This window comes from Corvus hawaiiensis, chromosome 2, assembly GCF_020740725.1.
Source record: "Corvus hawaiiensis isolate bCorHaw1 chromosome 2, bCorHaw1.pri.cur, whole genome shotgun sequence".
Classification (NCBI taxonomy): Eukaryota; Metazoa; Chordata; class Aves; order Passeriformes; family Corvidae; genus Corvus; species Corvus hawaiiensis.
In genome coordinates this window covers 101,111,009-101,183,097 of record NC_063214.1, presented here as the reverse complement: position 1 = coordinate 101,183,097, position 72,089 = coordinate 101,111,009, and the positions used below count along the sequence as shown (strand labels likewise).

At 37.8% G+C, this 72,089-nt stretch overlaps 1 long non-coding RNA gene across 1 annotated transcript; it reads right to left on the bottom strand.

Annotated features, from left to right (window-relative positions):
* Window positions 1–44,010: 44,010 nt before the first annotated feature.
* Window positions 44,011–67,511, bottom strand: LOC125321564. The gene is made up of 4 exons (XR_007201593.1): window positions 67,399–67,511; window positions 60,965–61,156; window positions 53,405–53,583; window positions 44,011–44,268 (listed from the first exon to the last, which is right to left on the bottom strand). It is a non-coding gene; the product is annotated as an uncharacterized LOC125321564 (long non-coding RNA).
* Between the last annotated feature and the right edge of the window lie 4,578 nt (window positions 67,512–72,089).

Below are 72,089 nucleotides of genomic sequence, written 5' to 3'. Positions count from 1 at the left end.
ACACTTCGGTTGCGGTGTTCCCCCACACAATGATGTCATCAATGTACTGCAGATGTTCTGGAGCCTCACTCTTTTCTAGTGCAGTCTGGATCAGTCCATGACAGATGGTGGGACTGTGCTTCCACCCCTGGGGCAGTCGGTTCCAGGTGTACTGCACGCCCCTCCAGGTGAAGGCAAACTGAGGCCTGCACTCTGCTGCCAGAGGAATGGAGAAGAATGCATTGGCAATGTCAATAGTGGCGTACCACTTCGCTGCTTTGGACTCCAGCTCGTACTGGAGCTCCAACATGTCTGGCACGGCAGCGCTCAACGGTGGAGTCACTTCATTCAGGGCACGATAGTCCACAGTCAATCTCCATTCCCCGTCAGACTTGCGCACAGGCCAGATGGGGCTGTTGAAGGGTGAGTGGGTCTTGTTGACCACCCCTTGACTCTCCAGCTCGCGGATCATCTTGTGGATGGGGATCACAGCATCTCGATTTGTCCGATACTGCCGGTGGTGCACTGTCGAGGTGGCAATTGGCACTCGTTGCTCTTCCACTTTCAGGAGCCCAACTGCAGAAGGATTCTCAGATAGTCCGGGCAGGGTGTTCAATTGCCTAATGCCCTCTGCCTCCACAGCAGCAATCCCAAATGCCCACCTGAGTCCTTTTGGGTCTTTGTAGTAGCCATTCCGGAGGAAGTCTATGCCCAGAATACACGGGGCCTCTGGGCCGGTCACAATCGGATGCTTTTGCCACTCCTTCCCAGTCAGGCTCACCTCAGCTTCCAAAAGGGTCAACTGCTGTGATCCCCCGGTCACCCCAGCGATGGATACAGGTTCTGCCCCCACATGTCCCGATGGCATTAAAGTACATTGTGCCCCAGTATCAACCAATGCATCATATTTTTGTGGCTCTGATGTGCCAGGCCATCGGATCCACACCGTCCAGAAAACTCGGTTCTCCCGTGCCTCTTCCTGGCTAGAGGCAGGGCCCCTCTAGCCCTGGTTATCATTCTTTCCCTGGGCGTACATGCTCGAGGTACCTTCAAGGGGATCCGACATATCATCCTCCCTTCTGTAATACCTGGCAGCTCGGTCACGGGAGGCTGAGGCTACCTTCACCTTAGCGGAACCCCCTCGGTTAGTGCCTCCCTCCTTGAGTTCACGCACCCGCGCTGCCAGGGCAGAGGTGGGTTTCCCATCCCACCTTCTTATGTCTTCCCCATGCTCACACAGGAAAAACCACAGCTCAGCTCGTGGGGTGTACCCTCTCTCTCTAGCAGGGGGACGACGGGCTCTGACTTGGGGGCCTGTGACTCGCACTGGTGCCACACTGACCCTCCTCATCTCCTCCCTCATCTCCTCCCTCATCTCCTCCCTCATTTCCTTCCTCATCTCCTTCATGTCCTCTTTGAGGTCCTGGACCACAGCAGAGACATGAGCTTTCAGCGGGCCATTGATCATGCTGTCATAATGCCTGAGCCTGTTGGCAACAGAGCCCACTGTTTCTCGGGTATTGTCAGCATCAATCGTCGCAATGAAGGTGGTGTATTGTGATGGCCCTAGCCTTGCCAGGTTCCACATCATCTGTCCTGTGCACCTGACCTTATCGGGGTCATTATCATGCTGTCCATCCTTCCCAAAGAGTACCTCTAATATTGCCACCTCTCTTAGCTGTTGGATCCCTTGCTCGAGTGTCTTCCACTGCATTCTATGATGATACTCCTGCATTCTTTCTTTGTGAATGAACCTTTCTCTCACACTCATTAAGAGCCGCTCCCAGAGAGAGAGAGGCCCTGGCTCCCTCACAAATATCTGGTCCACACCTGGGTCCTGGGTCAACGATCCCAGATACCTTGCCTCACCACTATCCAGTTGCACACTTGTGCCCATAAGGTCCCAAACCCGAAGCAGCCAGGTGGTATAAGGCTCACGCCCCCTTCGCACAATGTCGTTTCGCATAGCACGGAGACTGTCGTGCGACAGGGACTCAGTGATGACTTCTGGCTCTGGCTCTCCTGCTGGTTGTGAGGGCCCTGGTTGCCCATCATCATTAACTGGTCGTACTGATTTGGTCTTATACTTCCTCCTTTGCACAGGGGCGACTGCTGCTGGCTGTGGTTGTCCTTGTGGTTCAGCTGAAGCCTGGACGGTTGTAACATCCGTGGGTTCCACTGCTGCACCATCGGACTCACCCTCTTTGGGGCAGGGAGAGGGTTTTTCACTAGCTGAGGAGGTGTATTTCCTTAGCAATTGGCATATCTCCTGGCGCACCTGGCCCATCTCCTGGCACATCTCCTTGCGCACCTGGCCCATCTCCTGGCATATCTCCTGGCGCACCTGACCCATCTCCTGGCATATCCCCTGGCGCACCTGACCCATCTCTTGGCACATCTCCTGCATCCCTTTTGCCAGTACCCCCACCCAGTTTGGGTAGTCCATTTCTGAGGTGGACTGTTGGGCAGTATCAGTCTGTGGGGCGGGATCTCTAGTGTCTGGGGCTGTGGCAGGCTCTGGCTCTGGGGTAGGATCTCTAGTGTCTGGGGCCGTGTCAGGCTCTGGGGCAGGATCAGGCTCTGGGGTAGGAACTCTACTCTCTGGGGCCATGTCAGGTTCTGGGGCAGGATCTCTAGTCTCTGGGGCTGGTGTCCGGGTAGATATCCAAGCCAATCTCAACTTATCCTTGAATGCTAAATAGAGTAGGCCTATCAGCAGCAGATGGTTAGTATTCAGAGGGAATTTAAACCCTTCGAAAATTGATGGGGTGGGCCCAAAGAACTGGTTGAGGGGTTGGGAGAAAACTTCCCCTGGTGTCATTTCCTCACAGAAGGTACCATTGTTAACATAACCCCAAAAACATGTGCTCAGTGTGTGATAGCTGTTTATCCATGTGCCCACATTCCGGAGGAAGTTAAAAACCCATGAATTCCTCACCTTCTCGACCCATAACGCAAGCTGGATAACAGCAATGGTAGCCTTAGTCAGAGGACCCATATTCAAGTAAGGAGCTGCAAAGGGGAAGAATATAGCCACGGCTACATGCCACCCAAACCAGGGTAAACTAGACCACATAGTGCTGCCTAACAAGGTTCCAATATCCAGCACACAAAATAAAGTTATCCAGGAACTGTTATTCCTTTTTCACCTCTATCTCTTAATGCCCTCAGGCCCCACGTTGGGCGCCAAGATCTGTCTCGGTTTTGAAAGACAGGTGTCTGCTAAGGAAGGCAGAGGCCCCCCTTGAAGTGGCAGATATAACCCCTTTTCCCTCCAAGTTATTATATTTTGAAATCAAGGGCCTTTAGGCAAAGATGTGGGAAATAGGAATAACAGTTCTTTACTATATATATATATGTATATAACCAGTCAAACAAAACAACAACAACTATGGCAGTAACAGCAATCACAAACCCAGTGCCAGCCTTCTCGGCTGTCAGGCCCTTTCCCCTCGGGTGCAGTTCCGCTCGCAGCCGGCAGGGGCGCTGGCGGCTCCCGGTGAGCAGGGCAGGTGCGATGGTTCCCCCGCGGCTGCAGGGGGCGCTCCGGAGCGAGCTCGGGAAACCCGCGGCTCTGGTGCCCTGGGATCCCGGGGAGGATGGAACAAAGGCTTCACAAACCGCTGGGCAGCTGATCCCGGGCTCTCAGGAACAGCAGGCTGGAATGGCAGGGACGAACGCAAATCCCGGGTGGCAGGCGAGATGTATCCAGATGGGAAAAACCACGGAGGCCCAGGCAGGCAGGGCGAGCAGGGCTACAGCGTAGCGAAAGCTCGAAGCAGCAGCGGGGCAGGGCAGCCACAGCCCGGTCTCCAGCAGGGCAGGGAAAGCGGCTTTTGGGGTCCCGGCGTTGCTTCCAGCAGGAAGAAAGAACGGCCAAAAAGAAAGCAGCAGCAGCTCCTTTCTCTGCAGCTTCTCTCTCCGGACGCTCAGAGCGAACTGTCCCCACACCCAGGTGTAGACAAAAGAGTAGCCAGGCCCGCCCCACTCCCCTTTTTGTCTTTCTTAAGTACAGCTATTTGTCCCCTAGCAACATGCATATGGGAGAAAATTCCTTTAACAGGAAAACCTAAGACTAAACTAAAACCCCAACAAACAGCAGTTTAAGTTTTCTGCCATCAAAAGAAATACAGTACATCAGGCAGAAATTATAAAATGTGACAGTAATACACTCAAAGGGGTAACAACACCTGCATTGTTGACAATATATTCTAGCAGAAAAACATTATGTTATCATGTTGGTAATAACACTGTTGTTCTCAAAATGGTGTGCTGTCCTGAATGATCCTGTCAGACCAGCTGTTGGTCTAATGCTCCATGGGGTAAGAGTATCTAGTAGTACATTGGCTAGTGCAAAAATTTTGCTAGATTAGCATAGTACTAATCTCCATAAATAGGGGAATGGGTGAGTCCCAGATTATACATATGGCCTCATTCTGATGCAGTTCTGTTGAGATACTCTATTTCTTCCCTTCTGCTCTTGCATATGGGTTGCTTTTTTCCTCCCATGTCACATTTCTTTAATATCCTCCCCAAATTTTTGACATGAATTTGCATAGATCTTAGAAAATGAACTGCCTATATTGCAAGTTTCGGTCTTTTTTCTAATAGACGTACTTCAGACATTATATACTATGATGAGTGTTAATCTCTTGTACTTTCGGAAATAAAATATTGCAGTAGTCTCAAACAATGCTTGCAATTAAGATGGCATGCAGAACATTGTTCTGACCAGCACATTATAGCCTGGGAAATAAACTTTCCTTTAATTGTTTAATAGAGCTAAATAGTAATTTTCTTTTAAAAATCAATGACCAATGTAACTTTAACTTATAAGGGTGCTTCTGAAATTCTGAAAGACCTTGCAGAAACTCCATGCTTATTTTTAACCTACTTGGTGGTAAATAATTCAGCTGATTTAAGAGTGACATTTGGCAAAGTTCATGAATGCTAGTAAAAGGACTGATTAAGGCCATCCTGCAGAAGAGGGTTAGAATGTCTGCTTGCCTTACAGCTATGATCGGTTTCCCTTCTCTGTCTGATATCTTGGATCGCACACAGGATCACAGGATGGCTGAGGCTGGAGGCATCTCTAGAGATATTCTCATCCAAATGTATGCTCAGAGCAGGGTCAGATAGGGCAGGTTGCTCAAGGCTGTGTCCTGTTGCAGTGGGGATCCTGCAACACGCATATATCAAACCAGGAGTCCCGTGGAAAGGAAATATATACGGACAGACAGATTCTTGATAGCTGTTTCAGAGAGATGTTTATTTCTCCAGCCGCATGGCCGGAGCTCTGCTGAGGAACTGTTCCAGTCACGGGACCAGGGGTCCTTCAGCCCGCGCAGGGAACACAAACCAACCAATGGGAACGAGGCTGAGCAGGGACATGGAAACCCCGTGTCTGTGCCCTCAGGGCCCCTCTCCCAGGGCTACACGGCAGGGGAGGGACCCCAACACCTCACCCGTTTTATTTTAATAAAAGGAGAATGAAAACAACTGGATAAACATAACAAGAACAGTTTCAAAACAAAACAAGCCACCCTCCTGAGTCTTTAAATGTCCAAACAGATTCTCTGGAACATCTTAGGGCTGACAGAAGGGAGACAGAACTCTGAGCATGCTTTGTGGGGAAACTGAGGCAGGAGAGGGTTTAACTTCTTCCCTCCCCCTTTTCATCCCCCACTCGGCATTGGAAAGGGATTTTTGGGGAAACAATTGGCAAAAGCATGGTTTTGTGAGGGAAACCATGGGTGAAAAAACGGATTGGGAATACACTGGGGGTAATAGGACATAGGGTAAAAGGGAAAGGTGGGATTAGGAAAGGGAAACTGTAGGGGGGGCTTACAATGGAGATATTGTCTAACATGACTACGATTTTTTGCATATATACTGCCTTTTACAGGAACACCATCAGGCCCAGTGACCTGCGATGCTTGTAACCCTTTTCTCCCTAGTACAATATTAAATTCCACCACCTCTCCATCTCCCAAGCTTGGGATGCATTTTTCAGGGTTATTCTTTTTAATAGCAGTTCTATGCACGAATATGTCTTGCTGGTTGTCACACCTTGTTATAAAACCATAATTTTGCTTAACATTATACCATTTTACTATCCCTAAGGTCTTAGTTGCTATGATCTTTTCCTTTTTCCGAGTGGCTGCTGTTTTCTGTCTCGCTGCGTCTTTGTTCTCTCTTTCGGTCGCTCCCGTGTTGGAATTGTCGGGGCTGCTCGTGCCTGCGCGCTCTTCCCGGGGTCGCGTTCGGGGCTGCGCGGGCCGGGCCGGGCCATGCCGCTCAGTTCTCCGTGCGTCGCCTCCTCTGGTCGCAGCTTCGCTGCCGCTGCCGGGCGCTGCACCCACGTCTCGGCCGGGCCCCCGAGCGAGGACTCCCCCGCGCCCCGCTCCAGCGCGCGTCTCGGCTGGGCGCGGCTCCGTTCCACCGCCATCGCCGCCAGCTGCCGCCCGCACGCCGCCCCTCTCGGTCGGGCGTTCCCGGGGCTCGCTCCACCACGCGCTGCACAGGACCGGGCGGGCACCGCCGGGTCCCGCCGCTCCCGCTGCGCCTCGCTCCGCCACTGACACTGCGGCTCGCGTGGCTCCGCCCGCGCGCGGGAACTGCCTCGCTGCTGCTCGCAGAGCGCTCGGTGCACGTGGCCTGGGCCGCACGGTCCCTGCGCCACACTTCCCTTCACCAGGACACAGCTGACATTGCTCAACAGTCTCAGTAACTAAATAATATTCACGAAAATATTCTTCCATCGGCATATATTTTGACTCCAATATTAACTGTGTCCAAACGGTTTTCCAAAAGCCCTTGGTAAGAATTAAATCCCAAGAAACATAGAAAAAGTTCTTAAACAACCATGCCAGGAAGTGTTTCAGTTCTTTTTGAGCTTGAATCAAGCTAAAATTTACAAATCGTTGTTCAAGAATCATTTTAAGTTTAAGATAAATGTCCATATGCGGCTCTGAGAGCCAAGAGTCTTCCCACGGTTCCTCCATAGTTTAGATATGGAATAGCAAAGCAAAACCAAGAAGAGGAATCCAAAGTTTCTAGGGTTTACTCACACAAATCAGTCGCTTAGGGATCGGGGATCGTTCTGCTCACAAATCTCCACCATTTGTTGCAGTGGGGATCCTGCAACACGCATATATCAAACCAGGAGTCCCGTGGAAAGGAAATATATACGGACAGACAGATTCTTGATAGCTGTTTCAGAGAGATGTTTATTTCTCCAGCCGCATGGCCGGAGCTCTGCTGAGGAACTGTTCCAGTCACGGGACCAGGGGTCCTTCAGCCCGCGCAGGGAACACAAACCAACCAATGGGAACGAGGCTGAGCAGGGACATGGAAACCCCGTGTCTGTGCCCTCAGGGCCCCTCTCCCAGGGCTACACGGCAGGGGAGGGACCCCAACAGTGTCCAGTCAAGTTTTGACAATCAGCAAGAATGGAGGCTCCAGTACATCTCTGGGCACTCTGTTCAGTGGTGGCTCATATTAGAAAAGAGCTGTCGTAAATTCAGACAGAATTTCCTCTGTTTCAGTTTGTGCCCGTTGCCTCTTCTCCTGTCACTGAGCACTGATAAGAGCCTCTCTCTGTCTTCTTTACTCCCCCAATGGTGTACTAATACACATGTATAATGTCCTCCTGAGTCTTCTCTTCCCAGCTCTCTTAGCCTCTCTCCTTACATCCCAGATGATCCAGTACATTAGTCATCAACAGACAACAGAAGGGCTGTTTCTTATGGTATTTCTACATAGGATCACCACATATGCTGGCATGCAAATGCGAAAGGGTTAGTCAGTGAAACAATATTTCAACAATGTCAGAACCAATCCTGGCAAGACAAAAGCATCACTTTATGTCTACTGTTCAAAAACAGCGTATTTCCAGACTAATATTTATTCCTGTATGACCTACTTTCAGCCAAAGCTCTTATTTCAGTAACAAAAGATTGGGATGTGTGAGTAGCTCATACTGAAACTTAGTCAAGTGCCAGCTTCTCATCATCACACAGAACACAAGCAGCAAAATCAAATGTGCTTGTTGTGAAATGCTAGTGTATTCATCCCAACACACATTTTTTTCTTCTTGTCTATTGCTAAGGCTTAGGCCTTTCTGAGTCACTAGAAAAACTGAACCTGGTAGGCATAATTATTGAAATATCTCTTAGCAAAAAAATAAAAAAGGAAGCTGTGGAATGGAAATCTGTGGCCATGAAAGTGTTGAAAATAACTGAATCTTCAAGAACTGCAGCCTCTGTAGCATAGATTGGGAAGCACTCATGATAGCTAATTTGGTTTTGGTTAGATGGATAGGAACAACTGCCTCATTTGATGGCAGATTTCAAACCCAGCTTCATGAGGGCTTTTTGGTTTTGATTTTCTGTTCTGTTCCCTTTTTGTTATAACAAGGTAAGAGAACTTAGGGCAGATGGGAACCCACTAGAAAGTGGTTAAACGGTTTCTGAGAGCATTCTTCCATCTGTTTCTATTTTCTTCTGCACATTGACTTGGTTCACTCTCTTTAAAGGGTAGCCAAATAAGAAGGAACAATTTTTTGGATCTGTTCTTAGAAGGAGACTTTTTTTTTCCCATTGGTCCAAATCCAAAATCTGCAGATACTTTCTTCAACAGCTGCAGAAATGACATAACTTGAGCATCACTATTTTTGATTTTTTAAAATAAAAATATTTTATAAAATATTTTGATTCTTTCCTACATTGATAAAAATATATATTGAAAAAAATGCTATCAATCTGCTGAAACCTATTTTACTTATAGATGATACATGGAGGCTGTTTTGTCTTATGAACTTTTTCCTTGAACTTTTATTTTCATGCCATGTATGTGCATATGAGCACTAATATACTTCTAGTATTAATTAAAACTTGATAAAAAACTCTAATAACTTACCATGCCACTTTGGTATGGATTGTAGGAAAATGCAACAGTACATTGTATCTTGCATACACAGAGACTAATTACTCAATGCTGTTCTAATATTAGTAAAGGGACTATTTAAATGGCTTAAAACTTCATTCCTCTTGTATTTAATGGAAATTTCCAAAATGAAAGTTAAAAAGTCCATTAAAACAATCAGAAAAAACAGGTAACTTTACAATTTCCTACTGCCATGACTTCATGGTACACATACATACATATATATATATATATACACATACATATGTGTGTGTGTGTCTTTTTAGCATGAACAGGTGCCATTCTTTTCTTATGATTTCATCACTACATAGGGGAAAAACCTGATTTATAAGAAAAATCAAACACTGGAATGGAAAAGCTGGGGTTTTTTTAATGCAACTAATGCATTTTTTAGGCTGAGTGCACAGGATACTCTAAAAAGTTAGAATCAATTATATTAAATGAAGCATGTGATTTTATAGGTTTTCTGTAAAGTCAGTAAGGGGCAGTGAAGGTTACACAGTATATTAACCCAACAAATATTTTAGATTGACCTCTTCTTGTGACTTAGTGTGGTATTTAGAAGACAGTCTAAGATTGAGAGTACTAAACCCACTCAAAATCTTTTAAATAAAAAGCAGGAAAAGTCCCTGAAAATTCAACATATTCTGTAAACCGTTGGAAGTGCAAAATACAATATTTTTTTCTGTAAAAATATGTCATCTGGAAGTGTGTGGTTATGTAGGTCATTTTACTCACTCATTACTCAATTATTTAAATGTACACTGTTCTTTAATACAGAGAAATCAACACTTGTATTTTGTGAGGGGAGAGTTATTTAACACTAGAGTTATAATTGTATAACCTAGCTGTAGTATTGAGGGATATTCAGCTACACATAGACTAGACTTATTGCATCATTTTTTGTTTAGTTATTGTTATGATAGGCTAGAGAAACCATAACTGTGGCTATTAAATAGATTTTTTTTTTTTTAATGAACAAATTATTAGAAACCGGTGTATTGGGTTTAAGCAGCAAAGTTTCGGAAGCAGTGGGGGTTACAGCAGTGGGCTTCTGTGAGAAGCTGCCAGAAGCTTTCCCCACGTCCAACATCTGGCTCCGAGATGGACCCACCACTGGCCAAGGCCGAGCTGATCTGTGATGGTGGTAGCGCTTCTGGGATAACAGATTTGAGAAACGGGTTAAAAAACTACTGCACAACAGCATCTGTAAAGAGAAGTGAGAATATGTGAGACAAAGAACCCTGCTGACACCAAAGCCAGTAAGGGAGAAGGGGCAGGAGGAACAGAGATTCTCCTGCAGCCCATGGTGCAGACAGCCCATGGTGAGGCAGCTGTGCCCCTGCAGCCCGTGCAGATCTGTGGTGGAGCAGAGATCCATCTGCAGACCCTGGAGGACCCCAAATCGGAGCAAGAGGATGCCTGATGGAGTCTGTGACCCCATGGGAAACCTGTGCTGGAGCAGGTTGCTATCACAACCCATGGACTTGTGGATAGAGGACCTCATGCTGGAGCAGTAACAGGTTTTCTGGTGGGACTCGTGACTCCATGGGGGGCCAATGGAATCAGAACAGTCTGTTTCTGAAGGAGACTGCAACTCCACGGAAGGGACTGGTGCTGGAGCAGTTCATGAAGAACCCTAGTTATGGAGGTCTGTCTCCTGTAGGAGAGACTCCATGCTGGAGCAGGGGAACAATGTGAGGAGTCCTCCCACTGAGGAGAACAGAGAGCAGAGATAATGTGTGATGAACTGACCACAGATGCATTCCTATCTCCCTGTGCCATTGGGAGGTGAGGAGGTAGAGAAAATCAAGAGCAGAGTTAAGCCAGAGTAGAAGGGAAGGGTGGTGGAAGGTAATTTAAGATGTGGTTTTATTTCTCATTAGCTACACAAAATGCAGTAATTAGTTTTGTGTCTTGGTTGTGGAGCTCTATCATATGAAATCAGTTTACATGAAGCATGAGAGTTATACTACCTTAAATGACAAATAGGATACTAATTATCATAATAGGAGTTGAGTGTGATTTCAGTACATACTGGAATTGGTGCAATTCCTGGTCTGTTTATAAAATTTTATCTTCTGTACTCCATGTCTGTTTGGCTTTTGTCAAAAGATGCCTTGAGTTATGCAGCCTTTACATTCTGGATGTCGTGAAAATGTGGCTGTGATTACAGTGCTGAGTTTCACATTAGCAGTAGACACTATATATATATGTCCATTGTCCATGCATATATATGTATGCATGTAAATAATGCCACATCTATTCTGAACACCAGTTCACAATTTTGTCACCTGCCTGGTATACCATTCCAAGTCTCCCTAGCAACACACCAACTCTTTGCAGTAACAATCCATCTGTCTGTTTTACCAATCCAACTGTTCACAAGAAAACCCAAAATCTTTCCAGGATCAATCAATCTCAGTCTCCTGCCAAGCTATTTTCTCCTCCATGTTAAAATGACACAGGTTCTTATGCAATAAACTGCTCTGGTTTCTTTAGGGCCACATCTGTTGTGATCCACTGGTCTTCAGACAGTCATGTAACTCACATTTCAGTTAAAAAAAATTAGATAACTAAAAAGGACAGAAGAAAACCAATTAAAGTTCAGCACCTGTGCCAGAAAAATATTTTTTAGAAATCATATACTCTTACAACGCCTGCAACACCGGGCACATCTCCATATGGGAGTACAGTGCATAACTTTGAACTGAAATTGAAAGGAAGATAATTTTCTGCAATCACAGAGCACATTTTACAGTAGAAAATATGCAGTATTTCTTTTTGTGAGTGCTGAGTACTTCATATATATTGCAAAATTCTAGTTATCTGTATTCATTTCTCTCTCTCTCCCTAATGCTATGAAAATAACAATTTATGTATGTCATTTACCCTATTTCCAGTCTTATTTATTCTGTCTTTATGCTCCAGTTACTCTGTGCTTCCCTAAGTTGTTTTTTCTTTATTTCATAATACAGGATCAAAGCATATTTCCAACACATATCTTTGTTTTCTATGGTACCAAAGAATAAGTGAGGCTGGCAGAGAGTTCAGGAACCCTCTAGGCCACCCCACAGCCCAAAGCAGGTCCATACTTGGAGGAGACCAGGCTGTTCACAGCATAGTCCAGTTGGGAGTTTAAATCCTCCAAGGACAGAGATAATACAGTTTTCAGAGCAACCTAATGTCCTCACAAAATAAAAGTTCTTCTTATATCCAGTCTGAAACTCTCTTGTCACAATGTACACCTGTTGTTTCTTGCCCTTCCTCCTGTCTCCAGCCTGTCTCCATCCAAGGATTGTCTTGTGTCATCTGTGGGGTCTGTTACATGCATTGAAGATGTCCTTTCTCCAGGCTGACACAGCCCAGCTGCTCCATTCTCTTCTCAAATGGTCAAAACTCCAGCCTCCACCACACCAGTGGGCCTTTGCTGGGCTCCCTTCAGTTTGTCCATGTCTTCCCTCTTGGAAAAATATGAGAAAAGTTAGATAGACTATCTAGATGTTATCTGAGAAATACTGCATAGCCATTCTCTCAACCTACAGGCTATGCCATGGTTCATACAGTCCAGGAGGTTGCTGGCTTCTCTTTCTGCCAGCAAACACCATGGACTAATGTCCATCTTGATGTCCACTTCCACCCCAGGGCCTTTCCCACAGAGCTGCTTCATGGCCTCTCCTCTCCAACAGTATTGTGTTGTTGCAGGAGCTGTTTTTTCCCTGTAATAGGAAAAGTTTCTTGGCAATTAGAGAGCTTGAGATTTGTCTCTGCTGTTTCATAATGCTCCTGGTGGCCCAATTCTTCAGCCTGTTTGGGCTCTGTCCTTGAGTGTAACGTCTTGTGCCCCTATTTTGACATAATCTGCAAAGCTGTTGAGTGTTCTCTGTCACCTCCTGCTCGTCATTGGTAGAGGTGTTAAAGAGGACAGGTCCTAGTGCAAATACCTCTGGTAATCCATCTATCACAGGCATCCAGGTAAAGTATGACCCGTTAATTACCTTCTGAGCCCCATATTTGATCAATTTGCTTGTCTGGCCATACAGACTGTAACACTTCAATGTAAATATCGTGGGTGACAGTGCCAAAATCTTCGTCTATGCAAAAAAAATCCACTGTTGTCCTGTATTCACAAATGTAGTCATTGTCATAGGAGACAACCACGTTAGTTAAGCATAATTTACTCTTGCTAAATTCATGCTGGTGACTTACAGTTACCCTTTTAACTTCACATGCCTAGAAATATGCTCCAAGAAGACTCAGTCCATAATTTTTCCAGAAGCTGAAACAAGGCTGACCATCCTGCCACTGCTAGGGTTAATTTTTTGGCCTTTTTTGAAGGTGGCTGTGACATTTGCCTTTCTCCAGTTAACATTTCTCAAAGACCATGAAAAAAAACTAAAACCAAATTGCTATTTTTAAAATTTTTCAAAGCTTGCACATTTGTCATTGAGTACATATTTTATTTTGCTGAATAACAATAGAAACATTGAAATTACACATCTCCTCTGCAGATGGCTTAACATTTTATTTCAGCTGAAGTTTTATTCATTTTCATGGTACATAAATTCTTCTAGGTATGAATTAGAGATATAAAGTTTCCGTCTAAAGAATATATCTTGGAAATCTCAAAAGGATTATTGTGTTGGATTGCTGTCGAGTGTACTGTAGCTTGTAAGATGTCAGTGGAAATTAGAGATGCATGGACATTAAAATCCAAACAACCAACTTAGCTGAGGAATTTTTTAATGATTCCAAATTAGCCTACTCTTCACTCACAGGAAATTCAGGCAGTGTTTCAAGTGAAGAGTCTAAAGATTATTCGTATGAATTAACAGTGTAGGCCTGAGTACACAAATTTGCTAATTGTGATAATGAGACTAGTATTTAAATATGCTTCCTGAGAGTTTAGAAACTGTTTTAAAATGATTTCTGTTACTCTAATTACTGCAATTCATCTGAAGTTTAGTCAATTCATATTCTTTAAGTTACTGGTCTTCTCAGAGAGGTTGACACTGTATTTAGGTGAAACAAAGTTATGGAAAGAAAAGCAACATGACATGTGCTGATAACTTACTTCCCTGTCTAGTCCCTAGTCCCTATCAATCCTTAAATAGATATGTTTGGATGACTTTTAAATACCATTCACCTGCACAAGAAGATGGCTTTGCATTGCTTTTTTGTAAGCAGAAAACTTTATTTATTCTCTCTTCTGCATGTACTGTCAGCATAAAGTAATTTCTGTTTTACAGTCTCCTACTCAAAAACCTCAGTATCTGGGAAACTAGGTAGGAGGAAGTTCATTTCTTGTGCATGAATTTTTGAGATGCCTGTGGAGAGCACTGGCAACACAAGAAAGTGCCAATACAATTCCACCCCTGCCGCTGGATCGTGTTATTGAGGTTTGTGCTTTATTTTGCTTTATTGATGTGTGAAAAACATTTTTATTTATGCTTGTAGCACAAGCAGCACATCTTACTGTTTCTACTGGCTTTTAAAAATAGTCATCTCCTTGTAAAATCTGTGAAAATCAGGTCAGCTTTATTTTTGATGTCCAAATCAGCACTGAGATGCTGGGGATAATATCTTTCTAGTCCTTTATACTAGTTGCTCCATACATGCATGTGTTCTTCCTCTTTGTATTTCTGTATTTTTTTTCCAGTGTCCAGAGCATTCTTAAGAGGAACTAGCGTGTTAAAAAAGTGGATCATACATAATATGAACTGGAATAAAATATAGTTTGAATGCAAAAAACAGTAATGATAAAACTGACTAAAATAATTGAATTATTACTGATACTGGAAGTAGGTCCCTAGGTATTCTTGGAATTTTATTACATGGAAGAATTTCAGTCCAGAGAGGTAATCTAATAGTCCTGGTCAGTAAAATCCAGCTCTCAACAGTTGTCCTTATTCAGATGAGTTGCCCTGTACATCCTGAATAATTAGATTGTATATTGTGGCCTGAACTCCTGTGCTTGGTGCAAAGAGCTGACTAGCATCTCTTCAGGTCATGTGAACTTAATTTGGGATCTGTAATGTAAAGGAGGTTAGGCTTTGTGCACAATTCACATGCCAGACTGACAACAGGGGATTCACAGGGGTGATAGGGTTGAATGGATGAAAGCACTGCTGTATTACAGACTCACAATTTAAACCTAATTTGGAGACAGAATTTCACCTTTTCAACTCTACCCTACATTCAGTCACAAAGCACAATTGCTCAGACTTTATATGAGCCACAACTTTGGCCCTGAAGTCATAAGCAGAGATGTCACAGTTAGTTGATCTAAAATGTGTATAAAACTAGGCACTATTTAGGAAAATGTTTAAAAACGAGTAAAGCTAAGTGCTGAGTATTCAGAAGTTGGATACGGTGTTAAATTGATGAGACAAAATGTGCTACAGAGTCTCATGGGAAGCAAACATAGGAAACAGCTGTAGATCTAATATTGCAGACTATGCTTCTAGCTGAACACTACAGAAAGAAATTAAAAAAAAGGAACATTTAATTTTCCATCTTTGGTTTTACAGGTGAATATATTTGTTCACATTTTAAATTTTTTATGGTAATCAAAAAAAGAAAGTAAAACCACAGTTATATTCCCCTTCTTTTGCTTGCTTGCTTCTACAAAAACAGAGGATGTTTTTAGTATTTCTTATGCCTTTCTGAATTCTTGACATGATATAAAAACGGCTTGACATTTTTATAAAAATTAGAACATGATAGACAAGAAATGGTGATGAAAGAAGGAAAATAAAGTTAGATTGAGGAAAAAGAAGAGAGCCATTGACCCAGAAATATAGCCTGATTTTATACATTAAAGAAAACCCAGGCATAATAGATTTCCTACCACAGAGAAATTCTAAGAGGGAAAGTATCAAAAGAAAATAAAAATCAGGCATTATACTACTGGCATTCTTGTATGTGATCAACCTATTTTCATCTTTCTGATGAAATTGCAAATAAATGCTATAATAATAGTGTCTTCTGTTAATGAAAATGCATATATTTATTTTGTTTTACATTAGAAAAAGCAGTGGCTGAAGAAAGGTTTTGTAGTTGGGTTCCATTTCACATCTCTTTATAATCAAACTGACTTATCTTGTGGCATTAGATGGAACACAAATAGATACTAGAGGACAGAGAAAGATAAGCAAATTGTGACATAATATGACAGTAAAATCTCGTGATATTAAGCAAAAGAGTTTGAGTGTTTAATCTGAAAAAAATTCAAAAAATCATTTTTTTGAGTCTTTGTTTTCTGCTTGTCCTAATTAGAGTTCAACAAAATAAATTTTTGTCTATATTTTAAAATTATAAAACCATTCCATATTATAAAAAAGGAAGCATTTTTTGCTTGAAAATATGATGCAAATTACTTCACTTAGCCTATAGCAAAACATTCTGCATCAAAGAGCTGTGCTAACTGAAGCAATAGACAGTGTTTAAAAATAAATAATAATGCAGAAAATAAACTTGAATTTTAATTCTCACACCTTTTGGAAACTTAGTTTTATCTGTGGAGTTACATTCTTGTCCTTAAATCCAGATCAAACTTTAGTCTTTGATAATGATATAGTTCATAAACCTACAGTCCACAACTCTGGCAGATCTGGAAAAAACAGAAAAAATCAGAAGTTGTCATTGTAATATGTTCAAATAGGTGTAGTGGGCTTACGTTTGAAATGGTACATTTTTATAAAAATTAGTTTATTTCCTATAAGAATCACAAAATCATAGAATAGTTGAGGCTGGAAAGCACTTCTGGAGGTCGTCTGGTCCAATCCCTGCGCACAAGCAGGGCCCCTAGAGCTGAATGTTCAGGACTGTGTCCAGATGCCTTTTGCTTTTGAATATCTCCAAGGGGAGTGACTTCACAATCTCTCAGTGCAACCTGCATCAATGTTAGGTCACCATCAGAGTAAAAAGCTATCTTCTGATGTCCAGAGGGAACCTCCAGTGTATGCTCATTGCCTCTCATCCTGTCAGCTGGTACCACTGAAAGGAGCCTGGTTCTGTCCTTCTTGCACCCTCCCTTCAGGAGTTTGTATACATTGATGAGATCCTCCCTGAGCTTTCTTTTGTCCAGACTGAACTGCCCCAGCTCTCCCAGTCCCTTAATCACATTTTTGGCCTTTTTTTGGACTGTCTCCGGTATGTCCACAACTCTCTTGTACTGAGGAGCTCAGAACTGGACATGGCACCCCAGGTGTGGCCTCACCATGGTTGAGCAGAGAGGCAGGATCACCGTCCTCCATCTGCTGTTGGTACTTTATCTAATGTAGCCCAGGACAACATTCTCCTTCTTCATAGCAAGAATACATTGCTGGAACATGTTCATCTCATGTCCACCAGGACCCCCAGGGTCTTTTCTGCCAAACTGCTTCGCAGATGGGTGGCCCCCATCATTGGTGCCTGGGTTGTTCCTCCACAGGTGCAGGACTTTGCAATTTCCCTTGTTAACTCTCCTGAGGTTCATATCAGCCCACTTCTCTTCCTGGAGGAAAACCCAAAGACTTCTGCAAAAATGGCTGCCTCACTTGGCTGCCACTGTTGCCTGTGCTATTACAGAGATACCTGAGAATAACCTGCTACAGACACAGGGTAGTGCAATTGTTGCAGCACCCTCTGAAGGTTGATGAGTTGTGGTCAGAAATAGGCTCTTACCTCTGCTGCATGTTCTGTCTAATGTGGCCATCCTGCTTTAGAGTGCATTGTGTAGACATACAAGATTTCTCAGTGCTATATCTCAGGGTTATATTTCTGCACAGTAATTCTATCACTGTGGAATTACGTTATATGCAGATTACGTAAAAGATTATCATCTGCTTCCTATGTTCATTCAGCTTTCATTCAGCTCTCAAACAATCACTAAAAATAACCAGTTACTAACTGTAGGGAGAAGTTCAATTCTCTCTTTCTATTTTTTTTTTTTTAAGAGAAGGAACCAACAACTATTGTATTTTTCATGGGTTTTTCTTTTTTTGGCTGTGTATTTTGTATTTAAAAATTATTCAAAAAACATAGATAATATAGGCAAGTTAATGAATATAAGCAGCTATTTTAATTTAATACTTTAAAAAGTTTTTTGGAGTAAGCCAGCCTGATTCTTTAAGGTGTGAGAAAGGCTTCTGAAGGATTTGGTTCCTCATTTGTACACCAAGTTTCATCTAGTAAACATAATCATCTAATTATACAAATAAACGACAAAAATTGTAAAGGCCTTTGGTCCATTCTAAAATCTTTCCTTTTATTACTATTTCCATAGTAACAACAAAAAGTTTGACTTATATACCATTCCTGATTAGATTGACCAATATATTTCATAAATTTGTTTACATGACTTGACCACTTGTTCAAACTTCCTTTTCCAAATTTCTGTAACTGTTGTCTTAACTCAGTTTTTATTTTATTTAAAGGCCTTTATTGTCAACTTAGATAACAGCAATGATTTAAATGGACCTTATAATTATGGACCGACTTATGCTAAACACAAACATACACAGGACTGTAATGTTGGTCTCTTTTTAAAAAGACATTTATTTATTTTAGCAGAAGTAGGAATTCATGCCATTTGTTTTCAGTTCCAAACTTATTGTTTATTTAAAAATATTTTTTTAATTGTGAGGTTTGATAGACAAAGTCTTCCATAGAAACTGGCCCCAATAAGAAGTGTATGTTTCAAGGTTTTTTTTGTAAGCTGGAGAAAAATAAGACAGAGGATTTATTTGTTCTAATCTTCCAAAGTATGCAGGTAGTAAAGCTTCTGAATGAGCTCCTGGACACTGTCAATTGCTTTGAATGAATTTTGGTTCAGTGTTCCTCCAAAAGCCTGCAAAGACAACCAGGAAAATAGTCTCTCTCCATCGCACCATATGAAATGTTTAGGGGAGAGCATTCATTCAGGTAAAAGTATTTCTTGGTTTTAGAATAATCCTGTTGCAAGCCTGAATGGTTTTTACATTCTTAATGAATGGACTCACTGTGCTTCTCTTACAGCCTTTATTATAAACTGACCTTTTTTTCATCCTCTTGCTGCTCAAGTAAGAAAGAGAAAAATTCTTTTATAAAAAAATATAAAGAAAAAATAAATCTAATGAAATCGTGGAGACAAATGTTAATGGTGTCTTAATCCCTTCTTCATATAAGAGTTGTAACATGCTTTCCCTTACATAATAATCAGCTGCTTCCTCTCAAGTAATTTATTCTGTCCTAAAACCTTAAAAGCTTTTGGATGTGATATGTTTCACCCTTTTTTCACTTAGAAGAGTTAGTGCTCCTAAAAAAGTAAGCACTGGCTGTACTCTGATAGAACTGATAATTTTTCTTTTCTCTTCTTTATATTACTCTGTGGTTTTTTGTGCTTACAGATAACTCCACCCTTTAAAAAGTACTCTTCCTTGGAGAAAGGTAATAAGATAAATACTGTCTTCAGATATTGTCTACAAAAACAGGGGGAAGAGTAGCCATAGCCTGAGGTGAGTTTTAATTTTATTACCACATACAGAGGTTAATCTTATGACTGCTGAATTTTAGATGCTTTTTTAGATAATTTAGGAATCATAGATATAAAATACACTACTAAATTGTTTAACTACATGGCTGATTCAAAAACTCTTGTGGTAAAATACACTATTTTTTGCCTTCTTGGCAACAAAAGACCTGTATTTTTATTCAGGTACCAGTTTTCAAAGTGAAATTTTGTAATCTTTGGAAATTTTGGAACAAAACATTGCACGTCCTCCAAGGTATCAGCCTGAATTCAAGATCAGCAAATCAGTAACTTACTTTTATCTATTTATTTAATTCAATTAATATTCCTTCAGAAAAAAAGAAGAGTAATTTTTAAAGGTGAAGTTAATCTTCAGTTGGACCAAAGTAAATAACTACCTCTATCTTTATGAAAGTTATAACTATAATTATATAAATTATTGTCTGTAGCTATCTTTAGGGAGCTTAAGGTTAGGGTTGTGAGAAAAGCTGTAAAACTAGGTTAAACAGTCTTTGAAGGAAAAATTGACAATACATTCCTCTGGTGGCTCATGTCCTCTATATTAACAGCCTTTTTAAAATGTAGTCCAGATCTGCCCATAATCTCAGGCTGATATACACTGATCTGGTGATGCAAAATAATTGTAAAACTGCACAGAAAAAAAAAAACCAAACAGGTCAGAGTGGGCTACATTTTGATGCCTTTAGCCATAGCAAATAGTTACCCACTTCAGGAGTGATTTCACTTAACTCCACAGACTTCGTACCAGTAATACATGCCTATTTTCTGCTGGTGTGTGTCTTGTGCAAAGTGCTTCCTAGGCAAAGTGACAGCAGATGCTACCTGCTTTGCAGAGGTGAAAACAACTAAAGAGAATCAAGTCCTTAAAAGACGTGCAAATGCAAATGTCCAAAGCAGTGAGCTGCAATATGTGCTAGAGGGATTGCTTTTACTTCTGTGAATTTTGGCTCAATTTTAACAAAGAATCAGCAAAACCAAATAAAGCATATCTAAATACACTTTGAAAACTGTGCCATTTAAGCATTTTCTACAACAAATTTCAAAAACCAGTCTTGTGCATATCAGATGACATTTCTATTTGTAATCAAGAATACATTTCTATTTGTATTCTCTCTTCATTATGTTCTAAGTAATATGATGAAGGCTACTGGCTGGTAAATGTTCCAAAACCTATGGAAAGCAGATAACTAAAGCTACCAGAAAACCTTGATTCAAATTCAGGGCTACTTGTTAGAAGATTTCTCTCAAACTTCTTCTAGTAAGAAAACTTAAAAGATTTACTGTAAGCAGAACTTGGTGATACTTCTATCTACTTAATGTGTAAGTTTCATGTGGCATAAATTTTTTAATACCTTTTTTGCTCTGTTTATTACTTTATATAATTTATTAATAATACACTGCAAGTTTTACAAAACTAAATGCATCAAAGAGAAGGAAAAGAGGAGTCTGGCACAACATCTCCAGGGAATCTTGAATTAAACTCTGGTGGGGCATTTCAAGACTCCTACATTCCCCTCTAGGAAGAAGATTTCTAAAGCAGTAAATTCAAATGCACTATATTTTAAAACTTGTTACTACAGTATTCATTTTAACAGAATTTCTTTTATTTCCAACCCTGTCAAGCCTATCAAATGACTGTAAACAGCTGCATTGTGCCAACACTGTAAAAAGGAAATCCTGTTTCTTGTCCAATATGAACAACTTCATTAACATTATTTTTCTCTTGTTTGGCTTCTGCAATGCAATACCACAGTGAGTTGGAGACAATTGCAAGTCATGATTAAGAGTATTATTCATGATTCCCTCAGAAATGCTTCAGAAATGAATGATGTCATGAAGAAGATGAAGAGTGTTTTAATTCTTCATTCCAAAGCAATGAAATAACTGTGAAGCCTTGTAAGGAGCGTAGACAAGTCTTTCAGCAGTAATGTATAAAAAAATGTAAATTTAAGTCAGTGCAGTTTACAAATGCTGACACTTCAAGGTCAAAGTTCTTTTGAGTAGGGACAGATCTTGCAAAATATAAATGTATGAATGAACACAAAAATTTGAATTGAAAACCTAAGAGTAAATTTCTAAATCAGAGTACAGAAAATACACATACAGTTACAATAAATAGTGAGAAGTTTTATGTTGGTTTTCTGAGTATTTTAAGTATTGGCACCACATCTAATTTTCTTATTTAATGATCAAAAGTATTGTATTCATTCTATTTCAAGAATATTGTAGTTTTACCATGTTGAAGGATATTTTTATGAGTTCTATGAAACTTGTTGAAACCTTAGAAATTCCCTCAAAATGTCACACAAAGGCTAGGGACGCCTAAATGGTGTATCTCCTACCAAACAACAGTTAGATATTTTATCAGCAGAGATAAGTACTACCTTCCACATTACACCTTGGCATTCATAGTTCTGACCTTTTCATCAAATACCATATAAAAAAATTACTTCTCAGGTCAATGAAGACGAACAATTGAGGTGTAAATCTGAAAGTGACAAATCCTTTGAAAGGGGTTTCTCTCTATCCAGTGCCTATAGAGGGAGCCTGGCTGCCACATTTTTAAAATTCTGTAATTAGGTGAGAGGAAGTCCCATACATCATATGACAAAAGTGATATATGACCAGTGATACATTCCAAACAGTCAAGCAAATAACTTCAAATCTCTGCATCCAAAATAGCACTTGGTATACAACATAAAAATAAGGACCTTTTCTAAGAAAAGCTATTTTTTTTAGGAAAACAACAATAAAAAAGTGTGTATAAGATTGCTTTAAAGTAAAGTTAAATGGTTCATGAGTGGAGCATGCATTTTAATTATGCTTAACTTCACATTTCTTATTAGCTGTTGCCTAATGGAACATGATAAGGCAATGAGAAAGCTGTAGAGCAACAAGGTTTGGGGACACCTGGAATAGCCCATTACACTAGAAAGTTCAGATAAAAATACTTTTTTCCAGACAACAGGAAAAATAATTTTAAGTATATAGGTGTATAGGTGGTTCCTATGTGGAATAAAAAGAAAAATTATATAAACATGGCTTGTCAAGAGCAAATTATGCTGAGTTGATTTAATTTCCTTTCATAACAAGGCAACATTTTTTTTTAGGTAGAGAAGAAACAGTTATCACATATTTTGAATTTCAGACCTATTCTGTGTTAAGCCCTGTAAGCAAGTGAGGGAAACAGAGAAGAGCTGCTAATTACTGTCTAGAAAGGATGTATTGACTGATGCTGCTTAAAGTTCTGTCTTAGGTCTCATTTTGCTGGTTTTATCTCTGATTTGCTTTCTGCTGTACTAAATTTCTAGATGAAGTCAGATTAGGAAGGAGAGTAGCAATGCTGGAGGACAGGATTGCAATCAAGGAGATCTTGACAGATGTAAGAAAAAGCCTGGAAACCAAGATTAATACATGATTCAGTCCAAATATATGCAAATTTCCTCCCTTTTTTCACTCTAAATGCAGATGGACATCAGCTGTAGAACGTGTCAACAAATGAACACTTGATGTCACTGGTATTAATTAGCCTAAAGAAGAAAAGCTTAAAGTGAAATGAAGCTGGTGAAGGGTCTAGAAAACTTATGCCATGAGGAATGGCTGATGGAATTGTGGTTGTTTAGTCTGGAGGAGGCTCAGAGGGGATCTCATCGCTCTCTACAACTGTCTGAAAGAAGGTTGTGTTGGGGGAGGCGGTTTGATCTCTTCTGCCATATCTCAAGTAAAAGGATGAGAGGAAATGGCCTTAAATTGTGCCAGAAGTAGTTCAGGTTTGATATTACGAAAAAAAAAATCACTGAAAGAGTAGTTAGCCATTGGAATAGGTTGCCCAGGGAGGTGATGGAGTTATCTTCTCTGGAAGAGTTCAAGAGGCATCTCAAAGTTCCATTTGGAGATATTATTTAGAACTGATTATGGGTTACAGTTGGAGTAGATGATCTTGAAAGTCTCTTCAAGAGTATTTGATGATTCTGTGAATCCATGAAAAATGGGAAAACTTTTTGGATATACACAAAGTAGGGGCTGGGAATTGGACAGGTCTCTGGGTACCTGCTGCCAGTTATGATTTTCACTGGCCACTGCACTAGTCAGTCTAACTCTGCAATCACTGGAACTTCCAAAAGGTTCTTAGGCACAAAGTTTCAAGGGAGAAGTCTGCTGATAAAAATCATCTCCTTAGTGATTTAGCAGAAAGTGTCCCTGCCCATGGCAGAGGTATTGGAACTAGGTGAACTAGGTCCCTTCTAACCCAAAATATTCTGTGATTCTGTGATTCTGTGATTATTGCATATGTCTACTGATGATATTACAAAAGTATAGATCAGCTACAGAGAAACTCAAAGGAGAAGAAGAAAGAAGAAAGAAGAAGACCACAAAGGAATAACTTTCCAATTCTAGAAAAGAATAACCTTCCAAGTCTAAGGATAGTGATTCCTGGGAAGTTCATGGGACCTAGATGATCAAGGAGGAAGAGAACTTTTTTTTTTTCCTAAGCTTATGGGATAATGTGATTCCTTACTTTGGAAGTCAAACTTTGTGAGTCATATTTGTTATGGAGTTGTGCATCTTGCCCAAATATTACTTAACTGGTGAAAGAAAGCCTTCAAATTTTAAACTGTGCTAATGAGGTGATCTGTCCATTTTGATTAAAGCTGGATTGTTAAACCCAGGGAGGATACACATTTTGTGGCATCTTGTATTACTATTACTATGGAGAGTCATGTTTTCCGTCCACTATATTGGAATATGGGATAACCTGTAGCACTTCCTTTTAAATGTTAATTTTGGAGGAAAGGTGTCTCTTTTTGCCTCTACTTTAGGAAAGACTATTACTAAATTGAACATAAACACAGTTTAAAATAGAAAAACCAGGAAAGCTTCTTCACTTTTTGCACTTAATCCCTCCCATATTTATGTTGGTAATGATTTAATGAGGGCTTTGATAGTAGTACAATTAGACACATCATTTGTTACTTCTGAAGATAATTTAATGGGGGTAATGTACAATTCAAAACAACAGGTGTTGTGGCAGTATCACAAAAAAAAAAAAAAGTAAAATATAGTCTCAAACCTGGCATAAGGTTGGCTTTTACAAGCACATGCAGTACTTCCACAGGTTTGAAGGGAATCATACAAACAGACCTAAGATTAGACTTTCTTGGAAACAAAGAGGAAATTTCTTCTCTTTTAGGAAACAAAGTCTTTATTACAATTTTTTTTCATGCATTCTCTGAAAATAAGCAGGATAACTCAAGAGCTTTATGGCAATATGACATGTTTCAGAAAAAGAGTCATCATTTTTGCTATCCAATGGTTTAAAATGTCTGCTGAGATACTTCTGCTCCTTCTTACAGGTGTGAAAATGTTACTGCATATTTTAGTTCTGATATGTAGCTGTATCAAGTGTTCACACTTTCTAAAATACAGTATTGTCTTTGAGCAAATAATTAGAATATAGAAAATTAATAGAATAATCTATTTTATACTCTTTCTAGTACACTTCCCTAACTCCACAGAATCTACATTGTGCTGGCTAAATAAATGTGATCAACTAAACAGAATAAAATGTCAGATTAAAGTGGTTTGTATGACCAAGCTGACTGAAGTGGCAAAGACAGCTAATTGTTGTTTTACAGTAAGCATCCAGAAAGAACATATGGCCACTTAGCTGACAACCAAGCAACTAAGTGCCTAAGATACAGGCAGGTACTCCAAGGAATCAAACTCTTTTATGATTTCATTTACTCACTTTGCAAATCTACGTATTTAAGTAAATCTGATAAGGATAAGAAACTAAGGACATATCAAGAGTTTATTTTGCTATTGCATTTATGTTACTCTACCTTAATGATCATTAATATTAATCTGTAGAAGCTATTCATTTCCAGTTAGAATGAAACCCAAAATCCATAATACTATTTTCTGCTGAATACATAATGATAAATTATGAATATATGAATATGTAGATATTTATATGCCCTTCTATTAAAGGGAAGTAAACTTCTCTATTAATTGCAAGCAGTAAAAATGCTTTTTGCTATATTATGTTGCTGAGCATTTAAAGCCTGGCCGTTTGTAATCTAATAGATGTTTGAAAACAAAACAGAGTAAGTTAGTTTTATTTTGTCATTTCTTTGCCTTACATCAAAAGTTTACAACCTCTGGGTCAAAGACTGCCTCTGTGGGATGTATTTATGATGTAGCTTTTTTACATTTTGTTTTCTTTTTGTATCACTAAGAAAAAAGAAGATTCAAAAACATTTAAAAATATAGAAGAAATATATGTAAATGTAAAAGCAGGTTATTTACAGGTGATGTAGCAGTAGAAAAGTTCTATGCACAGCAAATTTTGAGAAAACCTAGAATAGAACCAAGTCTTAGGTATAACTAGAGCTCAAAAACTAGAGTAGTGTTGAAAGTGGAATGAAACAATGCAAAATGCTATCCTGAAAGTTGATTTTGTGCGTTTAATTATACATATTCTAAGTACTCCCAGGAAAGTCTACTTGGACTTCTCAAAGCAAGAACATAAATCTTTACAATAGCAGGGCTCAAAAATCAATATGATATGTAGCTAATCATTTCATATTAAGAAAATACTGGCATAAAAATATAAAGTTCTTAATTTGTCAGAATCTGAGTCATCTATTTTCTTGACTAAAAATGACTACTTATAGTGTCTTGCATCTCCAGTAGAAGAAAGCCAGCTCCTTGATCACTGCATAGCTGATAAAGAACACATTTTAAAGCTTCTTTTGTTGATTTCTTTCTGGTTAGTTTTCCCTACTATTTTAGAAGGTAGGAGGAAACAGTATGTCTGTCGTCTTTGTGAAAATAGTGACAGCTTCAATATTTTGCAAAAACAGAAGTCATAGAACAATGCTTTGCTTTGTCTGTGACAAGCTCAGCAAACCGTTCATTTTCTGAGGGAAGGAAATATAAAAAAATGTCAGAAAAACTAATGATAATCATTAAATATCAACTTTCCATCTTTTAAAATGGAAATCTGAGTGTCCTTTAGAAAAGTAATGATGGGGTTTGAGGTTTTTTTTAATTTTTGTTTAAATCAGCAAGGAAGAGATTATATTTATATATTAAAACTGTTTATGGCAATGGCCTAAAATTGCCACAGATTTTTGCAATTTTTTAAGCATCTAGAACTCTGAATATGCTGAATGGTGAAAGATCTTCAGAGGTGTGTGTGTGGGCTGTGGATCTCTAGGGATTAAACACCTCTAATTATTCAATTCAAACTCTGAAATGCTGTGTATTTCTAAAAGAAAATTAAAGAAAGTATCAGCAGTGCTATAGTTGAGCTTGAAAACATCCCTCTGTACCGAGGTCAAGTTTCTTTTCTAATCAGATATTAACATATTCATTCATACTCTCTTGAAATCCCTTGTCCCTCAGGGACTGCAGGATAGGTTTAGTGACCCTTAATTATGATCACAGAGGAAAAAAGTCATTAACGAGATAGTGCCCTTTGGCTCACATAGAGAACAAAAACAAGCAAAAAAACCCCCAAACCCACAACAAAGTGACAAAAAAAGAAACAAAACAGAAAAACCTTCAAAACAAACAAACAAAACAAACAAACAAACAAAAATGTCTCCAAGCCTCTCCAAGTGCAATTAATTTTAACCCAACATTTACAGTACTTGGGAACATATATATGAGTCTAATAAAGCAGTTGTCCTTGCCAAATTCTGGTTTTTTCTGATTTTGAAGATCAAGGAATGACGTGATTTAAGGCAGCAGGGAAAAAGACACATTGTGGTGACCCCAAACAAATGCTGGGAAGTAAAACAAAAAGTGTACCGAGGACATAAATTTCTGCTGCATTCTAGCAGAATTTGAGAGACTATTGAGTAGACTATGAACTAACAAGGAATAGAATAATTTAAAATGTTAAATATTATCCTCAGTGTAAGGGAAAAGGGGATGAAAAGTATAACACACATGGAACTGTTGCTATGAAAACTAATTTTTGAGTTTGTGGCTTATACAGATTGTTCCTGTTTAAAAGCATTCACAAGGGTGGCACTACAACAGAAGACATCATAATCTGTCCATGAGTGGCCATTTGTCATATTTCCAGGTTATTTTGCATTGTCAGCTGATTGTAGAATCGTAGAATTGTAGAATCATAGAATCATAGAATGGTTTGGGTTGGAAAGGATCTTAAAGATCATCTGCTTCCAACATGCTGTCATGGACAGGGACATCTTCCACAAGACGACTTGCTCAGACCCCCATCCAGCCTTGAACACTCCCAGGAATGGGACATGCATAGGTTCTCTGGACATCCTGTTCTAGTGCCTCACCACCTTCATAGTAAAGCATTTTTTCCTAATATCTAATTTAAACCTACCTTCTTTCAGTTTGAAGATATTCCCCCTTGTCCTGCCCCTACATGCTCTTGTAAACAGACTCTCTCCATCTTGTCGGCTCCCTTCAGGTACAGGAATTCTTCAACTAGATGACCACAAAGCCTTTTCTTTTCCTGAATAGGCTGAATAAATCCAATTATTTTACATTTCCTTGAGGGAGGGATATTCCATCCCTCTGATCATCTTGGTGGCCTCCTCTGGACTTGCTCCAAATGGTTGATGTCCTCTATGTGTTGGGACCCCAGAGCTGGATGCAGCACTTCAGGTGGGGTCTCACAAGAGTGGAGTAGAGAGGCAGAATCTCCTCCCTCACCCTGCTGGCCTTGCTGCTTTGGATGAAGCCCAGGACACATTTCGCTTTCTGGGCTTCAAGTACCCATTGCTGGGTCACGTCCAGTCTCTCCTCCACCAGCATCCCCCAAGTCCTTCTCCAGCAGGGCTGCTCTTGAGCTGTCCATCCCCCAGTCTGTGTTGATAACAGTTGTCCTGAATCAGGTGCAGCACCTTGCACTTGGTCTTTTCAAATCTCATGATGTTCCTATGGACCCACTTCTCAAGCTTGTCCAGCTCTCTCTGGATGACATTCCATCTTTCAGTTGTGTCAACCGCATGACTTGGCTTGGTGTCATGTACAAATTTACTGAGAGTACACTTGATCCCTTTGTCTATGCCATTATTAAATATGAAAGGACAGAATTCAGCTTGGACCAGTACGTGTATATTAACTCTATTACTGTCTGATTGCAATGGTAGGAGTATTTTTAAATCTACTATGTAGGAGAGGCAATTAAGACATGTTAACAAAGGTGTATTTTATACCTTTTTAATATATATTTGTATAAACATGCACACACAGTACAAGGACACAAGGACATTTGTGTATAAGGGCAGTGTTTTATTTTAGCAGAGTATTCACCAGTCATTTAAAACATTATCAACTTTGGGGGTTAGTAAATTACTACTACTGGCTATAAAAAGATATTTGTTGAGCAGAAATTCCATGGATTTTTTTCAACATTTTTTACACTGAACTTTAATGTCCATATAAGCACAGTTTGATATATGTTCCAGTTATGATCACTTAGAGTATTCTAATATAATGAAAACCTGAAGAAAAAAAGCATCTTGTTTAAACACCCAGCTACTGTTGACCAATGGGAACAGTATTGAGAGAATAACATATTGCAGGCAACAACACTCTTGACTCTGTGATGGTTTCAGTTCCAACTGTTGTTAAAGCTTGAGTAAGTAGTTTTACTTCTCTTGACTATAAGCAGTTGTTTCTCACGGGACAACATGTTGCCTGGGGCCTTTAAGTGAGGCCACTGATTGATCAAGGCAGGCCTTCTTATGATTAGCAAAAGAGAAAATTAAAATTATCAAAAAGAAAACAGAGAGTTGTAAAAATCTGATTCAATGTTTTAATGAGTATATAAGAAAAGAAATGGAATTTGACAAATAAAGCAATTCATAATTTATCAAGAAGATTTTCCTCATCAGTGACAATTTTACTTTTGCCAGGACACATGTTCAAGCTGTTGTGACGGTTTCAGTCATCTTTGATGAGCAATTCTCAGTTATTCAGTCTCAAGAATGGGAATTAAACTCCTTGATCCTGCAGGATGCTTCAATTGAATCATGACATAAGTACCCATTGGGGTACACATTTTCTTTTATGTGCATACATTTGCTTATACAAACAGGCCATAATGAAGAACTAAATATTGTCTAGATAACAATGTAAGGAGAAAATAAAACTGGAAAACTCCCAAAAGAGATAGTTTCATACCAGATATATTGTTTTTTGTATTTTAAAAACACATGACTCTACAGATCATTCAAGAACTATTGGTTTTCAGTTATTACAAACTATGTAGTAAATCAATAATAAAAAGAGATACAATCAACTAGATGGAATAAGGTCTAATTCTTTCACATTAGACAGAATATTACAGGGACCGAATTGTTTTATATGACATGGGCATTCATAACTTGCTGAAATGTATATTTTTGTATATGTACATATGCACTGGATCTGATTAAGAATTGTCTTGAAGGACTGAAGAAGGTCTGGGATCTAAACTCTTTTAGAAATCTATCCTGTCAAAAATTAACTTGAATGTGTATCTGGCATTGAAGAAACACATTCTTTTGACTTACTATTTTGTTTTTCTCTTATTCTAATAAAGTTTTTCTAAACTGTAATAGGAACTATGCTTATCTAACCAGCTCTAAGGTTTGTTTCTACACTTAATCATTCTATCACTTCATAAATGTTTGTATAAATCAGCTCAGAGAGGAGTACGAAAAATATGCATCTATAGCAAATGAACTATACAACCTTCTACAACTGATATTTTCATGGTCGTGTTCTCAGCTTTAACACTGATGCTCAACCAACCAAAATCTTCTTACATAGTAAAACTGCATAGAAAATGCATTTCATAAGATAGAAAAGTATCAAGTATTTTGAGTAGTACAGAGCTGGCTCATGAGTCTTGAATATCAATACATTGAATTCTGAAAAGCAATCCTGACTGGTTTTCTAATTTTCAGAAGTTGATAGAATAATGCTTCAGTAGTTTTTCTGTTCTTCGTAATTAAACAAACAAAGAACAACATTCCCAAGATTAAAATGCATACAGAGCTCAAGTGAAATTTAATTTAAAATAACTTTACAGGAGGGACATAAAAGTAGTTTACTGTCTCAGCTTAAATAAAATTGTATACAGTGAAGTATATTACCAAGAGTAGGAGAAAAGAAAATTACAACTACAAGAAATGAATGTGTGCCATTCTGTGTTTCTCTCAGAAGCTAAGGGAGTGACTATGGCTGGGGAATGCGAGAAGGATGACAACAAACTCCATTCCTAATTTCGACTATCCTCACAATGACATCCAGAAAGTCTCCATACAAGTAGATCTTCATCCTTTCTCTTCTCATGTGCAAATGTAAAATGATCTTTCCATAAAAGAAAATCTCAGAAAAGTTTTCCCCTTCCTGAAGTATATACTGGGTAGGCATGTCAGGGGGATGTATCATGGCTGGTTTGGAATAAACATTAGTGGATTGGTCAGGCAAGCACCAGAAAAAGTCACTGTATTGACTGAGATGTAGATATACCATTAAGGGTTAAATAAATGAATAAGTTGGGCTACCATGCAAATGTTTCTTCATATGGTCCTATTTCTTTTTGGAATATTAATGAACCTGTAATACCAAATGATTTTCCATACAGTATTTTCCTTTTTGTTGATTACCAATTAAAAAGTTATTACAGGAAAAATCTACAACAGATAGTCTACACTCTTTTGGTGGTAGCATATCTTTTTAATACACTAGGATATTGTAAAAAAGGCTGAGATATAAACTAAAATGGTGCTGAGGAAGTTTTTGCGTGTTTTTTCTGGCAACATAGTGCATCATATCAGAACCTTTACCTACACAAAATATCCTCAAATTCTGACACAATTTGTCTATCTCTGTTTTCCAGTTCAAAATGAGATTTTAAATAGTAAGAGCTAGGCAACAAGAGTTAGCCTAATGCGTCACTAATCCAGGGGTGTAAAAGTGACTCACCTGGAACACTGGAGACCTTAGCCTGTCTTTATGCTCCGTATGATTTCAAACAGTTATTTTGAACCTTGGTATTTTATACTCAAGGTGAGTGCCATTATCAGTAAACTAGAAAGTTAGTCTCGTTCTCTGACCTAATGAATATTCGTCATCTATATAAACAAAGTCGAACAGCCTCAGTAAGAAAGGGAGAGCAACTTTGGTTATTCATATGTACTATACTCATTACAGGGGCCAGAAATTCAAAATGAAATCTTACATTCACTTGTTCTGCCAAAAGGGAATCATAAAAAGCATGCCAACTGCAAAAACATAAACAAGAATGGTAAACACTCATAAAAGTACATATTTTAAAGACTGTGAATGTGTGTAAGAATTCTTTGTTAAAGTAATATCTTCAGTAGATAGAATTTGTAATTTCCATCAAATGGATTCTTCTGTAGTCCTTAAGCCCCCTCCCATGCCTTTCCTGTTAATTTAAATGCTGCTTGTGCTGCTACTGGCACCTCATTCCAGCTGCAGGATCAGCCTTTAAGAGAGCCAGGCAAACTGGAAGCATCTTTTCCAGGATATATGTTACAGCTAGTCATTAGTCTTATAACACTTAGGCACAAAAGAAAAATTACAATCTTTGTAAGTCACACAAATATAACTTCTTGTTCCTGTCAGGGCATAAATCCCTGATGTTTTACAAGCTGCTCTTGCATGTCTCTGTTTCTGTTTTGTATGTCTGAATCTAAATTACTTTTTATTACTATTCAGATTGATTTAACCTTTCTTCAAGAGCTATCATATCCATTTTAAAGAGGAAATACTGTGATCCATACATAGCAGAGTTATGACAAAAAATTGTCAAAATGAAAAACTAGAGGCATAAGTGAAAGTTTCAATGTCTCATGTTGCTAAATGTCAAAAGATTAAAAAAACCAAAAAACTTACTCCATTTGGATTTGAGTTTCTTAGTGAAATGTCTGCTAATTTTTTGACATAATTTGAAGTAATGAGGGGGGAAACCACTTGACTGAAGAATTTTTAATTTATGCTTTCAAAGCATACTTATATACCAATGTCATAACATGGAAACAAACAGATAAAAATATAACATTTATCCATAGAAAATATGTCAAAATGCATAAATTTAGGGTTTGAAAATCAATACTTGATTATAAAATCTCCTGTATTCTGTTATGACTCAAATGAATTTTGCTCCTTTGTGTCTTAGTTCCCAGCATTTAGAAGCACAACCTGTTATTGTCCACAGTTACAAAAAAATCAGTGTCTTTCCACTACAATGTCATATTCATATTCACTTAGCAATACTTGTTGCCCCTAATAGTCTAATGGTTCTTTATGTTAAATTTGCATTTTATTACTTAATGTAACAACATGTACCCGTTAACGCAGCTCTTCTTTAAGAGTCAACCAAAGCAAGTGCACAAGATAAAAGGACAGGATACAGGACTATAAACTGTTCCAAGCTAGTTGTCTGTTTTTTAAGTCAGAAAACTTGAAAGAAGTGCTTTGTAGTCCTTTGCATCATGGCAAATGAGTTTTAAGTAGGTCAGATGGGTTCTCAGTATTAGGGGATCTGTGTAATGTGGTTTAACTGGCTGTAGGGGGACATGATTCATTGTACAATCCACATGGCTTCCAAATGTAACTGCATTTTTTTCTGTGAGAATCACTGTATAAATAAGTTATTTAAAGAAGATTTAATAATAGTGATATATTTTTCTGTATTGTGTTATATCAATTTCTCCATATTAAAGAATAATAATTATTTTTATTAGTGATGTCTTTTTTATGGATTGAATTTATTATTATAAATGCATAAAATGAAATCTCTTATTTAAGAGAACAAAATATAGCAAAGGGAATTTTTTCTCAATATCTATATCAATATTTAGAATTCATGAGTATACAGATGTATGCCTGTGTGTATGAAAGAGTCATGAACAAAGAGTGGGACATGTAGGGAAATCAGCAATTGTGTTTACACTTGCCTGAAGAGCAACATATTTTCTAAGCTAATTGGCAATTTGTGGTGCATTTCAAGAGCAGGAATGAACATTTAGGAATAAGATAGGAAGAGACATAGATACCTCAAAATAATAAATTTATTGTGTTAAGAAGATATTTAATATAAAAATTATCCACAATATGAAGGTACTAGTGTAATAGATAATCTGATTTTTTTCTGTGTAAGAATTGTTATTTCAGTGCCACTAAGTATTTAACTTGTTAACACATTTTTAAAATATTTTTAAATGGGATTTTTGCAAGGGAGATGAGACAAAATGACTGCCTGCCCAGCTGGAAGGGAGAAGTAGATATCATCTCTGTGGCTAATTTCACACAGAATTAGATAGCCAAAGAAAGAAAGCACTGCCTCTGGGGATAACAATCCATGGGGAATGACTGCATAATTATTGTGTTTGGGTTTTAATCAATTTTTGCCTAATAACTGGCTGTGTCTCAAGTGGCTGTGTGCTTCATGTTAGAAATTTTAACTCAAGAAGGGAACCCAAAGTTCCCCTGGGCTAAGGCTCTATCTATAAAAACAGTCAATAACCATTGCCTAGGCAGAGGAACATAGAGCAAGCACACTGTGATTCTCCTCTTATATGTTTCTCCCACCACCTGTCAATCAAATATCTATGCAATTCCTAAGTATCCAAACAGTTGCAGTCTTGCAGGACTTCCTGTACTCTTCAGTCCCTTAACAATGTTTTATCACAAGTCACAGTGAGTTTGTAGTTTATAAATGTGCTATAAGTTTTTTGCTCAAGTTAGGCTTGATAGAATGGTTCCTCTATGCTGGAGACAATGTTTAACACTTACAGGCTCAAAGTTATCGCATGTAGAATTACTACATAGTTCTTGCCTTACTGTAGAGAGGAGCAACTTCTTTGTAATAAATGCTAGGAATTTAAAGAGTTTCTGTATTTTTATTTAGGTATAATCTCACTCACTACTGAAATCAGTATGTATGTGAAAGTTTGAAATGTGTAACTAAACTGTACTTCTGAACAATATTGGTTTTTTAATCATTTACAGAAAAGTTTTGGGATATCAAACTATTCAGTAAGTCAAAAGGAGAGGAGAGGAGAGGAGAGGAGAGGAGAGGAGAGGAGAGGAGAGGAGAGGAGAGGAGAGGAGAGGAGAGGAGAGGAGAGGAGAGGAGAGGAGAGGAGAGGAGAGGATGCAGGAGAGGAGAGGAGAGGATGCAGGAGAGGATGCAGGAGAGGAGAGGAGAGGATGCAGGAGAGGAGAGGATGCAGGAGAGGATGCAGGACCAGTGCAGACCAGTGGTGTCAGGGCTGCACAGAGTTACAGACAATGCCATGAGGAATGTCTGCATTGCACAACTGGTAAAGGAAAGGTCCTGCAAGAAATTAATGAAATCTGTGACTGAAAGGGATGTAGGTGCTCCTTTTTGGAGGGCAGGGTTTTGCAGAACCATCAGGGACTAGTTTAACCCTGTCAATAAAGCCACATAATGATGAGATTGAGGTAATGGTGTCAGGCTTAACAACTCTGGGTATGGGTGCAGCTAAACTAAGACCAAAGTGGTAAAAAATAATTGTTGGCAGGTTGTTTATTTGGGGGAAAATTAGGGCAGAGAAAGAGAAGTAGAAAAAGCAAAATGAAGGGTCAAGAAATAGGGATAATAAGTAATGCAAATCAAGTAATGAGTAAACCCTGGGCTACTCACTGGGTAAATCCTGCTCTTGATCCATCCAATCAAAATCATGGTCACAAACTCAGCCTGTTCCTGTGACCATACTACACTTGTTTCCAGTCAGGAGCACATTTTTCCAGACAGGAGGATGAAAGGGGAAAGAGTGCTTTCTCTAAACAGGAAAGGTCTACCTGGTGTAACCAGTGTTGGTTGTTGTATCCAGCCTGGTGGCAGTGTCTCAATCTCGAAGAATGACTCAGGTGAGTTTTCTACAATGCACAAGCCAATATTTGCTGGTGGGTGTCAGCTTTTTATCAATAACATTTATTCAAACTGATGAATCTCCAGAAAAGAAGAAAAAGTTCTGTGCAGCCAAAGCATCTCAGAAGTAATCCATCTTTTCATTATTTAAACAAGTATTGAAATTTGCTTCAGTGTTTCTGAAGCTCCCACTCTTTTCAGAGATCTATTTTGTTTAGGTTTTTTACATTGCAGAAACGACATAATGAAATAAGAGGACTCTGAACATCTTGAGTTGGATTCCCATTGTTTGCATCATAATTTACAAATGGTCACTGGACTTGAATTGCAACTTTGCTAATTCACATTATTTAAGTACGTTACGCAACTTCAGAAAGGCAATGGCCAATTCACATCATTAGATGTAACACTAAACACAAAGTGAAAGTTTTCATATGAGACAGGACAGTGGAGAAAGATGGTGAGGAGGAAAGTTGATTCAAGTTATAAAGTGCAAGTCAGTGAAGTTAGGAAGATGTTTTCAGGAGCTTCATGGTAGATTATAAGGTACTAGGTTCTTGAGTAGTTTTCATGAATAAAAATCTCCTTTTAACTCAATTTTTATCCTAATGTACCATTCACCATGTCAAGTGCTTTTTGTGAAAGATTTTTGGTGGTTTTAGTATTTGTTAAAAATAATACAACCAGTTACAGTGATAAGGTTTTCAGAATGTTTACAGATCTTTTCTCAAAACGTGTGTTGCAGAATACAACTTATCTGTATGTAAAAAGTCATTAGCCAACTGTATACTGTTTTGGTTTGGCTTCCTTTTTACATTTTATGTTATTTTATTTTATTTGGGGCTCTGTGGTTTTTTTATTTTTGCTTTTTCTTTGCAATGCAGTGTATATTTTAATTATAGTGTATGCTAGCTGAGAAGTAATTTAACTCCCAATTAATTTCTTATTTAATATTGCAATGATGTAATGAATATTTAAATTCAGGAATTCATACAAAGTTTTTTTTTAAAAAAGTTACTTTGAAAAGGTGTTTATAGTTGAGGGAAGAACTGTTGTTTCCCAGCCTTGAAAAACCAAAGTTGCCTCTGAGAAAAATTGGAGAAATATCCTGAGGTTCTTTACAGGCTTACATCCAACCTGTAATTTTCTGTGATCTTACCTTAAAAGCTATTACAGATTTTCAAGAAAAAGTAAGTGAGGAGTGGCAGAGTTGTTACTACAGGTTCTAAATAAAATTAGACAGTCATTTACTACTCTTAGGTAGATTACCTAAGACACTGTCTTTCAAGAACTATACTTAACAGCAAAATAAAAATGAAGTTGAAATTTCCTGCAATGTTAATAACAAGAATCACATTGATGAATAACCAAAGTGATACAGCAAAAATGACAACAATAATAATGATGATAAGCATGGTGATGCTGTTGATGATGTTGATAATACTAACGTAATAATAAAGTATTTCTGAAACAAATATCCACACCCTATATACCTCCATTCCTCTGGAAATTGCCACAGAATTACTCCATGTACATTGATTTCCCTTGCCTCCAGAGAGTAAAGAAAAGGTCTGGAACTAGGTGTCTTCTCCAGGACGGTGCCAAAAGGAAGAGCCATGTTCAATGAGAATCATCGGTGTTGGACTGGAGGAGGTTGCTGGAATGAGACCAGCTGAGATGTTCATCTGGACATCTGAAGGATGTCCTGTCTTAGAGCAGTACTCTCCCAAAATACAGTCATAATTCTTAATTTTCATATTATGCAGCAGCTTTTACTGGAGATGAAAATCTCTAGCAATATTAAATCAGTTGAAGAGTAGGAAATGAAAGAGGTCTACATCCTCCACCCACAATTTTTAAGGCCTTGCTGATTGCCTGTTCAAAGGTTTAGTGATAATGCTTACCAAGATCAGAGGAGAACTTTTTTTTTGGTCTTAGGACTGTGAAAGGTTCAAATGTCATCACCTACTGCAGAGCCCATGTCTCAGAAAGAGTCTGGTTGCAACCTAACTTCAGAGATGCTTTGTGACCACAGTTCACTTCCTGGAGGAGAGCATATTTATTACAGAAAGACTTGTCCCTCTAACACAGTATATTCAAAGTAAAACTCAGACTGTTAGCTTCAGCAAAATCAGAACATTACAGAAGGAAGAAATTAATCAGGTAAAGACCTCTCAAAGTGATCATGAAATTATATTTTATAACCAATAGTGGTAATAGATCAAAAAAGGAAAAGTAGTGCCTGGGTCATTTTGACATGGCACTTGTAAATAAGCATCTGCACATTTTATAAACATGACTAACCAACCTTCCGAGCTTTCTGAGTGTTATTTAGCATCAAATAGGAAAAGTAGAACAGAAGCTAGACAGCAATTTTCTCTTTCTAAATTTCTTTTAAAAGAATGAAAACTGTTATCTTGGATGTCAGTCCTCAGATACTCCTTTAAAAGCATTAGTTGTGAGATCTGAACAACAGTTTGCAGCCATGGAGATGTCCATCAGAAGCTTGTGTAAGCTAAAGCCCACAGTGTTTTTATCACCCTTAAATTTGAAAAAATTCAAAACGTGAGAGGAATTGAATGCATTTTTTCGGCCATTTATGTGCTTCTGTTCATTTCACCTGTTTACTTACTGCTTTTTGTGTAAAGAAACATAACTATATGAAGAAAAAAAGTAGCTTTTACCCTACATATGACTTCATCAGCTACTTCTACTTGTAGAGTTTTCTACATTTTCAGCTTAGAATTTATCTTTCTTGTCCTCTCACACCATTTTCTGCAGTGCTTTCATGCTGGATGATTGTCAGGATCCCTTCTGGAAGGACATAACTCCAACTATGAGAAAACAGAGCGACTGTTCCTGCAGGCAATAAGAACCAGATGATGTCAGATTTCAGTCCTTCTACCTAACTCAGTCTTCAGGCTTTCTTGCAGCATTTCTTGTGCCCTAACATATGTTATGTATTGTGTGCTAGGAACGTGGTGTAAGTAGCCACAAAGACCTGCAGTCATTTAACCAGCTAGAAACACTTCCAAGTGCTTTGCAGTGTGGGCATAAGTCAATGCCCAGTAAATTTCACATGCCACAGATTTTTCTCAAAAGGAGATTGAACCCTAACCCCCTGCTCTGTGAGGAAAGAAACCTTAGCCATATGGATTGTTGTGCTTGTTATGCAGAGATAGTATTAGTGAAAATTCAGAAAGGACAATGATAATAAAATTATTCTCTTTTAACCTATTTTTGTCATTATTGCCATTATTTACATTCCGATATGACGTGTCAACAAATAAAAAATGAAAAAAGATACAGTAAAAGAGCAAAACCGTTTCAACTGCTGTAGATTATGCAGGAAATAATGATGTGGACTTGGAAATAGAGCACTTCTTAAGTAAAGGGGAGGGTAAATATCCTGCAGAGATGTCATTCTCCTCTGCTACTCATCTTCACCTACCACCTTTGCAAAGGTATCATGAGCAGAAAAATTATATCTAAACTCTTTCCACAATGACATTAAGTTTTATTTGTTAGTCATTGGAACACATAGGAGCAGGTTGCTCCTGGATAGGAGCAGGTCATGCACTGCTTTAAGTTATGCTGTTTAATGCAAGATCAGGGGGCTAATTATTTTAGTATTATCTTCCATTATTCAGGCATGGCTAAGGCTCTGAACTTGGTATATAGATATTGCTAAGGCATAATACAAGGCACTTATGGCTGTAGATTTCTCTCTCCTAAACGTAGAACAAGATTATATTCAAGAGCATGTTAATTATGCAGAATTAAAGCCCATAATCACAGCAACAGGACTATCTAGAGTGTATGCTTTCAGACTCAACGGACCTTGTATAACCCTACACACTCCACAGGCAACTTGGAAGCACTTTAAGACAGGAATCTGCAAGTAATCCACCCTCCATGACTACTCAGGCCTTCAAAGTTCATGGGAAGAGAGCTGGAGATGATGCCTGTTGTTTTATCATGCTATGGTAACACCTATACACAGATATCTTCTCACTCATGATCTTAGCAGGAGCTGTGACTTTCACCTGCATTTGAAAGTATTTTCTTGTCCTGGGTAAAAAAAAGGAAAGAGGAAAAGGATTTATGTATATTTTACACTTGAATGCAAGATGTGGTTAATTACACTTTTTGTACACATCAGAGCTACTCTGCAAAATTTCTCATCCAGTATTTTCCTCACGACCTGCTGGTGCCAATGTCTGTGGCAGCATTCTTCTATGCCAGTTCCAATGAGTCCTCTCACTCAGCATTGAATCATGGTATTGTTGCTGATACTGTTCTGTGTTTTTAATACCTATTATGGTAGAACCTGTGTCTAAACATAGGCAGGGAAATGGTAGGTTAAATGAGAGCTCAATGGCTCGTCCTTGTAAGGCAATCCAAAGCACATGAAAATCATAGACCTCTAAAGTGCAGTTATTCCTGCTAATTTAGAAGTTCACAGTCACACAATGGGATGCACAGTAAGAGAGAACGTTCATTACCATTGTCGTATGAACAAGTAGAGTTAAGTCTTTATGTTTGCCAAATGACCTTAAAAGCTTCATGGATGCCACTGGGATGCTGAGAAGTTGAAGCTGTCTGTGGGGGCCAGAACTACTTTTGGGCCTGCATTGCACTGCCCAATGTTTGAGAGTCCTGACAAAAGTCTTTTGGTTACAGCTCTGCAAAAACATTCATACGTATATTATTTTTAATGCAAATTACCTACTCCAAATGATGGGGTTTAGATCAACACTCAAAAAAATCAAACCAAATGAAAACTAAACTAAACTAAACTAAACAACAACAATAAGAACAAAACTCAACCAGAAAAAAAACCAACCAAAACCCACTAAAAGACCCAGAAAAACATCTTGGACAGATTGCAGTGTAGATGCAATACTACAACTCAAGTTGTTTAAATAACTTGGTTTTTCCACTGACAGAATAAAAGACACTACCTTCACTTTTAACAAAATATATTACTTTATGTAGAGAGGGGTTTAATTAATTCTTGAAATTGTATGGCTTTGTTAGTTTTCCTTAAGTTCTAAGTTTCAGAATGTTGTTTATTCCATTACATTTGAACAAAAGTAGAATGTCTTGTCTTTTATTTTCACTTTCTCATATTTCCTTTCCCTCCGGGTCTTTTCATTAGATTCACGTATAATTCAGGAAGTCATAATTTGGTTAATGTAATGTTTACACTACTTGATGAATAAACCTCAGACCGTAAATTTCATCTATCTGTAGTCATAACCTCAGGAACAATAAAAACCTAGAGCGGTCAGGTTCTGATACACGATACAGGGGTGTGTGGTACACAGACTCCAAGGATTCACACAAAATAGATTATTTGTACCTGGATACAAAATTTCAAAATTCTTACTGTACTGGGTTATATAATATGTACTTTCTACAGCAACATGATTGGATGTAGTATTGTCCACAAAGATACTTTTATCCACTTTTAGGAAACTGCATCTGTGAGAATTTTGGATCTTTAAGCTTTAATTATTTTTTTCATTCCCATCACCTCCATTTTTTGACGTTATCTGTTGAATTCTAGCAGGCCAGTAACAGACTGACTTCCTAAATCTCAAATAGCACAACAGAGCAGTGCTACAGGAAATTCTTCATCCGTACGATGCTACATTGCAACTTGGAACTATCTATGAAAGAAAAAGGTGAAGAATAACTGTCAGCTCCAGGCAGTTCTTGTTTTCCTACATTTAGCTACTCTTTTTACTGTACTATTCTCATTAAAGAAAAAAACAGAAAAAAGAAACAAAAAGTAAACCATATCTGAAAGGTACATAAAATCTGTAAAGCAAACAACAGAACTTGAAAGATGCTGATTCTCTGGCATTACTGTGATCCAGCACTGAACGGCTTTTATCCTAACATTTTGTTTTTTAAAATACAAAATTATAATTTCCTTTTCTCTTGTAAATTATCTGGATAGTGCACAAGCTATTTTGCTTATTCTATTTAAAAACTGAGCCTTTTGACATTTTCGATGATTCTGTTTTTTAGTACTAGGTAGAGATGTTAAATAAAGTTCCCTAGGAGAAATGAAACTAGGGAGTTGGTATTTTGTCTTGGAATATATACAGGCAGTCAGGTTTGTCTTTAAAAATATCACTTTCACTTGTCATTTTATATTCAGGATACAAGGATCAATTAATATGCAAAGTTATTTGTTGTATATGATGGGGGAAACCTTGTAAAGAATATGTGCTTTTTTTTTAGACACAAAAAAGACATGAAGTCTTTTATTATCATATAATTTAAGTGCTTCTTACACAGATGTTTGTATTTATAACTGAAAATTTAATTTGGCTTCAGATTTCCCAAGAGAATGTACACAATATTCAAACACTTGGAAAAAGACAATGTTTTAAAGTGACTATAAAAGACAAACACAAGCAATTAAAATATCCAAAACTTTGTTAAATTGTTTATGATTATTTTAGACCTCTAACTGATTGTTGGCTCTCATTTAATCGTGCAACTTACTTATTAAGCAGAGAATTTCTTCTTTCATGTTGAATAAAGGCTCTAAAATGACATAGCAAATATAATTTGACTACGATAGATTCAATTGCTCATATCATGCTTTTGCTTTATTTAATTTAACATCGGAATCCTGTTAGAGAGTTCTAATCATGGTTGTTTCCTTTTGTATGACATAAGCTTCTTTCACTTTATGATGAGGCCAGTAAAATCAACATTAAGCCCTTCTGAATTGGAAGCTGCCTTGTCTAACTCTCATTGATATTCTTTTCGTAAATATCTGGTCTTTTGTTCTTAAATGTGACCACAGCATAGAAGCAGTGTGGCCAGCAGATTGAGGAAGGTGATTCTACTTTCATAAGACCCCACCTGGAGTATTGCATCCAACTCTGGGCTCCTCAGCACGGGAAAGATGTGGGAGCGAATTCACAAGAGGGCCACGAAAATTATTAGAGAGCTGGAGCACCTCTCCTCTGAAAAAAGGCTGAGCTGGGGTTGTTCCGACTGGAGAAGAGAAGGCTCTGTGGAGACCATACTGCAGGCTTTTGATATATGTAGGGGATTGAAAAATAAAATGGAAGCAGATTTTTCTTACAAGGGCAAAGGTTTTAAATGGTAAGAGGGTAAGTTTTTATGAGGTATAAGGAAGAATTTTTTATGGTGAGGATGACGAGACACTGAACTAAGTTTCCTAGAGAAATGGTGCACACCCCATCCCTCAAAGTGTTCAAGGCCATGTTGGATAGGTCTTTGAGCAACACGGTTTAGTGAAAGATATCTCTGCTCTTATGAAGGGGGTTTGACTAGATGATCTTTGAAGTCCCTTTCCAACCCAAACCATCCTATGATTCTGTAGTGGATTGGGTTTATAACTGGGCGGAAACACCAATTTAGTGTAGTGGTTTGGTCCAAAATACTCATTACTGTTTACCCCCTGTGAGATAAGAATTAGGAGAAATGCAAAGCAGGCACCAAACTTGAAAGAATATAAAGAAATTTATTAACAGACCTAAAAGAAGAAAAAAAAATCATACCACACCTTCAGAACACTTCTCCTCCCCCCACCTTCTTCCCTTCTCCCACTGACAATGTAAAAAGACAACCCTTGAGATGTTCAGTCTGTTACCACTTCCATAATAACCTTGTTCAGTCCATTTAGGAAGAGGAGTCTCTCTTGTCCATGCTATGAAAACATTATCAAAACGAGACAGCCGCCCGGGTTGGTTCTCTGCTCGCATGTCAGTCCCTTCCCCCGACTTACAGCTTTTCCCACAACTGCTTTCGAGGGTCCAATCTTGAGCCACCGGGGTGCAATTTTAAGGTTGAGCCGTTCAGAAATAAAAGTTCTCTTCATCCATCTCTGGGAGCATTTCATCTCTAGGAACAGAGGCCCTCCTCCTTCCCTGAGAGCAAAGGGTCCTCCTCATCTTCATCTCTAGGACTATCTCTGGGAGCATCTCTAGGAACTGAGGTTTTCTCCTTTTCCATTTGGAGAAAAAGTCCTCATCGCTTCCATCTCTCCCTGTTCAAACTTCTCAAGAAATTACAGCTGCGTCAGCATCTGCCTATCTCAGCGCAGGTGCTTTTGCTCACAAGTACAAGTTGAACGCTCCACCCCCCCCATGCCTTCATGAAATTACAACGGGTACTCTGATACATCATAGCTTTACAACAGAATTTCAGCTTTAAGCATCTCCTCTTTCTTCTCCGTCAGGTTTTCAGCTCTTCACAGCACTAAAAGGGTTAATCTCAGGCCTTGCAGCTGGAATTTTGCTTATCACTGTTGGTCACATGATCTCACATGGTCTTTTGCCAGACAGCAGGGCAGCTTTAGCTGAATTTTGGCCGCACTGGAGAGGAGGAGCCGAGCCACTCCGGCTGCACATAGTGGGGGGGAGGGGTGTCCGTGGGTGGAACAGGGCCCATTGGCCCCAGGATGGCCGTGGCCCACCGACCCCCGCACGGGGCCTGCAGCCACCTGTCCCAGCACCAGAAACAAGAGAGGGCTCTGCCCTGGGGTTAGTCTATTATTAAGTGTGGATCACAGAGGTGGTCACAATTTTAAGTGGCTCAAAGAATTGTCCATATTCAAACTGGCCAGCTGATAGGATCTGTCAGGTCACAGAGGAGCTGCAAGCACCCCTTAGCAAGGACATCCCTTCTGGGACTGTGCTTGCTAACCCATGATACAGTTCATTATTTCCTTGGGGATGTGAATGAAATGGCACAGAAACTTGTTTCAGTTTCACCTAATTAGGGAATTATAAACTAATATAAAGCTGATGTCCTCTTCCGCTTCTGTCCCGGTGACTTGCAGCAATCCTCAAATGATGTGTGTGTTGCAATTCTTATTAAATAACTGTCTTCGTGGCATACTGCATTGTATGCCAATACTAAACAGCTGCAAAATGCCAAAGGACAATTACATACTTAAGTATAAAAGTCACAAAAGATGCAAGTTATGAAGGCAAACTCTTACAGAAAATTCTGTTATAAGTTTTCAGTAAAGACAGAGGAAGAGTTTAGTTATATTCATAATTCTTAATAATTTTGTCCAACCACTGGACCAGGCATGTTAATATCTTTACCTCTATTTGGCCTCCACATAGACCATTAAGGTACCTATATAATTCATAGTTCTTTTTCTAATCTTTTAATAATTTTTATGTTAACATCACAGAGAGGAAAAATTAAAGGTGTTCTTCTGTTGCTTTGTTGCTCTTGATTTTCATAATTCACAATCATTTTACAATTTAAGAACTTATGAACTCCAGTTCTTTTTAGGTATTATTCACTCAGCTTGCTTCATTTTTTTTCCATTTCATGTATTTTTAAGCAGTTGTTAATAAAACATGGACACAGCCCTGATAAAATGTAATCAGCACTCACCACTTAGGAATGAAGGTCTACTTAACTTACTATACAGAAAAGCATATTTTCCATTATAGTCTGAAGATATTCTGTTTCAATCTTTTCTTTTGAAGGAAGGATTTGATAGCAAGACACTTTGAATATTTTCCTGCACTCGGATTCTCCTTGAATTTTGGTCTGAACCCCATTACCACAGTGTCTCTTGGCAAAATGGCCCGTGGGCTGAAGATCTGAGAAATAGTCTCATGTATAATTAGTGCTGAAGCTAGTCAAGGGTTTTGAATATTAATATCAAGATCATTAAATATCACTACAATCAAGTAAATCGTCAGGAACTGAACAAAGAATTGTTTTGAAACGTTCCCATAAGCTGTTTCTGTTTAATTACAGGTTGTTATGTGCAGTAATCCAAAGACTTTGCACTGCTTATTCAAATGATAAACTAAACATATGTATTTCAAAACAGAGTGAAATAAGTGGTAATCATTTTGAAGAGGGGGCTGGCAAGTGGTTAACCAGTGGATTACTTCCAATCAAAACTGGTAAATTATCTAGGATAAGGAAATCTTTGTCATTTTATTATTATTCTATTCTAAAGAACATCACTATCCCTGAGATTTTTATTAAACTGACAATTAGAGGAAGATATTTGAAGAAAATGATCTTTGATTACTGATACTCAGTCAATGTTTAATCATGAACATTTTTATCTCGAAGATTCCTTCGATTCTTTCAAAGGTGCTTTCTTTCGAAGATTTTTCCGTTTAAGCTTTGAAAGATGAGGGTTTTGAAAGTTCATAGATCATACACCGAACAAAATAAGTTACAGAGGTTCTATTTTAGTTACTTCCAAAACATTATAATGTACAAAATTAAAAAAAAAAAAAAAAAAAAAAACAAGAAGAGAGAGAGAGAAAATAGAGGTACTAACACCTAAGGAGGTTTTTGCAGGTCACAGAGTAAGCCTGTTTTTCCAGGTACATCAGGTAGTCTATTAATTGCCCCCCACTAAGTTGCGAATTGCTAATTAATTTTTTGAATTACAGGCAATAAGAGTTAACTGTCTAGATAAGCTCATGAAGACTGAATAAACTGAGGTTTTCCTGAGAGAATTCAGTGAAGACATAAGGACATTCAGGAAGATCCTGAAGAACTGAAAAGAGTTTTAGCAGAGAAGAGTTGAGAAAAAAGTGTAAGAGTGGTGATATTTTTCAGCATATAGAAAATAACTCTGTCACACTTGCTGGAGACAAGCAAGTCTTAGACATTTCAACCAGAAAATACCTATAGTGCCCTCCCTTTCTGTGATAAATTTAAGATACGGCAATTTTTCATTCATAATACTGACAACCTTCCTCATTTTCCTGTGATAAACCCATGACTGGATAGACATATCTGCCAGGGCAAGAAATATCAGGTGACATTTTATATTACTTTATATTTCAGTAAATTCTATTTAACAGTCTTTAGTCTTTTTATGATGGTGCTAATGAGTCAAACAATGTTTCTTTAGTTACCTGTGATGTCTGTATTACAGGTTTCTGAGAGGAAAAAAATGTAATTTTTAGTTTGATATCACTTTGAATAAGGTTGGACCGGAAATGGAGAACAACTCCCACCTTCTGTTTGCCACGGGTAGAATTTTAGCAATCTAGAGGGCTGCTAACAGTCATGCAGATGATTGGGGAAAAAATGACAGTCTAATCACACATTTGACTGCATGCTGAACTTTTTTTCTGACAGGGTATTCATATCAGGAACAGGGTGGCAAATGTACTACTGATGCCAATCTCCTAAATACATTTATATCTAAGTTGTATCAAATGATTTCTGATTATGTCTTTAATCCATCAACTGCAGTTGTACATTTTGGTGCTTGTCTACCTTAATTAAATTAGGATTCTTTTAAATTTGATAAAATATCTTCCAATCTAACCACATACAGTTCCAAACTGGGAGTACTACTAGATACAGTTCTTGAGTGTGTGCATAGCAGTAGGTAATAGTGAATTCCCTAAAATATCTGTGTATGTATACATAGTGTATTGATAATCAAACTTTTTTTTAGGGAAGGGAAAAATTTTTAGTAGAAATTTTTTCCTTGCTAGAATTCAAAAAGACAAATTTAATGCTAATGTTGAGCATAATCCACAATGTTAGATGCTTTTGGAGCCATAAACCCTCTGCTAAAATTCATAGCCCTTCTGAGAATCTATCCCTATTTCGCACCTTCAGAGTGCCCAATAACAACCGCCATACATTAGATATGCCCTAAATGAAGCAGTGCCCTTGTTTCATTAAAAAATCTAAAATGTGCCTGATAATTTATTTCTTCTACATAATGTATTTTATAACTAGTAAATGAGCATTTCCTGTAAATTTTTTGCACACGTTGTTTTAGAAATTTCAACAACTCCCCATTTCCAAGAAGCCAACACCTAGTCATGTCTTTTATCCCTTTGTAAGACTATCAGTTCTACCCTATATCCTCCTGGGACACAGAAATCCTAACTCAAAGCATGCATACATTGTGGATGTCAATTGGCATGTCTATATTTTGTTCTCGTTCTCTATTCCAATCTTACAGGATTTTTTCTTCTCCATCCCTCCCTCCCTACCCCACTACGCTTCACCACCACTCCCCTCCATTACTGAGCATGCAGCTGTTGTAGCCAGTGCTCTGTACTGGCTTCTGAACCTCTTTCCCGAGCAATAAAAGCTGATTTACAGTCTGTCATGGTACATAAATAGTCAGACGTGCATTATTTTGTATTTAGTTAACTAACACTGAATTTTACATACTAATCATCCTTAGATATGGCTATCCAAAACAAGGGTGTGACATTTTCTCTGTTGTTTCATTTTCATTCTTCTTTTCCATCTAAGGTAGGGCTTATTATGTATTATGAACTGTCTAAGTTCCAGGTTGTCGGGGTTCGACACTGGCCAAATGCTAGTCACCCACGGAAGTCACTCACTCACCCTCCCCTGCCACAGCTGGGCAGAGGAGAGAGAAAAATTTAATGGAGGCCTCATGAGTCAAGATAAGGACTCATAGGAGAGAACACTCCAAGGAGAAAAACAGGCTTGGCTTAGATGTACAAAGTGAATTCATTACTAACAGAATCAGAGGAGGATAATGAGAAGTAAAATAAGCCCTTAAAATCACCTTTTCTTCCCCCAGCCCCTACCTCCTTCCCACCAACAGTGCAGGGAGACAGGGCATGGGGGTTTTGGTCAGTTTGTCACACAAGATCTTCTTCCACTGCTCAGGGAGAGGAGTCCTTCCCCTGCTGCACTGTGGGGTCCCTCCCACGGGCACACAGCCCTCCCAAAACTGCTGCACCATGGGTCTCTCTTTCCACAGGGTGCAGTCCTCCAAGGACAGGCTGCTCCAGCCTGGAAGCAGAGGCCCTCTCTCTCCACTGGGTCTCCCACTGGATCACAGCCTCCTTCCAAGCATCCACCCACTCTGGCATGAGCACCTCCCCCATGGCCTGCGGGTGGATCTCTGTATTCCACAGGAACCCATGGGCTGCAGGGGGACAACCTGCTTCACCATGGTCTTTATCATGGCCTGCAGAGGAACCTCTGCTCACTTAGCTGTTCCTAAGACTGTCAAAGGGAAAAAATTCTCTGTAAGTTACTAACCAAGAGGTGGCAACAAAAGAAAACAAAACTCAGAACCCATTCCAGACTGAAGGGGGCTAACACCTAAAGAGATTTAGAACTTATTACAGGGGAAAAGAGGGAAGTGCATTTCGGGATTAAATAAATCTTATTATGGAATGTCTAAGGGAAGGGACGAAGGCAAGGAAAGGGAGGGAACAAGGTGGATAAGGGAGGAACAAGTGTGGAAAAAGTAAGGGAAAAGGGATAAAAGGGTCCAGATGTATATAAACTGGTTCTGGACAGTACACTTGAGTGAGAGACCTGCGTTTGGTCAGTGCAGTCTGTCTCGCTTTCTTATCAAATTCTAGTCCTACCTTTCTTCTGTGTGACTGTCCTGTCTGTTCTGAGCGTGTGTCAACACACATGAACTTTGAGATAGTAATAAAGAAGGTCTGAGCTCCACTTGCTGGAGTAGGACCATGAAATACACTTGCCTTGAAGATCCAGGAACCAGCAACTGAAAGAGAGAGGTAGTGGGGGCTCAGTGCTAGAAAGACTGTGTATCAAAGACCAGCTCCTGTAGAAATATGTGTGTGTCTTAGAGTGAACTTTATTCCTGAGCATCTGGAGAGGAAAAGCAAGACTACAGCATCTATCCTGCTTCTGTATATGTAGATGCCTGTAAAGTGCTGTTCTCTGCCCCTATCAGCTTTGTGGTCAGCTGTGTTATTGTTGTGCGTGTGTATGTGTGTGTGTGTTAGACTGGGCTCACCATTGCTGCTCCATGGGCTTGGAGACACAGAACTGCAGCAGTTGCAACATTTGGGCAAGGACCAGTGAACCTCCCTTGGCCCTCAGCCCCATAACAGTTTGCAACCTCTGAGATTTTCAACAGTGTTGTATTAATTATTATTATACACACAGTATAAGACTTCACTAAAAAAAGTAAATCAAAACATAAATTGCTGTTTTTCAAGGCTAAGTTCTTGCACAATGTTACTTAATATGCTAATATTAATATGTTAATGAAAGAAGAGGAAGAAATACTAAAAATCATAAAATATTTTCAATTTACTGTGCTGTTTCAGTACTTTTTGGTCAAACGGCAAAAATAGAGGTAACAGGTTACACTAATGGCATGGTTACTTGTGGAGATTGCAAGAGTATATGAAGGAGATAACAAAGTACGAGTTAGCCAGGGAAATGCAAAACGGTAGGGGAAAGAAAACAAAAAGAGATATGAAAATGCAAGAGAGTCTACAAAATTAACTATGATAGTGAAAAACACTATAGCATACATATTGAAGAAGCTGCAGCAGACTATAAGACATCAGATAAAAAAGCCCATGGAGCTCTGGGTTACAAATGAGGAGTCACACAACAGCTGAAGCACCACAAAGAAAAGAGGGTTCCTGTCTACTGGGCAAAACATCCAATGTACAAGAATGGGCAGCTCCATTTGCAAAATACTCCCAAGAAATTGAATTAAATTCAGAGTGTAGAAAAAAGAAATCTACAATATTAATTACATATGCTATTTCTGTTATCACTTATTCAGAACAGAATTTTTTCTATAACTGTATTGCCAAATATCTATTTCCCATATAGTTTGTTATTATCAAGACAATGTTTTCATCACACATGGGGAAAGAAAGGGATTATTAAAAACTTAAATAATTTTGACTGCAAAATGTATGGTCATGCTTATAGGTCACTCTAGACATAAAAAGGTAGTTTTCCTGTCTCATCATATTTCTAGACTACTCTGGTAAAAATATACCGCATGTGTTTTCTGCTATTATGATTTCTATATTCTTCTACATGTGCAAGGATTTTGAAGTATATATAAGGGATAAAAATGATTGGCAGTATCTTAAGAAATTCCCTTAGAGAATGTGTAGAGAATGTGGATGACCCATCCCTGGGAGTGTTCAAGGCCAGGCTGGATAGGGCTCTGGGTACTCTGGTCTACCAGAAGATGTCCCTGCCCATGGCAGGGGGGTTTAAACTAGATGATCTTTAAACTCCCTTCAAACCCAAGCCATTCTATGATTCTATGACAAGAAAGAGGAAACAATAACGTGGGGATTTGTGATGTCTGAAGGGAGTGTCAGTGGTACTATGCAAAACTTAGGAGGGAGTGTGTGGGGGAAGGGGATGGGGAGGAACAAAGGGATATGGGGCAGACAAGGCTGTGTGAAAGGGGGTCTGGCTTTGTGCAGACTGTGGCCAGCCAGCAGGCTTGTCTGAGCCTCATGTCCCCAGGCTGCTCTGTCTTGTCCTTTAGTCCTGTGGTACCTCTCTGTGCTCCTCCTCACTCAGTGTCCCTTGCAAGTGCTGTAGGCATGAGAGGCCAGCTGCTGGGCAGAGTGTGAGCGGATTTGAGGTCAGAGACCAGCATCAGTTGAGGGTGCAGGTACCCGGGCAAGGGGTGTCAACAGCCTGCAGTGAGCACGGGCAGTGAAGGTCTCCACAGGGGCAGCTGTAGCAGGGCAGCAGACGCAGCCTGAGACACTGCCTGGTGCTGGCCGTGGTGTGGTGGGAGTGTCTCTATAAACTCTAAAACAGTTGTGGGGAGGTCCATATGTGTAAATTGCAGCAAAGTCCATGCTAGATCTGCTGATGAGCAGGAGGTGCCAGATATGGGCATGAGCACCAGGCAGACAGAGAATGAGCTGCTTACTGACTCTCTCAGAAGAAAATGTGATGGTAGTTTCTTCTTTATTATTAGCTGTATCTATTTTTATTACCTTTGAAAATTATCATTTGAAGGAGCAGGAGTTAAAAACATAGTCTATGTAAAACATTAATTCTAGTACTTTAGGGGAATTTGTTCATCCCTTTGTTTTTTTTAAGTTATCTATTATATGATTTATTAGGTTATATTCCAAATATTTTTAACACTAGTTGATTTCAAAAGCTCAAATGCCTTACTAATTTTAGTTTTTCATTTCCTCAGGTAATTTTAGATAATTCAAAATCAGTAACCATCTTAATTTATTCCCCAAGTACCATCAGCTAGAATATTTTTCTAATATTATTTTACTCAAATACTGGCCTTTTACAGAGGAATTAATTTAAATTTCTAGCCATAAAAAAAAAAAAAAAAATCAAAGCAGGAGCACAAAGAGCATTCAAATTTTTTCTAGAACAACCTGTAGAAATGTGCCCCATTTGCCAAGTGTTTCCTAATCTTGCATTGTTTGAGTAAAACACTTGAATCCTCTGACTGAGCCTTTGGTCACATGAATCTGTTCAATACCTGAGGTACTGACAATTATGGTTTAGTAGATTGTCAGAAACATCCCCATTTCAAGCAACAATAAATAGAACTTTGATCTGATGAATTATTTCTTTCAGAAATTTTCACATTTCAGCAAAGAAACATGTTCAAAGCCGTATCTGTTTTCAGCCTGGCACAGATTTCAAAACCAGAACTCCACAGATATAATTCCTTCTTATATTTCCTATTCTGACATTTGCTTCTACAAAGAACCGTAACAGGAAACTAGAATATATATGTATTCCTGCATTAACTATTTTTGTTACTAGATCAAACAGACCTGTGTGCTTTTTGTCCAGCTCTTATTTCTCCTCAGTCTATTCTTTCTGCAAAGGTTCACGGATGTCTTGATTCCCACAACATGCACACATGTAAATAACAGTAAGTATATTAGTATAAATAAAGATCTTGTGCTTACTTATGATTTTCTTTTTCAATGTGCTTACTGTTTTGGGGAAAAAATTGAAGGCTTAGAATGCAAGATTTTGATCTAGAAGTGCATGAGATCTGAGATACAGGCAAGATTGATATTGAATATTTTTGACTAAAGTAGGTTTCTATCTTGTAGCTGGATTAAAAATCCAATGATTTATCTGTGCTTTCTGAATTTATCTTAGAAATTAATCAAGATTAATACATAGATATGTCAAATCTGGAACAGGAAAGACAAACAAACTTGTTTAAAAGGCTTATGTCTGTGTCAATAAAATTGTTAAATTCATCTGAAATAGTTTTGTAGTGAAGAACTATGAGAACTGGGTTATTTAATTGTGTCATTAGATTTCTAAAAAAATTAGAGAGTCACCTTAGACTTAAAGCAAACATCATGAACTAAAAAATTATTGATGGAAAAGTTCTCCAAGATTATATGCACATATTTTATGATGAGAAGAATAGGTTCCTGAAAGTGGTAATTTCTTTCTACCAAGAATTAAGGCAGCCTACAATGTTTAACATATATACAGCATGTTTAACCTCCCAGGTTAGGATTACATTTTCAAAGGAAATTATGGGCATTTTAGCCTTTAGTATCTTGTCCTAAACTATTCATTATAATTTCTGTATTCTCTAGTGTTCATATTCTTTATTGAAATGAAATCTATTTTGTTAATGCTTTTCTTATTCAAAAACCTTAAATTTAGTAGCCAAAGCATGCATTTTTTATTGTTTGAAAAAACACTTTGTATAAAATACATATAAAATGTTATATTTAGCAGACTTTCCTTCAGTAGACTTCTTTAAATAACATCTGTTCATCCACCATCTCAAGGAATAAATTGTTTCTTTCCTTTTCATTCTCAAAAATAACTTCCATAAAACCACTTCATTTCTTGTGAACCTAGAGGTATGTAAAGCTCATAATATATTTACATTTCGTTCCATTCATGTAATTAAAATGTTAATAAAATCTCACTCAAAACAAGCTATCAGAGAAAGAAACACGGATTTAGTTTTCATGGAGCACTCTGTAAGCTGCTAATCTTCCATTCTACCAATAAAATAAAGAATATGTAGTAGAAGGCTGAAATGTTGGTAGATTTATCCACCCACAAAAAGCTCAAGCACCTCCTGATGTGCATTTTAATAAGCTTTCCTATATGGCCTTTGTTTTTCCTTCCTTTATTATAATATATTTTTTGAGGTACAACCAAATATACTGCTTAGTAACAATGCTATTGAAAACAGAAATACATAAAGAAAATAAATATTGAGCTTGAGGCATTATGATTTGATGTGTTTTGTTTAACAAAAAATAGGGTGAAGAATTTACCAGACTGCTCTTGTTTCTTCTGGCTGGTTGGTTGGTTGGTTTTGGAGTGGGAGTTTTTTTGATTGGTTTTAGTTCTGGGCCTTTTTTTTTCCTCCTGGATTCAAAATTGTTCAACTGAAGTCGTTGATCTCCAGATGTGGGATTTTCATCTCCCAGAGGCTTTAAAGCTGACCACATGGCTAATTAAAAAAGGACAGGAAGTTAAAAAATAAACAGGGCTTTCTTTTAATAAGAAGCATAAACTAAACAGGCTAAACAGAGGACAATGATGTGGAAAAGAAGGAAATAAAAGAGACAAGATCATCAGACACAGAGAGTGACTTTATGACTCTCACATTCCTTCCTTCTCACACTCTAGTCTTAAAGTGAGGAAAGTGTCAAGTTAACACTTCAGCTTTATGAAAAATAAACAATTCACTAAAGAAAAAAATGTAAAATTCTTAAACAAAGTAAGACTATTTTTTTCTATGCAGTTTTGTACTTCTTGGGTTTGGTCTGTATCTAGTCATATCAAGAATAAAGAATATTTTGATTTGGCTCCTAGTCTCAGGATAGACATCTTCAAGTTTGTTATTTGAATAAACTGTCTCACAACTGCAGAAGGAATGTTGTAATCAGAAATACTTAAGAGTGGGAAGTTATCCTCATGTTTGGGCTGAAGACCTCATGATACTTTGTGCCTAGAAGTAGTACCAAATAAAGGCTCCAGATGTAGTAGCTGGTTTCTCTTCAGAATCAATATTGGGATTTTGTTTTGCTTAGCTTTTTCAGTCAGCATTTAGGATCAGGAACTTTAAAGCAAGAAAAGAAACTCAAAATGCATCCAGCAAAAGTCTGTGACAAATAGACAATTCTTCATAGTTCGCAAAAAAGGAAAATTCAGGTTGCGATCTAACTGCTTTATCTTCCAAGGAAAAGTAATATCCTTATCTCTGTGTGGCATATATGACATTTTTCTTTTCTTGGTGAAAAATTGTGTGGAAATATTTTGGCTTCCGGCTTTCAGAGATGGGACTATCATCAGTGTTAGGATTATCTTTCAATGTTTTTGGGTGGGTTTATTCCTTACAAGCAAAAAAAAAAAAAAAAAACAACCAACCCAGCACAAATTGAAGGATACTTATGACAGAAATACCACTTTTAAAAAATGCATTTTTAACCAAATTTCTGAAAGAAAGTCAGATTTCTGTCTGCTGATTCTGGTGCTTGAATAATTAATCTCTGCAGCAATAAATAATATTTCAGACTATTTTAAAAAAAATAGTCATTTGACCCTGTCTTATGCTTTTTAGTTGTACTTTATGATTCAATGCCTACTCATTTTCCATTGTAAAATTTGGGCACATAGAAGAAAACAAATACTGTCTTTGTAAGCACATATAATTCTTTCTATGTAAATGTTATGCAGTGTTACTGCTATTCTTAGCTTATTTCTTCAGGGAATTGTGGTAAGAATCAACAAATTGTGGACTGTTCTAATAGTGTGGACATGAAGACCTTCACATTTCTGACTCTCTAGGTATAACCTCTGGAAAAAAATAGTTGAATTTTCTTTTAATTTCTCTACATTGACATTGCTTATACTCATCTGTTCTTGCATTCTCCAATTTTTTCTTCACCTTGAGAGTGGCAAATTAAAAAAAAAAAAAGATTTTTTCATCAGCGATTATCTTCAAAAATTTCCAAAAAATTCTAAGTGAGAATTTGTTCCATAGGCACACCAACTAAATTTGTAAGCTAGTCCTGCACAAGATTTGTATTTTTGCTAAGTTTAGAAGGCAAACTTCATATACTTTAGAGCTTCTTCCCATGTGCATGCTGGGTCTAGCATCTCTATTTTTACTTTTTCTTAGGGTCTGCAAGAGTTCTTGTCACACAGAAAACAAATTATCTTTAAAGGCATAGCAAAGGGTGGATTACTTGCCTTTCTACTTTTCCCTTTAAACCTTTTTACAGGAATTTTCTATGACCTGCCATCCCTGTTCATAACTCATTTATTACCTCTTTCTATATAATAAAATATTTAGCCCCCATGCAGTGGAAAATGGAAATGGAAACCTCAATTTTCCCATGAAATAAAAGGGGGTTGGCAAACCCCTTCACATTCTATTCTCTTTAGTAGTGACTGAAGACTGAAATTCCTTGGCCAGGAATGGCTGAACTCCATTTCACAGAATCATATACGTTGGAAGTGACCAGTCGCCAAGCACTGCCCTTGATTGCTGTGATTGCCAGCCTTTAAAGATGAGAACTTTCCAGTATCATTATCCAGACCACTCAGCATTCTGAGTGGCCCACTCCAGGTCCCATGAGCTTTTATATGGCTTGTGTCTTGTGATATATAATTGCTTAAGTACTCCTCATCTGGCAATAAATTAAGCCAATTTCCCAAAGTCAAACCTGTTTAGCCAGTAACTGCTGAGTGTTTTCCCCCTGTTCTTATCTCAACCCATCAGCCATTTGTTATATTTTCTCTTCCCTGTCCAGTTGAGGAGGGGAGTGATAGAGTGGCTTTGGTGAACACCTAGCGTCCAGCCAGGGTCAACCCCTCCCAGATCACATGTCCTTCAGCTTTAGCTTCTCTAAATTTGTCCCCTGGTGGTCTTCTGTAGTTATGTGTTTCTTTCCTTCACCTTTTTACATCATCTATCAGCTACCCTTAACTTTTGTTCATTTAGGCTATGATTTCTCTATAGAAAAGTGGTGAATTCTCTGAAAAACTAGCTACACAGCTATTTCTCTATAAATACACAGTGTAAAAGGTGGGAGGTTTTATTCTTGTGTTTTGGGGGGTGGGAAGAGTTGTGTGGGACTGTTTGTTTGTTTGACAGTTTCCTCTCAGAACTAAACAAATTCTGGATTTTTTTGTTGTTTTTTAAATAATATTAATTCACCATGTCTTCAAAACTAGTAATATCTCAATTTGTTTGAAGATTTGAAAAAAATTAGCCTAAGAAATGAATCTTGAATATGTTAATCTTAAACCATTTAAATTGCTTTTGAATCTATTTGTGCTTATGATACCTTTTTTTCCTCTTGTCTTTGAATTACTCACAGATTTATTTAACTGGGCTTTGATATAATTTGCCTAGAAAGATGTCATTTTACTTTTCCTGTATGTGGTTTATCACACACATGATTTATACTACACTTGCTCTGATGACAGAAAGAAAGCCTTCACATTACAGAAGTGCTTGTACAATATTGCATTATTTTTCTTGGAAAAAGGGATGTCATGACTGTTTATCAGCACACCCCCAGGAAGCAGGCTAACTTTTATGCCTCTCTTAAGGTTAGCAATAGTGTGGATTTGCAAGGATTATTAATAAATTTACAGTTGGCTTTAAGTCTACAAAGTGCTTTATATATCATAGCTCACCATCACTATACCCATGGGAACAGGTTGATGATCTGGAGAAAATGGCTACTCATCGCAAAAAATAATAATTGCTGAAAAAAAGGAAAGCCTTCCAGCCAAAATTAATGAAGATACAGTGCTCTGAAATTAATTTATTTTGTCTATTTTACATTTCTTAAACCTTTTCTTATTTAAATCTTAAAAGAATAGGCAAAACTTTGGATGATGATGGTTTTCAAATAATATTAATGTGTTTTTCACTCTTTCAGCAATCAGGTTGCTTTGGGTAAGTTGGACTGAAGCTGGGTGATATTTGATATACACTGATTGCAGGCTGGGAAATCACTGTCTGGGAAGAACTTGCATACCAGAGACATTTTTATTTAGTAAAACACTGGTACTCATGCTTGAGAACTTATGCTGTGCTAAACTGAAATGGCCTAAGAATTTGCCCAGTGGTTACCCTAATCTGTGTTCCAGTAAATTCCACTCTCCAAGGCCTAATAAACTGCAGTCTCCTGGTATTACTTATTATATTAATTTAAAGTGTCAAGGCATCTTGGTGTGAAAGACTCTGTATCTGCTTACATTCAGATAAAGATGTATTGGTGTGCAGCTCTCTTGACAAATAACTCAGTATGTCTTCTGTGACAAAGGCTAAATACTATATGCAAGAAAGAAAAAAGAAAAAAAGAACAAAAAAGAAAAACAGGCCACCCTCAAAAAAATTAAGATTGAGAAACATTGCTGCCATCAACTTCTTGACTCCTAAAAGCAAATTTTGTAAGTATTTTTCCTAAATTATGTATGTAAAAACAATAAAATGTGAATTATAACCTTCAATAATTGTATTATGAAAGACATATTTTTTGAATATCCATATGTTGCTCTTCCTTTAAGATTTCAAAACAGGACAAATTCAGACTTAAAATACAGTGAAGATTTTAAGAGACAGCTATTAACCAAGGCAGGTATACATTGTCACTGGTGCATTATCAGATTGTGTGCTGCAACCACTATCAATGGTGAACTTAATATCATGAACAAGTATTTTTTTCTGACATATTCTCACTGAAGGAAAATTTAATTCAGAAAATTCTTTTTGTCTCTTATATAGATCAGATAATGACAGTAAACACAGGTAAATCACGTAACAGATAAGAAAATTACTGTAGTTTTATCTCAGAACACAGTACATATTCCATTGTTGGAGTCAATGAAAGGCTCGTTTCAAAATTTATATAGTAAATAGATACTTTTAAAAAATGTTTAGTTTGTAATTATCACACTGATTGAGTCAAAAGATATGTGAATAAAAAAGAAAAAATCTCATTATTTGTGAAAATAAGTTCCCCATCTCCAAACTCTTATAAAAACATCTGTGTGTTATGTATAGTGGAGATGGCTTTAAACAAAAGAAAAGCAATGATAAAAACGGGGTCAGTGAACCCCATCAAAGTGGTGATCTTCACATAATGACTACAGCAACACATCATTATAATTTTAGGCATAGAGCACTCAGAGTTCCCCACAGTCATTAGAAATTATAGTGTAATTGACTATTGCATATCTTTGGAAAGATATTAGTCTGACTCTTTAATAAAATCTGCATAAATTATATTGCAAGAATATCCTAGGCCACATGTTTTGATTTTAAAAATTTAATCATATTTTATATAATAAAACAAATGACCACTAATTATTCTTGTAAGAAATTATCAGTACAGCAAAATGGTGTATTGTTCAAACTAGAAAAGAAGTAATTCTGTATCTGGAAAAGCTGTGTTATTCAGGTGCTTGCTTTTCTGTTTTAAACATAAGCAATCAATGGGATTTGCCCTTTTTCAGAACCCCTTAGAGAGCTCATTTTATAAATGGCATTTGATAGAGGATAACATAAAAACCTATTACTTGCTACAGTTCACTTGCAGATATTCTTCTGCCAAGCCATAATTTAAGAGTACAAAAAGAAATTATATGGAAGATTTGTGTAAGACACTAGTGCTAGTAGCCAGCTCCACTTGTGCATTTGAAATGCTTCTTTCGATCCATTTTCCACTTAAGTCATTGATGCATTTATATTTTTACTGTTTCTGATACTAAGCATAAAATTTAATGTGAGATGGACATGTGCATTAATGGCCCTAATCCCACAGCCTCACATCAGTGGCTGATATAAGGACACATTGCACTTGTCTGGGGCTGATTCAGAACGAGAGGGAGGTTTCAGTTCTGACTGCAGCTCAGAAATGTCACTGAGCAGTTGTTTTTCTGAGGTCTTTTTACATGTTGGGCTCAACAGTTTTATGACAACTGCTTATGAATTTCGGGACTACTGCTTATGAATTATCTACAAGATCTGGCTTATGAGATAGTATAACTGAAAGGAAAATTGGACTTTGCAAATTATGAACATATATCATAAAACCTGGGTTTTTTCCAAAGCCTAATGTAACTGGTAGAAGATTTTCAGTTTATTACAATGAGCTCTGGTTGAGGCCTTCTCCTGTACTAACCGTTCAGCTAAAGAAAGCAGTGGAATTCAGAAACTTCAAAATTTCTTCTAAATTAAAATACTTTTTGGAGACATGGTCTGACATCTGTTGTCACAGACTAATCTCATCCTTCTTCTTTTCTGTTGCCTGAGAAGGTTTCTACCTCCTTTTTATCTGCAAAATATCAGCTTTGTTTTCTAAGAATTTGGTTGTATTTCCTGCATTTCTGTTTTCTTGCCTTACACGATAAGTTGGTGCCCCTCTGACCACTATATACAGTACTAGTTAGGATTCAAAATAAAGGAGTCGCCTCTACCTTGGTGAGACCATGTGTGGTGGATTGACCCTGGCTGGATGTCAGGTGGTCACCAAAGCCATTATGTCACTTCCCTCCTCAGTTGGACGGAGGAGAGAGAATATAATAAAAGGCTCATGGGTCAAGAAAAGGATAGGATGTCATCACTCACAAGTTACTGTCATAGGCAAAACAGATTCCACTTGGGGAAATTAATTTAATTTAGTGGTAATCGAATCAGAGTAGGGGAATGAAAAATAAACCCAAATCTTAAAAACACCTTCCTCTGACCCTTCTGTTCTTCTTGGGCTTAACTTTACTGATGAATTCTCTAATTTCTCCCCACCAGCAGTGCAGGGGGCAGGAAATGGGGGTTGCAGTCTGTTCATCACAAGTTGTCTTTGATGCTCCTTCCTCTTCAGGGGAAATACTCATCGCAGTCTTTCCCTGCTCTGGTGTGGGGTCCCTCCCATATGAGGCAGTCCTCCATTAATTTCTCCAATGTCAGCTCTTCCCAGGGGCTACATTTTTCCACAAACTGCTCCAGCTTGTATCCTTTCCATAGGTTCACAAGTCCTTCCAGCAAACCTGCTCTGGCTCCCCTCTCCATAGGTTCACCAGTCCTGCCAGGAATATGTTCCAGGGCAGAGCTGTATATGAAAATAAAATCAAGTAAATATATAGTGTGGCATGGCATGGCATGGAATGGTGCTATTTGTACAAATCCTGACTGGCACTATTATTCTAACCTACCAGGAGGTTTTGATAGCTCAGCTATGCAAATAGTTGTGCACAAGTCCAAATACTTGTCCACTGATCTAAAATCATTACTTCAGATTGCTAAAAGCTATCTGCCTGCCTCTTGGAGAAAACTTCTAAAAATCTGAATTAATCTTTTGGGAAACCCATTGCCAAATATCATTCTGTGAGGAATAAGTTTAAAGCTTTCCAGACAAAAGGCCTTTAAAGTAACAAGAGCAACAGAAACCATGTGATATTCAGAAACATATTCCTTGTGGTTAGCAGAATAAAACTGTGACACAGCTGACTTTTCCAACAGAAACTGTGAAGGCATATTTTAGAATAGCATGTAGAAAACTATGGTGGTTTGAAAATAAGTTAACTGTCGGGAGTGTCTGCAACTAGTGAGTATGCACTGTTTTTTTCCAGGAAAGAAATTATACAAAGTAACAGTTAAGCTGTTTTTCTTCCTTCCCTGTTGTGCTATATGATTCCCAAGGAACATTCTGTTTATGTCCGAGAAAGTAAGGAGTACTGGGGATTCTGGATAATGACCTCATTTAGATGACCAACAGGAGGACATCTAAGTAGTCTATGGTAGTCAGGATCATGAACAATTTACTGCCTAGAATTGGTAAGGGCACAGTTAAATTAATGTACTGAATGAATACCTCATCTGATTGCTTCTTCTGCAGTCACAAAAACAGTAAGGATGAGTTGCTTCCCCTTCAAAGTAATTTCTTCTCCTTACAGTGAAGACTCTTCAATCTCTGCTGTAACATAGTCTCTTCACCAGCAGGCAACAGACAGTAGGTTGCTCTGTAGCCAGGGCATCACTATCAGCTAGTAATCTTCACTGGAGTCTGAAATCAACAAATGGAAGACAAATAATGAAAATATTTTAATCCAAAGAAGGAGAAAGCAGTGGTTGATTCTAGAAGTATGACAAGCCTTGAAATCTGGTGTTAATGACTACGCTGCAGTACCTTCTGAGGAACACTGTTAATCAAAGAGAGCTTGGGAAGTTCTTTGCTTTCAGACAGTACAGGATAAAAAAAATCTCCTTTTGCTAGCGCTATTTTACTTTTTACTGTTTAATGCCTGCGTGTCTACTCTTAGTAACTTCCATGCTGAGCTATTGAAAGTGTTTATACTTTATTTATGAATACAAAGTTACTTAAAAGTCTCTATTGATTAGTGATCCTGATTTCCTCACAGAATTGCATTTTACAACATTGGAAAAACATACTGCAATATGCTAGTCAAAACAGTGTCAATCCCAGATGATAGGATCATTAGGCCATAATCCAAATTATACTTATTTATTCTGTAGCAAAAGAAGCTTAAAACAGAAATACAAACTGAAGTGAAAAAAAAAAAAAGAGGAAAAATGGATCTCACTAAATTTTTGGAGAGTAGGGATAAATACAGTTTACTTGTTCAGCCACATCTTAGTGTTCCTTTTATAAGACACTCAAATACAATAGCTATGTTCACTTGAATAGAACTCACGTAGACAGATCTGAACTTTTCTTGAAGGGGAAATGATTGATGAAGTCTGCCACTACATGAAGGATGGGTAAGTCACTGTGAATGTTGTTTTATTGACAGTGCTTGAACCTTGACTGATCTCAGAGGAAAAACAATGGATATATTATGTCACTTCATCACAAAAGGAGCTTTCAAGACACTTTATAAATGATTTGTAACAATGTTGTATTACATGAATTTCAGATATTACTTTATTATTATTTATTTCTTAAATTCAAATAACTTTAATTAAGCACTGATTAACCATTCATGTTTATTACTTAGAAAACTAAAGCCTTTTGAGAAAAAACACCATATATTACTTTTTTACACGGAACTTTTGATGTGTGCTTTGCAACAGTGACCACTACCAGGACTCAATTGCTTTTTACATTAAAGTCCTTTGATACAATTCTGACAACAGAAAAAAATGGATTAAAGTGAAAACTACTTAAGCTTTTTTTAAGATTAATATATCACTTCACTAGTGGTACAAATGTTGCTGTAATCAAAAAAAACCCCAGATAATTGTTTTATTAAGGTAACCATGCTGATTTTTTCAGTATTAATTTAGCTCCTAGTCTGGACCAAAAAAGAACTGATTAGAAAGTTCCAGGAGCCCTTTTGAGCTAAGATCTTTTCTGTACAAAATTAATTAGCATATTTTGTGACTTCTGACAAAGTCATGCCTTAAGTTTATGCCCTCCACCTATGTTAAGCTTCATTTGAACCAAATGCTAAGCTGTTTAAATTTCTCTTACAACCTTTCCAAGGTCAGTTTGATTTTCCATTGATCCATGCAGGGGACTCCAGGTGTCAGAAGCTTATCTATGACCAAGTCAGCTGACTGTGAACCAGAACATGGCGCAGATGACTGACTGGTAGAGGAAGAAACCTTTCTCAGTGTTCTTGAGCTAAATCATCTCACTCACCATCCAAACTCTCAACTGTGTGTACAAACACTGGATGTGCAATGCCAGTTCATGCTCCATATCCTAAAACAATATCTTGCACTTCTGAACCAGTAAAATGCTATTCTTTAGTCACTGCACCTAAAAATTCATCCAAAGAGCAAAAAATTTGTTTAGTCATATTATTTTTTAAAAATTTAATGGTTAGAATTTTTACTTTAGCCCGTCAGAGTTAATTTTGATGAGGAAATGCTTAGCGTTTTGTCAAAAAGTACTTTTTATTGCCTTGCTTTGTAATTTTTTGCACCAATGGACATTGATTTCCATTTATTTCAGGTATTTAGTAGACTTTTTTATTAAATACATTTTTTTTCTTCAACTTTAAATTATGTTTTCAGAAGATTTTAATCTTTCGATGCCACTAAAATTTAATTTCCAGACAAAAATGCTTCAACTTACTTTAATTTACATTTGCTAAAGCTGTAGATCTAGAATCCCACCTCACCCCTCCCCATCTAATCTCTGGCGTAGTTTTGGCTCATGACAATGAGCTCTGTTCCAGAAGGTACCTAGAAGAGGTATTATTATAGACTAAATATTATTCTTAATAGGTAGCATGGATAACACCAACCATTTTTCCTCATTAAGAAGAATGGTGAGAGGGAGAATGAAGTGCATTTTATGAAAACAGGTGACTGGATTATTTCTAGTAATGTAAATGCAATCTATAGGAGAAATTAGGACATTTGACATTGGTGAATTTAGATAAAATATTGCTAAACTGATTTTGACAGTGAAACAAGATAGTGACAGGTTTTACAGTGTGTGAGAATGATTTAGGGCTTTTTGGTTTGTTTTATGTTTGTTTTTTCTTGGGTTTTTTTCCTCCTTGTCAGACCTATGAATTCAAACTGAGGTTGGAAAATTGGACTATTTTGTCTCCTTTTTCCTGGACTCTCACCTATAATAAGGATTTTTGAATCCCTATCAAGTATAATACCAACAAAAATAACACCTACATGAAATGGAGTGAAATCCAATGTCTTCTATAGCTGAATTAGTATTTTAGCGTTAGCTGTGGTAAAAGCCTCTTTAGACAAAAAAGTAGTCATGATTTACCCAAAGAATAGCTGATACGTTAAATAAAAAGCTTCACATTGACAGCCACTTTTCTGACTATAACCACAGTTTTAGCAGTCCATTCCAACCCTTCTTCTGACAGAAAATTAACCTAGCAGATTGAATTTAACAAGGCAAGAACATTCATCTTACTCTGAAAATATCACTTGCAGTGCCACCTGCATTCATATTGAAGTGGTAACAGAATACTGCCTCTGATTTCATTGTATTTCATAGTATATAAAATATCTCAGAGGCAGGGAAGATTCTGTCAGATTCTCAGACATCAGTATAGGTCACCAAATAATCAACATATTTATTAATACTCTTATGAAAATGACACAGTTTTGTACTTTCCTATCCCAGCCAAAGTCCCTGGACAGTGCTCATACCTGAGACTAAAGAAGGTGAGCAGCTACTCTTGGTGACCCAGAGAGAATGACAAGCAAGAAATCAGGTGACTAACTAACTTACAGAACTTTTATTTTATGATGCCTTTCCAGTTTATTATGTGAAAGGAATAGTACCTGACACAGACTGTTTTCCCTAATATAAATGATCCTACAGTGACATGGTTGTGCATCCTTAATGTACTAACCCAGATTTAGAGCAAAGAGAATGGAAGAAGTGTAGGACCATATATAATTCAAGGCAGGGTACATGGTGGTTGAGACAGCTGGATTGTTCAACACAATTTCTGTACCTGAGCAATGGCCAGAAGCACAGTTTCTCCACTGTGCCTGACATTTGGTGAAACCTATTTCTTCAGCTTGATATGCACTGAGGGTTAGAAGAGTGCTGTTTAAAATTCATCGTATACGAAGATGGTTTTCCATGCACGCAGCTTTCTAAAACACTGCAGGCTGCAAAGAAAATAGTTCAGCCTTACAAGTGGTTTTCTGCCTCATTTTATGCACAGAGTGTTGTTAGAAGGTTCACCTGGAAAACGGGTGCTTTTTTAAAGTGGTTTGCTGTGTGAGTACTGGTACATAACATTGAAGGGCTAAATTTTTTGGAATGTCAATCCCAAATTAGATAGAAGCTTATAATGCTGATCTTAACTGAACACTTTTCAAATCATGATTCATAAGTTTGTCATTTCTTATCCCAAGTGCAAGAAAGATTTTTAAATCCAAACTTTGCATTTAGGATTATTAGCATGATTCAAAAATGTAGTCAAAAATGCATTTTACTGAATTATGGAGCTGGATTTTACCTAGCGATTAAATTGAAAAAAAAATGTCTAAATCAAATTCTTCTGTGGATTTTAGCACAAGGTTTTTATAAAACCTAGGGAAAATATGTTATTCAGACTTTTAGAAGTGTCCATTTTTAGTACACAAGCAAAAAAATCAACAGAAAAACATTGCAAACATCTGTGATAAACACTTCCCTCTTTACCTGGCCAATTTCTGGGAATATTTATCTTTACCTTTTAAAATATTTTACATGAGAATGACTTAGCATTGAAAACACTGGCCAAGTTCTGAATCAGGATGTTTAAGGGCAATATTTTAAGAATTGTATTTTAAAGATATTCACATGATAATGAGTTTTTCTGCTCAGCAACCTAAGAAATTAAAATAGCCAAAAAAGGATTAAAAATTCAGATTCTGTTTTAAAATGGCATGCCTTTCTATCCTAATTAAATAATCTAATTAATAAAGTAGTAAGAAGCTGCTATCTTAATTACAGCTTTCATTTTATCTTAATTCAGGAATACAAGGATGTTACACTTCTGCTATTCTATCTGATACCTTGACAAAGCTCTGATGAAACTATGTTTTTCTAAGCAGCTTATACAGCAACTCAAATAACACATTAGGAATTCACATTTTCTAAATGCATGTAGACAAACTCCCACAGATACAGAAAAGCAGCATAAAGCCATGTCCTACTTAAATCTCCCTCTAATATATTTGCATAGGACTATATAATTATGTAGTTGTTAAATCTCAGGAGTATCAGAATGAATTTCTGAAATATATATTTTCTCATTGTTGTAGTCAATGACGTGACTATTACCAGATAAATCAGCTGTCCTTCTCTATCTTATCTGAATACCAGCATTTTAAGAGTTTTTTCCCTGACTGTAGGACTATATCTAGTATATAGTAAAACCTGGAACATTAACAAAAGAGGCCTTTAAAGGCTTCAGGATTTATTTGTTCTTATGATTTCCTACCTATCTTGTCCTTTGATTTTGTCTCTCTACAAAGTTTTCTGAATTCCTATGAGTCGAAGGTTAACATCTACATATCTCAAATACTAAGTCATTATGTCTTAGAATCATAGACTGGTTTATGTGAGAAGGGAACCTCAAAAATAATCTAGTCCAAACTCCATGCCATGGATAAGGAACGTCTTCCGATAGATCACATTGCTTAAGGCCTTATCTAACATGATTTTGGACACTTCCAGAGATGAGGCATCCAAATCTTCTCTGGGAAACCTGTTTCAGTGTCTCACAAAAGTAATTTAAAAAAGTTTCTTTCTTCCATCCAATATAAATATTTTTTCCATTTTAACTCTTGTTCTGTCCCTACAGGCCCTGGTAAAAATGCTCTCTCTATATTACTTATAACTTCTATTTAAGTATAGAAAGGCTGCAATAAGGTCTCCCTTCTCTTTTCCTGGATGAACAACCCCAGGTCTCCAAGCATGTCCATAGGAGAGATGTTCCAGCCCTCTGATGATTTTTGTGTCCTCTCTCTGGACTTGCTCTAACAGGTTCACGTCTTTCTTGTGCTGGGGATCCCAGAACTGGACACTACTGCAGGCAGGGTCTCATAAGAGTAGCGTAGAGAAGGAGAATAATCTCCTGTGACCTGCTGGCTACACTTTTTTTTAATGCAGCCCAGTATATGATTTCTAGGCTGCAAGTACACATTGCTGGATCACATTTAATTTTTCATCCACCAAGATGGTGGACATCAAGTCCTTTTCCTCTGGGCTGCTCTCAATCCACTCCTCCTCCAGCCTGTACTCATGTTAGAGATTGACATGTCCCAGGTGCAGGACCTTGCATTGGTCTTTTTGAAATTCATGAGATTCCTACAGTCCCATTCCTCAAGTCTATCAAGGTCCATCTGGATGGTGTCCCTTCCCTCTAATATATCAACTGTACCATTCAGCTTGGTGTTATCCAAAAACTTCATGAGGGTGCACTCAATCCCATTGGTCTGTGTCATTAATGAAGATGTAAAATAGCTTTGGTATCCATACGGATTCTTGAGGGACACCACGGATTACTGGTTTCCACTTGGGCATTGAGTCACTGACTGTAACTCTTTGAATGTGACCATCCAGTCAGTTCCTTATCCATCTAACATTATATCCATCAAACTCATTATCTCTCCAATTAAGCATCAAGAATGTGATGGGAGACCATACTGAATGCCTTAAAAAGTTACCAGGTAGATAACATCAGTTGCTCTTTCCTTCTCTACTGATGCAGTCACATCATCCTAAGAAGGCCACCAGATTGCCCAGCAGCCCAGCTCCAGATCTGCCTTTGGTGAAGCCACGTTACTATCTCTACTCACCTCTCTGTCTTCCGTATGCTTCAATATGACTTCCATGAGGATCTGTATCAGGAGGGGAAGTTGCTATTTGTGAGATTCTAGAGTTAGAGAAGTCTTGGTCGGGACAGAGACAAATAAAGTAATGGTAATTTGTTCTTAAGGTATATGGTGATTGTAGACAACTCTGGCCATTTAACCAGTGTGTTGGTTTAAAATCCAGCTAGAAAATTAAACCCACTCAAGCTGCTCCCTTTTCTCCTCCTCGCCCCTTCCAGTGATGGAGGAACACTAGAAGAGATTAAGCTGGAATCACAATTTAGTGAAAAATCGCAATAACCACAACAATATTAATAAAAGAGTGTAAAAAGAGAGTGTTTCACCCACAAAAGGGTATTCACCACCAAACAAAGATAAAAGCTTCCCAAAGACAGTATCCAGTGTGGTTACCCAGATAAAGGCAAAATGACTACTGGCCTTGTTCTATGGCCACATGATATTCAGGAAAATTACAACAATATCAGGGAGGATTCAGTGGCTTAACTTTCTGATTCCCCAGCCTGAAAACAAGAGAAAGCAGGGACAAAACAGAACCAGGAAGGCTAGTTTATCCAAATGAGGAGCTGTGCTGCCAAAATGGTGATTCTGCCCCTCTGCAGGGGCTCTCTCCCTGGGGGCAGCCACAGTGTGGTAACAGCAATGGTGGTCCCAATCCTACACCCTCTCCAGAGCAAGCCCAGCAAAACAAACAAAAAAAACCACCAAAAAAACCCAAAAAACATCCCCCAAAAAACCCCCAAAAAAACCCCCAAAAAAACCAAACCAAAAAAAAAAAAAAGAAAAGAAAAAGAGAAGGCAGACTTGTGGTTTCTGGCGTTGGCTTTTTAACCACAACCTCCAGTGGTGTCGTAGGTGGTATTGAAGCGACAGTGATGAAAGCTCCACCCCCTTGTCTCTGTATCCAGGGCAATGAGCAAAGAATATTGAATTTAATTTACTCATGTAATAGTAGCCAGAGACACAATTTAGACAGAATTCCATTCCAAAATGCACGTATAGCATCCCTGAATATCGAGGGCAGACAATGTGTGGCCAGGTTTATGTCACAGAGAAAGGGTGGCTGCAGTAGTGTGCCAAGAAAATTTCTTTAGACTTACTTTAGTTCCAACAGGAATACTGGTGTGCTTACCAATTGATTTGTAGGAATAGCAATACAGCCACTGAAAGCCAGCATGGATTTGTTAGGAACTCTAACAAATATTTTGAATAAAGGAAATACAGTAATTCTAGAATTCATCTGACAAAGCCCGGATGATTATAGGCTGCTTATCCAGGCAATATATAGAACTAAGAATTTGGAGGGCAAAGTGTCCAGTTCTGGATGTCAAACTTCACAAAAGATAAAGATGGTGCTGATTTGTTGTCCAGAGCACAGCAGGGAGAATGATCATAGGTTTATAAAATACAGCCTATGAAAAGAAAATTAGACTTATGTCTCTTTAGTTTACAGATAGACACAGAAGGAAAGAAAAAAATGAGATGACTACATAAACATGTAAAAGGCTACTATCATAAGCAAACATAATGAAAACAAAGATCAGGAGGTTTAATTTAAAGTCAGGGAGATTTATTTAATTTGAGAAAATCTTTCCGGTAAGAGGAGCAGTGGATTATTAAAGTAGATTGCCGGAGGAAAGTTTCCCATCATTTACAAAGAGGCGGCATAAACTTCTGTCATGTAACACATAGATATGTAAGTCATATCCAGAAGCAGAAGACCAAAGAGGGTGATCTTCTGTAATCCATGTTTCTGTTTATCTATTATCTAATAATGAAGCCAACTGTTCTGATAAAATGAAAAATTAAATTAGATATATTCCTATACATATTGAATTGGTCATGTATAGCTATAGAATGCTTTCAGTAGTGACACAGTGAGCTATTTATATTAAGCAATGCAAGCTAGGACCTGTGTCAAACTGAACTGAATCTTCTTTATCCAACACTAATCTGATTTAGAAGTCTACTGTCTGCATTTTTGTCTCTCCCATCTCTTTTTGTTCTGACTATGAATTAAACCTTCAGTGTAAGAAAACTTTCCTGATGAAATTTCTGTGAGAGAAGATTTGATTTGTACTGATCCTTACATCCTTTCAAAAAAATCTTACCTTGGCAGGTTCCTAGCCATTTCTGTCTACAGGTTAAAGTAATCATCAGCTTCTGCTGTTCGAGTTTTGTAAGAGTATTTTTGTTGTGCAATTTTCTGAAGTATAAATTATATAGAAGAGGAAAGAAAAATACCCTGCTTATAACAAACATCTATAAAATATTGTTCAGCTTTAAAGATCTCTGATTTATTTAATAAATGTGGCTCTACTCTTGAAATTATCAAGGTATTTCTTAAGCCATGTACTTTGTGTTTGATAAAGCTAATCACATCTGTAAAACTATCACAGCTAATCACATAGTTAAAACTATGTAAAGTTTCCTAGAACTGAGATCTACCAGAACAGTTTTATCTCTAGAGGTGAAATACAAAAAGTTACTTAATATTCCTTACTTACATGCCACTATTTCAGTGGAGAGCTTGGATTTATTACCACTTTGCCTCCCAGACTTCTATATGTCTATTTGGACAACAAAAGGTAGACTCACTTGTAGACCACAAACAGACATCTCACTTTTTTTTTTTCCTGCAGCATTTTCTCCCCTTTTATGAAATTTCCCACATAATTTAATAGATGGAGTGCCAATATTTAAGATCATAGTATGATTGTGACACTGAAAAAGTTTAAAAGGCAAATACTCACTCTTGAAAGTGGCAAAAGGAAAAAATATAATTAAATAGTCTGCATGAGGTAAGACATTTCTGTGGTCAAGTGCAATAAGTGTCAGACTTCTGCCCTGAATTATCTGTAAAGAAGATGATTTTCATATAGCTTTCATATTTGTTAGTTAAAATGAAAAAACGGATCAACATCTTTAAATATGAAAAATCTATTTTTCAATTTTTTATTAATTTAAAAAAATTATTTCTAATTTGTGAAAATTAACAAAATTTAACAGTGTTTTGGATCAAAACTTGTTATAATTTTATATGCAAATGCCTGAATTTGCAGTCACCACAAGAGTGTAAATTAAATGATAGCCCCAATATTATTTTACTTTGAAAACTGCTTACTTTTTCTGGTCTGATTCTTTCACATATATTTTACCTCTTCCAAATTAGGGTGGTTAGCTCCTCTTTCCCAGGGGATGTTTTTAGTATATTTTCAAAGTTTCCCTTTACAATCCATATCTACTCGGAAGGTGATAAGAACCTATTATGTTTGTCCAAACCAAATGTTTACCTTAAGTTGCACTATTAGGAGAAAAAAACACACCTTACACCTACCACTTAGTTCTTCATATTGGAATTACAAAGTGTAGAACCATAAGGGCTTGTCAAATTTTAAGTTGCCTGGAAACCTTTACCTTTACCTTTTCAGCAACAACCTAAGAAAAGTTTTCTGACTTTGTTTTAAGGCAAAATATATTATTAAACTTTCAGAAAATAAATAGTATTTCTTTCATTTTCTCTGTACAAAATAAGTTTAGCCATTAATAAGACTTTCCTGAAAAGAAAAGGTCTTCAGAAAGGTGAAGTCTTTAGATTTTAACTAATGTAAGTTTCCCTTGAGAAAAAAAAAAAAAGGTAGTTTTTTTTAATGATTAAAAATATCATTGATCAATAACAATCTCCAGGTAAGATAATTGTAATTTATATTTACAATTGTAATAATTCAATATGTAAATTAATTTATGTCTTCAGTTAATAAAGCAGGACGGTTCAGAAACTAGTATTGCATTTACATCTGATTATTTTCAAGATTATATATTATTTTAGGAAACTCATGTTAAGGTAACAATCATAATTCAGGAGAGTCTAACAATATACTTACAATCAATTTTGTTTTATTTTTTCAACTGTAGTAGTAATTGACTTATACTTCAAAAAAATCCCAAACAGATATATCTACTATTCCTCATAATTTCTTAACTGGTGTACTGATTTTACTACCAAAACAGGTAACATTAGCCAGAGTTTTCACCTTATAATTTCAGAAGTCTTTGTTACTGCCATACAAACTGAATTTTGACCATCATAGGCTTCTCAGAGGGAGTGGGGAGGAGTGAGGAGAAAGTAGTTAAATGGCTTTATATTCAGCTGACAACCCAAATTCATCAAGCGTTTACTCCAAACATTGCAAAAGTCATCAAGCACCTACTCATAAACACAGCAAGCCCATGGTGGAAGCAAGCCAGTAAATATCATTTTCCCCAATCAAAGATATTACAGTGTTATTATGTTCAGAAACTCATTAAGTAAAAGCCAATCTCAAAATACCCACTGAAAAGAAGTGTACCATTCAGCCAAAATGGATGTGGACAGGCTTTTCACCAACAAAGTCTACTCTCTGATCCACCTTTCTGAAAAAGAGAAGTCTTTCTAATAACCCCACCTTGAACTTTAAGAAACACGGGCAGAGAAAGTTCAAAGGGCTTGTCCCAAATTATTTCAGGATTCTCTGTTTTATACAGCAAATAAATCAGAACCTGCCATGGAGGTTCACTTCCAATAGTGCAAATCTAGTGTTTCATTTTTGTTCCTGAGAAGGACACATATTCCTTCCTTATCTTATTGTTAGATTCTATGAATGCCTCAAATTTCCATA